This window comes from Anopheles marshallii, chromosome 2 (genome assembly GCF_943734725.1).
Source record: "Anopheles marshallii chromosome 2, idAnoMarsDA_429_01, whole genome shotgun sequence".
In the NCBI taxonomy this organism is placed as follows: Eukaryota; Metazoa; Arthropoda; class Insecta; order Diptera; family Culicidae; genus Anopheles; species Anopheles marshallii.
Window position 1 is genome coordinate 31311728 of NC_071326.1, and position 60730 is coordinate 31372457.

General features: G+C 44.2%; 2 protein-coding genes across 2 annotated transcripts; one reads left to right on the plus strand and one right to left on the minus strand.

The window, feature by feature from the left end:
- The first annotated feature begins 7413 nt into the window (after positions 1-7413).
- On the plus strand, positions 7414-51587 carry LOC128719552 (uncharacterized protein DDB_G0283357). Its single transcript, XM_053813178.1, has 5 exons — positions 7414-7485; positions 10658-11529; positions 48799-50062; positions 50724-51306; positions 51484-51587. Exons 1-5 carry the CDS (start codon positions 7414-7416, stop codon positions 51585-51587), a joined length of 2895 nt encoding a protein of 964 aa, XP_053669153.1.
- A 5699-nt stretch (positions 51588-57286) lies between these two features.
- Positions 57287-58002, minus strand: LOC128717852 (D-aminoacyl-tRNA deacylase). The gene is made up of 3 exons (XM_053811525.1): positions 57960-58002; positions 57810-57900; positions 57287-57731 (listed from the first exon to the last, which is right to left on the minus strand). Exons 1-3 carry the CDS (start codon positions 58000-58002, stop codon positions 57287-57289), a joined length of 579 nt encoding a protein of 192 aa, XP_053667500.1.
- Between the last annotated feature and the right edge of the window lie 2728 nt (positions 58003-60730).

Sequence of the window (60730 nt, forward strand, 5' to 3'; positions counted from 1 at the left end):
CGAGGGTATCGGCGATGGAAGGCTTGGACAGTGGGATTCCCCATTTCAGGGCCAGTTTTTGGTAGCGAACGAGTACGAAAATCCACCGTGAGGCGAGTAGACAGGCACGGTTTGTGTGGATATTCCGGGCATTGTGGTATTGTCGGGCTTTCGAAGAATGTGTGTAATGCCTGTGGACGGGCGAATAGTGCGACACTATCTCGGTGGATGCTGTAAAGCGTAGTGTGCCGATGGGTGGCATCATCTGCAGCCGCCGTGTGCTTCCGTTGGGTGAGTCTTATGCTCGTGGTGCTACCCTTAAACTGGCGACTATCCGTTTTTGGAGGGTATGTCACCCAATGTCATATGTTGCGAAGGGATCGGACGGTGGCACGGGTCCTACGAGCGGAGCGTTCTACAACCGAAAGGATCACAGTCGCAGTTTTGCTCCATTTCGAATCCAAAATGACAAGCTTTTCAGCAATTTCGTGAGGATATTATGTTCCATGCGCAAACGGTCGGAAGCAAAATTTTGCCGGATATCATCGCACAATGATGGTATGGCGGAATGGTGTACTCTTTGTTCCCCTTTATCATAATGGCACATTAGAAAATGAACATATTCCGAGTTCCATATTGGCTCTCGGGGGTTTTCCTAGTTAATGACAGTATATTAGAATCGGGCCCGGAATAATGAAGACTCACATGATGAAGAAAATGTTACTTTTTTATTTCCGAGAATGGCCCTTTTTCGATATCTTCGTTTGGCAGCCACGAGTTGAAATGGCTTACAGGGTAGCATTGAAGCATCGTAATGTTCGCTTCTAGGAAACATTCATTAGATTCATATTGACAGTGGCAGTTAAAAGAGAGAACCCTTGGAGCAATAACATACATCGATATGTTTGTTACGTATCTGCCTAATGTCTTCCGCCGCATGCGATGATTTCTTTCATATGAGCTGGAGTCAATTTTGTGGAAAAGAACATCGGATCCCAAGTGCGTGTAACCGCAAATTCATTTTCTGCTTACGAATAATCGATACAAGCTCAGCTACACACCGATCCTTCCCCTTGCCATTTACAATCGCAACCTCAGAAGAACACCATGTGTTGTGTTGTGCTCAATCACATAAATTAATCATGCACATGTTTTACCTTCCCACAACGGCTGCCGACGACACAGCCCACGTGTTTGCTTCTGTTTCAACATCGAACCAAAGCTCCCTTTATCTTAAGCATCTTATCATCCTACGGGGCGGTATGCGGTGGGCCTTCGGTGCCCAAGTTTCACGCAAATTTTAGGTTCCGTAGATTCGAGATTTGATAGCTTCAAGCCAGAGTACGTATGCTTTGGTTTCTTAAAAGCTTCCCTCTGGATGGAAACGCACGCACGTTTCACTGTGCCGTTGGCGAGCGGAGGAGTATGATACTAATGCCAAGGCAAATAGGAGGCGATATTTCATCGTACCTCGGCCCCGGTAGACGGTAAACATCGGCAGACATTGATCCATTTGTTTTTGGCTGCTCGATCGATTGATCGATTGATTCGTTCGCTTGCCGTCCGTCTTCCGAGCGTGTTGGTTTTGAAATATTTCCGCTGTTTCATAACTGCAGGGAATCGAACGAAATCAATCAAGTTCTTCGTATCTTCATGTCCGACCGTACGTATGGGTACGATTTTCAAGCCGTAAGGTTGCGAAAGGAATCTTCACCACAATCGTTTTTTGTCATCGATATCAGTTTGGTGTATATTTTTGTGTTGCTGCAGGTTCTCATTACTCATTGTACGCATTGGTGGTTCGGGTCGGATTTTCCTTCTCGTCGAGATGTCGATATACGCCATCGGCAGAACTTCGTCCGGTCCTAGTAGCAGAATCATGTTTCGATCGAGTGAGATGAATCACTTGCGATTGCAACGTGCGAAAAGGTTTGTCAATCACTCGGCTTCGCATGTCATTGGCAAATTTATGCTCCCCATTCGCCTGGGAAAATGAGGAATATGCTTCACGGGCGCTAACGCCGGTTTGCGTTACACCGGCGTACAGACGCATGTAATGATGTGTGTTAATAAATGTCAACATGCTTCTCGGCGGTGTTGTATCAATTATGAACCGCATCCTGAAGCAGTCTTGCTGCGGTGGCACTGTTCGATTTGTAGCACAAATCTGTTGCAAACAAAGGCAATTTATGGATATATTCCATTCCCAAGAAATATGGTTGGAAAGTTTTAGCAGGCGTTACGTGAGTAGATGGGGGAGTTCCATTGTGTCGAGTACGTTTACTCATCGATGGTTCTCGTATGTCTGCATAATAAATCACGTGTATGTTGGTGTAAACACCGAACCATTTAGAATCCCTCGAGATTAACGTTTGCGTGTCCTTGTACAAACTTTTCTCTAACCTTGTTCAATCGGATAGTGGGGTACGAATGGACCTCTTCTGCAAAGCATGCTGCAAAGATGTGAAACCTTTTTTTTTTTGTTTTGTAGCCAAAATGTCTCATGCTCATGCTAGCACACATTCTATTACGCACGATCAATCTTGAAGTATTCACACTGTACCTAGCTTATCACACACACATACACATTATAATTTACCTCGCCGAGTGCAAGATTTTTGTGTGCTGCCATTCTTTCACGATAAATAATGTGCTTCCTTTGCGGAATCCACGCAAAAGAAAGCTTAAAGCACGTACGTGTTAGCTTTCGGTTGAAACAAAATTAATTGCCGGCAAAATTAATTTCATCACTTATACCGGCTTCCCATTTGTCACATCTGCCAATGCTAATGTCCCCTGCAAGCGAACTTCACTTCAGCGTCACGAGCCAGACTGAGTGTGAACTCGGTTACGATAAGAAATTAGTCTCTCACATTGCGCTCGTCGGCGTTTGTGTGACGGGACCGCGCGGGTTATGGGAAGTAACGAACATAAGAAAATGAGGTTAGAAAGTTAATGAGGTTAGTAACGCACGCCACTTATAAGGCTATTTGATTCCGCATGTACGGATTACAGTGGGAAAAAGGTTGTTTGCCTCAATAAACTTCGGTTGCGATGGTAAAAGAAATGTAATAACACGCGATTTTTTTTGAGCAATGATTACTTTTATGTCTAGAGTGTCATATGTGAAAAAACAGAAATTTCTTAGCGTAATAATACATCACGAAATTCCTCTAAGCGATATCGATGTTTTTAAGGGGATTATGTTCAGTGTGCACTGCAGTGGACATGAAAAATAATAAATTGTTAGATTTGCTTCAAAGATAATTATACATGTTACTATGATAACTAAATGTATGACAAAAATGAAACACGTGTTTATTCGACCTTTTCCGGCTACAAATATTCGACCGCTACTCTAGGTGCGTCGTGGTACCTCTGACGATAACCCGATGATTGGCGGACATCTTAAAGGACACGTCACCGAAAAACAGGTTCAATAATTTTCCCTTAATTTCGGACCAATTTTATTTATTTATTTATTTATTTCTTCCATGATGACGGCGTTTGCCGTATTTACAAGGCATTTCCTCCTTGCGAATTGCCTTATCCCGGGCATTCTCGGTTAGGACCAATTTTATGATGTCGGAAAAAACGTTGTCGGAAAATTGATACATCTTTTTCTCCGCTAAACTCAAAACTGTCGTCATAAAACGCAATACCAATTTCAATGTGAAAATGTTAATGTAGCAACTGTATACTAATATGTTAATATTGCAAGCAACAGTGTCGAAATTTATGACAACAGTTTTTAATTGCGTTGAGAAACACTGTGATGTTTGAAAAATACAGGTTTGAAGATAAACGCTGAATAACCTTTTTATGGAAACAAGAAAAATTTTGAACTGCTCAAAACCTAACAGCGTTTTAATTTTACGTTTCGTATTTTGAGCTCCTTCCATCAACTTCATAAACATGGTTGTGAGATAATCGCGTTTGAAGTTATGAGCAATCGCTTTTCTGCCTTTGACTTTGGAACGGAGTGGCTCATAAACTTGAAGTAAAATTTGTTTTTGTTTTTTACATCTTGGAGTGTGTACTATCACCAGACCATCGGTAATTTTAATTGAATCCTGCGTACTTGCGAGCTCTTTACAAAAAACCAGTAAAGTTTGTAACAGCTGTGCTTAACTGTTATTACACTACATCCATCTAACTTTCTCCATTATGCAAACCGCAACACATACTACACACGGGAATGTCCTTTTTCCATTGTCTGCACCGCACAGTGTGGTATCCTTTCCGTTGCACATCAGGCACATAGTGCAAACGAGTTCTAATCTTGCATGCGCCTGTGCCTAAGGGCTGTGCTAGAGAACACAACAGCATGCACGCCAGTGTGTTGGGGCAAAATAATCATCTACCACGACTACGGCCGCTATTGCTAAAGCCGCTATCACGGCGGTACGCTTTCCGAAATGGTTACGAATGTAACTGACGGTACGCGAGGGATGCGTTATAGGCTATTCCGACTATTTCCCTATCCGTTTTCCCCTTCTCCTCGTGTTCGCTCTATCTACTGCCACCCGCCCCAAACATTGTCCGCATCTCCGGTTGCAAACCGAAAGAACTGTTTTTCCGAGGCATTCCCGCTACAAGGGGCCCGCTACGTTCGTTGTATGTAATTATCGCAAATAAAGCTCTCTCGCATGAAATGTTTCGAGCGCTCTCGCGCCCTTCCCAGACAAGTTGGTGTGTCGTATTCAACTTCATTTCAAACCTGATGACTCCCGGTACCCTGCGCTTTTTTCTTGTTCTCATGTGACCGTGTGTGACAGTACGAACACCGGTGGAACGGTTTTTCATTCCACGGTCGTTTCCTCTGCGTTGCTCTCCCCTCGAGGCTCAAGCAATAGACCGTACCTGTTCGGTTTTCTTGAAGACTTCTTTAACGTGGAGCAGCGAGAAGAAAATGTAACCAGAACCAACCTTCTTCCGTTAGGGCGCGTTCTGTGTGCGGGTGGTGAACGCACGTGCACACGTTGCCTTCCTGGCGTTGCATTATGCAGCCGTGCCGCAGCAAAACCACACATACCGCTCGCGCAAAACTCGTTCGCATTTGAAACGCATTGTGTACGGTAGAATGCAGCGCAATGCGATGCATTCGGGCCACGGAAAGGGCCGCTCTCGTTCGGACGCAGTGGTCCCATTTCTCAGGTTCGCCTTCTGCGCCTTTCTGATGCATTTTAAATGCACCGCGACCAGTACGCGGCTTACGGTGCAGAAGGATGTACGCTGGATGGAAACGATGATTATGCAAAACCACACCCCCTCAGCCCGTGTAGAAGCTTCTTGGAAAGCGCAGGGTGATGCTTAAATGCAAACGGAATGCAACGGAATAAATATCACCACAAAGGTTTGCTGCTTCTTCGAGCGCTTCGAAAACTCCCGCCTCTTCAGCCGGCGATCTTGGTTTTCTGGTGCAAGCGGTCAGCAGGAGAGAAGGCGGCAAAAAGACATGCCGAAAAAGATGAATTTTTCAATACCCTTCCTCAGGGGCAGGCAAACCGTTCCAACGCAAGAAGAAAAGGAAGGTTTAAACCGAGGGAAAATATTCTCCTTCACTGTGTATGCGCTGCAATGCGTCACCTAGCGAGCGCGCCTTACGTTTTGGGCGCGAACGGCTAAATGGTGCAATTTTGTGAAGGTGTCCATTTCACCGTCGTGCCTTAATCACTTAAGGTTAGCTTTTTTTTTTTTTTGCTGCTTCGTATAACATTCATTGAACGATAAACCGAGAACGAAAGATCTCATCAACCGACGGTGTACGAAGCGGATATATAACAACAACCAGCATCGCCTCATATCGTTGGTGAAAATGGGAATAATAAACACGAAAATGAAAACGCAGGCACATAGATAATCCCTCGGAGGATCACGATTTTCCTGGTGGATCGGGTGGCTTGCGCCTTTTTTTTTTTGGGGGGGGCTCTTGTTTTCGATTCGATTATTTTCTGATTACGGGGTGGCGATGTTGCCGCCTCATCGTCGTCCCAACACGGTTAGAAGACGCAAAATATTAGGTGATCCATAAAGTAGCTCCGTATTTTTTTAACAATATAATATTTTGTTCATTCCTATGTATGGTTAGCAATGACCTTTGCTAGTGATAACGAAGATAGGAACACTTGATAAGTGCAAGTTCCAGGCTCTAAGGCGGATGCATTAGAACCTCGCCACTTTGCACAGACAATTTGCTAAAAGTCATGAGGGTTTCATTGGAAACCCGAACTAATGGTTTGGCCAAATTTAAGAGACTTATAATATATTCAAACTGAAGGTTAATTCAGTTTACTACGAAGCCAGCAACGATTTTCTGGTCTTAAATCGTTACAGTTTTCGTGACTTCTAGATATTCAAATTTTAGCCTGAACTGCTGTGGGGAGATTTCGCGTGGAAGCTGTCATGACAGCTGTCAAAATCGGTTTAAAAGAGTGTGAAATGTGGACATTAAAACTAGACATTCTGGAAAACTACAAAAGCACTTTCTTGATGACCTAATATTAATCCGACGAAGAAAAATCCCATCTTCCTTTCACGCGAAACCACCCCACAGCAGTCTCACCTCAAAAATGTGCGGCGTAACGAAATTGATTACCACTTTGCTGCCCGGCTCTTTCCGTGTTCCGTTCCGCCGTCTTGGGACGTGGTTCTTCTTTACCGAATCCTTGATTTGGTTCCGCCTGTACCGTGCGCCATTGGTCCGTGTACTTAGCAAGCGCAGGAAGGAAAATGCGGCAAAAGATTATAATTTTTGTATGCATCTCACATCTCATCAATGTCGTATTTTTTTTTTCTCTCTTTCTCCGTCCCTTTACAGAGTGCCATTCCGGTAGATCATATAGCTTGATGTTGATCCAGGAGGTCGTCAGCGCGAACGCCACCCGGCCGCACCACACGAACGATCCATGATCCACGCCTGTCCTGACATGAGCACCCTCGCTGGCATAACGTAGTGTGTTTGTGTTTCAGGGTGACGGTGGGGTTTCGAGTGTGAGTGCAAGCGGTGCAAGAGTTCCGGCACCCGGAAGCAAACGCAAACGAGACGGACGACGTGACGATTCCGTGCCGTTCCTCATGACGACCGCTCCAAGCACGGCGCGACGATCCGACATTTTACTGTGTGAGACTATCACCGGGCAGGTGCATTGCGGTGGGCACGGTACACCGGTGGACGTGTAAAACACCAACAGCGCGAAGAAGAGCGGAACGCAAAACAACTTGCCGCTGCTTGGTAGCGTCCTTTCGCGCTCATCGAACCGATATCGGGAACGGAAGTCCGGGTCTGACGTTCCCGGCAAAACGTCAAAACCATCATCGTTAACATCGTTCGGCGGTACGCTGCGGGAGCGATCGGTGACACGACGTCTTCCCATACCGGAAGGCAGCAACAGTGGAGGTGCCCCCGATACCACCGGGCACCGGTTCGGTGCGATGGAGCTGAAGGTATGGGTCGAAGGAATACAACGAATCGTGTGCGGAGTCACGGAAGTCACCACGTGTCAGGTAAGTGTCGGGGCAGCCGATGGGAGGGGGATTCCACAGGCCAGGTCCTATGACACCCAGGGAAGTTCCGGCAGCATTCGGCACACTGTGGCAAACCGAGTCACGAATGCTTTCCTAGTGGAAACTTTCACATCACATCATGAAAGATACATCAAGGGCGTACATCCTCATGTTAAACTGATGGGTTTACATCTTGCTGTCAGAAACATTAGCAGCAAATTGACTGCAATGCCTTGGAATTGAATTTATTCGCCAAGATAGCTGTATTTGGGTTGTGGAGTTCGGTTTTGCATAAATTATGCTGCTTGATAGCGTTGCAAGTACTTGCCTTTGCCCTGTATGCAAAAGTTTGAATATATCCTCTGTTACATCCTTCTCTTTCGTATATTTGAAAATACAGTTTCGCGATTAATGCGCGCCAAAGAAATTCACGTTAGTTGAATTCCCTTTATAAAATCGTATAACCATGCTTCTACATTCTACGATTGTTTCGACAATTACAGTAAAATTTTCCCAAAAGTAAGTGTTTTTTTGCAAAAAAAAAACTGAAATTTGGCAAATAAAAGTTGAGCTTCACGAGCAAAATTACACGAACTGTCAAAATTAAAAGATTCGCTTATCACGAATTTGCATTGCTCGGGAATTGACTGTACAATGATTCTGTCAGTTCTTGTTGGAAACTGCAAAGCTACTTTAACCGCTGATTAGATACATTGCTTAACCAATAAAACACTCATTTGGAGTGCAAGTTTGGATCGAAGTTGAATTGAACTCAGTATTGCAGTATTGGTGTGACTTGAACAGAAAAACCTGTTGCTGATAGTGGCTGAACTATTCAAAAACCAATCCCGCTATACACTTCCTACCAGCGCGAAAAAATAGTTTAATTGAACCTTCGATGTAATGGAATTCAATTCCTGGATTCAATTCCCATCGGCTTCCCGTGTCCTTCCGGGAAAATGTAGGAAAACACATAAAAATTTCACATCACGTGTAACGAATTGTATCGATTTGATTCGTACGAAAAAGATTTTAGATGCTCGTTACGGTTGTTTGTTTCATAAATAAACAAGATTAACTAGATTTGAATACCAACCAGATGTGAAATGGAGAAGCCTTACATTGTGCCACTACTCTTTACAGGAGGCAATTTTTGCATCCATCGCATGAAATGAATGTCGGAAAATTTAGGAACTAATTTAATCGAACTTTTTGAACGAAAATTCAAACAAGTTTTAAAAACAAACATTACCAACTTTTACGTGACTTCCAGTTGAATCAATTTTGAAAACGCGACTCCATACGGCACGAAATGATACAATTCCCTTTCCGCCCTTTTGCCCGTCGGTGCAGTAAATGTTTATCCGTGATTTGTTTTTTCCTCGGGAATTAAAAAGAAATCCAAGCGACATAATCCCTACCCAGCGGGGGTTTCTGCAAGGGCAAACGTGTGCTGTTCTCAAGACGCGAATGGCAAGTGAAGCGGTCGGGCAACAGTGCTGCACCGTTTGCTGGCCGGATTGTGTGTACTGCAGGGCCGGGGCTCTGGTGAGTTTCCAATCGCAGCTGCAAGCATCAGTAAAACCCGGCGTGTGAGGCGAAGCATATGAAACGTTTCCATTTTTGTTTTCGTTTTCTTCAGCAATTTTTTCACCACCTTCCCACGCCCATAATGTGCCTGCAGCTTCATGAGCTTTAGCTTTGTAAATGATGCGTCCCGGAGTGGAGCAACAAACCACAAGCAGCGAGAGAAAGACGAGAGAAAAACGTAATAATAATCGTGATCCCACACACAACGTCGTTCTGGTTTGCCGTGGTGCCGTAGGAAATGAAAATGGGTTGCGCATGATAACGTGTTCTGTGCCCGCTCCCCATCCCTTGCCTCCCTTTTCCACCACCTTAATGCTATCCTTAGCCGCACGCCGGGCTATCCTGGATCCTGCTTGCACTGGATGCTGACGGTACAGCATACGGCTGCGTTTCGTTTCGTGGCTTGGGGAAAAATCGCTTCACGACAATCGTCTGGCAAGTGTGAACGCTGAAGGATGTGATGGGTGCGGTTGGTTCGTAGCCTGGAGAAAAATGTCATAATGGAACGAATCACGTGTCACACATCACGAGTCATAATTTCAGTTCGTACCATCATTTAGCATTCGGACGAAATGGAGCTCCTTTTGTTTTGTTTTTTTTTTGCTTCACTTTTTATGCGTAAGCAAAAGATTTCGAGAAGGTTATACAGATTTTGTTTTATTTATTCTCAACGATGGTCGGAATTCCTTATCATTGCTTGCAAATGATGAATAAAACATTATATAAAATGACAGCAGAAACAGTACTGAACGTACTGAAATTTTCCTAACTCTTGTGATACAAAATTGGGAAAAGATAAAAAAAAAATCGATACTACAAATTTTAAACTTGTATTTTTTTGTAAGGAACATTTCTACCTAACAAAAATCATAATTATGTAAATAAAACCAAAAACAGTATTCAGTTAGCATCATGGTTATGTAAAGAGTTTGCTTCCTAGAGGGTTTTCGAGTTCCATTGACAAAGTTGACCATTTCTCAGTTTTGTTCAAGTTGAACACTTTTTTTAATCTATTGCATTTGAAATCCATTTTTGCTCTTAAGAAAAAAAAAATTGTTTTGCTCAAAGCAACTCACGCACTGAAAGCTTTGCAAGTGTTCGTATTGAAGAAGTATTGAAAATAATTGATACAGCTTGCAAAAGCTCCTGAAAGTGGGAAAGATTCCAAACCTACCTCGACACATGTTGGTTTAACCTAAACATAGAGCGAATGTATCAACTAATATACGTATGCTGCAGCTTCAGAATATTCCACCTGCGAGCATAATTTGGCCAACTACAATACATTTTAAGATATTATTTAAATAACTAACGACTATTCTCAACTATCGAACTAATTGTACGTGATATTAACGTTTATTACCGCAGTAGTTCTCTTAAAGATCCTCAAAAATAGAATCCTTAAATAGATTCTACCTTACCTCTTGAACTGAAAACCCCTGCATTGGCATAAGGATCACTCAGCAAAAGAAGATACAACTTTTACTACGGCATAGAAATGTTTCGGATTTTTTAAACGGGATTAGAACATGTCATAAACATACGATTAAAACTGATAAGTGTTTGTATATATTTTTCCCAGGATGTCGTGTTTGCATTGGCACACGCCACCGGCAAAACGGGTCGCTTTACGCTTATCGAACGGTGGCGCAATAACGAGCGTCTGCTGGCGCCGCATGAGAACCCGCTCAAGATCCTTATGAAATGGGGCGAATATTCGAGTGACGTACAGTTCATCCTGCAGCGGTCCGATCAGCAGCAACAGCAGAAGAAAGATGCACATCAGCAGCAGCAGCAGCAGCAACATCAAACGTCACCACCATCAACGCAGGCCCAACAACAGTCCCAACAGCAGCTACTTCGCCAGCAGCAGAAGCTAAATCAACTCAACAACAATCATATCGGTGCGAATGGGGGTGTAACGAATGGCAAGCATAGCGGCCCGACGTCACCCACAAGCCCCAACACCAATACCAGTCCCATCATCCCAAACGGTGTGCTTAGCACGCATAACCATATCAACAACAATAGCAACATTAGCAGCCCCCCACACTATGCACACCACCCGAGCAATGGGGACGAGCAGCAGCACCAGCATCATACACAGCAACATGCGCATGCAAAGAGCAAACTTCATCAAAACAATCTCAAAAACAGCGCCAACAACCAACTTCATCAGCACGCGCACCACCAACAGCAGCATCACCATCAGCACCAGCTCTCCTCATCATCCACCTCGTCCGACCATCAGCACCGGTCGCATCAACATCAGCAGTCGAACGGCGTCGGTGCGTTAATTCGAACCGGAAATGATCCTTCAAATGGGTCGTCGGGAGCCGGACCGGGTGTGGCAACGGCGGCGATGGTAAAGCAATCGGAATTGAACATCTCAAGCAGCGCGGGCGGTGCCCTGGAGCGTGGCAAGGAAACGAGGAAAAGTCTCAATTCGTCCGGGTGAGTACATTCGTTCAATATATGTTCACGTGGTTGTTGGGATTTCGTTTCTGTTGTGGTTGTATTCCATCGTCTCGAAGCTTCTCCTTGATTTTTATGCTTTTATGGACTGGTTTGCTGCTTGTCCGTGGCAGCATAGGTTGGGACCACCTTCGACTATTAATTTTCCCTTTCGGCCATTCGGACCATTCGGTTCGCTCGATTTTTTATCTATTTTATGTTACTTTATGTATGTGTGCTAGGTTCGGTAGGTACGCTATTCGGATTTTCTCAGTGCTTTTTCTTCGCGTTGGCGAAGGAACGTTCGGAAATGATGCAAGACATATAGGGCGAAGAGACCCGTACAGTTTCTGCTTTTTTTGTGATCTTTCGCTCCTGCACAATAACTTTTCTTGACCGAAAGGGACGGTGGGTCAAAATGTTACGTGGCGTCGGTGGCTGGGAACGAAGAAATTCCAATTTTTTCATTCAATTAGTTCGATACGGGCTGGTTGTTTGATCCGGCTCGTGGTAGTGCTTTTATTTTTTTTAAAGAGATGTTTAACCGGCTAGCAGGATGTGAGAGACTTTGAGAGATGATGATAGGATGATAAAACTATTTTCAATTAAGTTGTGATATAAGTTTGATTAATAGCCATCCAGCAGCTATGGTCAGTGTTCGTTTTTAATGAAAGTAGAACAAAACTGGATTCTGTACTGTGCTATTTAAAAAAAAATATATTTTAGAATAAAATTGAAGATAATTCTGAAATTTTTCACAATCCAGATAGTCTGTACATTTAAACTCTTTAGCTATTTAACTTTGACTATATCTGTTTGCTTGTATTTCTCTTTATAAACAACCCAAAATGGTTTTTCCTTCAATCCAATGCGTACGTTTTTTGGACAGCTTAATGCTACAACAAAACAACACCTTCTTCCACTAGAAAACATAAATATCTGTGATTTGTTCTGGACCTGCCTGCGCATCTGCTATACTGTGCGTGTGCTCGGCTCACACAAAAACCACACCCTGCAGCAGACGTATGGTGAAGGAAATCGAACTTTGGCCGAAAATTACCCATGAATCAAAAATGGAGGAAAAAATTGCACCTTATCCCGGAAGCGCGAGCTCGGGCAGCACGAAGTGTGGCAGTAAGAGGGAACCGTTTCCATCGTAATTTATATTCATTTAAAAGCTTTCGATAGCTAATAGTGGTGCAAGAGGACGGGTAAGGGACAAACTGTTGTATGGTGGCAATAGAGGGCGTGTGAAGAGGATGGGGAGATGCCCCTTTTTCAGTGTTCCGTTTGGTGAAACAAATTGCGAACAGTTTGTGGTTTTACATAACAGCATTGATGTGCATTGGGTGATTTAATAACAATTTTAAATATGTTGTTTCCTTGGTTTTACAATATATAATCTGCTACTTCAGATAATTTTGTTGGGTTTTTTTCTTGCTTTTCATTCTATTTTTTTTTTTGTTAAATAATTGAAAAAATATGCTCAAAAAGGGTCATGTAAGTTGCGACAAAATGCAAGACTTCTTTGGGATTTTCTTTTGCGAACCTCAATCGCTGGGAAACACACCATCCAATGTATCGTGCGATAAAATCTTTCGCCTAAAACGCTGTCCATCACCCACAATGCGAAACAATCGGTTCTGATCGCTTCGACAGAGTTCAGTTCGCAGGGGGGGGCAAAAGTCATATTACGCGATAAACGAGAAAAGTTTCAAACAGCCCGTTTGAATAGATAAAGATGGCCGTAGGAAAAACCTTCCGATAAAACTCTTCCCGAAGCAACTAAATCATTCACTTGCCACCGATGACCTCTCAGCTCACGGTCCTTATCCCGCCAACTTTCCCCTGGCTCTTTGCTTCGTTGTTTGCTTCGTCCTACGGGTAACTGAAGCGTGAATAAATGGCAATCAATTTTGCTCAAGTTTCGCTTGAGACACTCTGGCCAAGAATATATAATGCTCAACATTCCACGACCGGAAGAAGCGTTGCGGCCGCTTGATATATCAGTAACCGATAATACTGACCCGAGTGAAATAAAACAGGCGTATAAAAGGAAAAGCTGCTTCCCGTTCCGTCACGAGTTCCGTGTTGCAACATTGAGCATCTGTTTTGCTACGTGTGTGTGTGTGTTTTTTTCTACCCTGTTACTTCCCTGTTTTCCTTGGGCTATGGTCAAGTGAAGGAAAACTGACGAACGCCGTTGTGTTTAATCGGGCAAAAGTTTTACTCGAGCGAAACACCATCATCGTTCTCATCAATGGCTTAACCGCTGGCATCATCAATGTTGAGCTGGTTAGAAAACGAAGGCCCAAGTTTTCCATTCCATTGTGTTTCGTTCATCCTTCTACTCCCCCAAAAAAAAAAAAATCCCCGGAGAAATAGAAGCACTCTACCTTCCCGAACTCAACAGCAATTATTATTGAACGTTGTTCCGATCGATTCGGGGTCATGCGCGCGTAGACAATGCGGAAGTCGCATAAACCTCCGTGCGACCCGGAGCTGGGAAATGCCTGTCGTCCTCATTCATAGTTTATCAGTCTCATTAATGCATAAATCTACGATCAGCAGCAATCGTTTTCGGAATCGTTATCTCGTCGAGGTCGAACGCTTCTGCATGGGGGAAGGAATTTCCGTACTTTTTTATGATCATTTTTGTCCTGCCCGCCGGAAGCAATCTGTTGTTTTTTTTCTTGCCCTTGCCATTGCGTGCAACAAGAGCAGATTTCTCTCGAATGCCGAGGCCTTTGCGTCCGGAAGTTGTTATCCATTTTCGTTACCGGGTGTAGGAGTCCTTATATGGTTCCTCCACCCAGCCGGGGTCCGCATCCCGCTTCAATTTAGCGACGCTAGATTTTATCGTCCCGCAAGCATTGCTTTATGACGCTTTCTCTTTTTTCCTAGCCCTTTTGTTCCCGTTAGCACTAGGGCAGTTTTCCCCTCGGTTTTCGCCTCTCTACAACGTTTCCTATTGTTTTGCACCCACACACACACACACACATACCTTTGCCTTTCGAGAATTGGAGCACTCGTTTGATATCCTTTCCCGGTGTCACCACTTTGGTCCGGGCATTTCACTCGACCGGTGGGCGATTAAATATTCAAACTGGTATTTTCACGATAAAAGCTGTTGCAGGATGTTTCGCATCCTTCCGGTTTCGAGGTTGTTCATTTAGTTTACTTTTCTCTACTTTTTTTTTGCCTTCGGACCCGATTGTAGTCGAAGGTGTAAATTCTTCATCAACAAGCTTGTATGCTTTGCTTTGTGTTTTGAACTTTCTCGCACAAAGAGTTGTACGTTTTCGTTGCTCTACAACATTTTCCTTCGGTTGCCGGATTCAGGAAGTCCCAAGTTGGTTGACACAAAAAAACTGCTTCAGTTTCTCACGCCTGTAAGGGGTTTCTGAAAAACCCTTTATCGCTCACCGCTGTACGCGAAGGAAAGTGAAATCCACGAAAACGGATCGACAAATCGTAAAATGCTGTAAGGCAAATAAATAATTGTAGCAATCATGAAAGTACCGGTCGCTCCGCTTTTAGCACCACTCGGCATTTAATGTGTTATGCACTTGATTCGCTCGCGCGAGATGTCTACAAAGTTTTCCAAGATGGGCGCAACGGCGGCAAGTGATAATGTACCCAATCAATGCCCCGACCGTCGACAGACGCACATTGATTGACCGACTGACACGACGGTGCCTGGCGGTGGTAATGCACTGTTTCGTCACCCGTACGCGTTCAAATGCGTTCTTCACAGCCATTGCCCGGCGGCAGGCCTTTCGTAAATGGTTCCATAAAGTTTTCCCCCCGTGGCATGCCCCGCTAGCCACTGCCTGATCACAAATGGTCGCGGTTGCCGTTGCTTTGATGGGCTCTAGATTTTGTTCATTTCCTTTTTCATTCATCTTGCACTGATCAGGCTGATGTTCGATTACTTCAGCGGGAGTCTTCGGCTGTCTCAACGCTGGTGCGATTCGCTTTGATTACATCTCAAGATTTATCGATTACGGTTAAAAGCATTCACCTGCAGCAGCGAATTCCTCGCCAATGTGGGTTGTGAAGAGACGTGTGGCGAACGGAGCACTGTTGCATTTTAATAATGATTTATTATCTTCGCTCGCTGGGGTGTCGATAATAGGAAGATTGTAATCGGTGTACCATTGCTACTGGATTGGGTTGGGATGCGTTTCCTTTTGGGTTCATATCAAGACCTTAATTTTTAAAATTTCCTTTTTTATAATTTTAAAAATTTAAAATTTTTAAAAGTCGCCTTCAAAGTTAGAAAACTTACGGCAAGGTCCCGTGAGTTCATTCACTCGCACAGCTCTGATATTATGCTCTGCATATGGTGTCATATGATGTCATATATTACGTACGACCGCTGAGTGATCCAATCATCAGTTGGATATCTAACACAACTTATTGGTTTGATGATTAAAGAGAAAAATACCAGAATAAGCTAATAGACGAGAGTCAGTAATTTTCCATCACGACAACGTACGATCAGATATAGCGGTCAAATATTATTTAGAAAATTCAAACTCCCCCACCTTAAAGCACAAAATTGGCACAACGATTTGACTAATCACTTGTTTCGATGGATGCAGTAAACTTGTACAGCGTTAATGGCAGTCGAGGGATTTACTATTTTGGTACGGCTCGTTCTTGGGCTCAAAAGACGGAAAATTGCTTTGCTATGCGAATTAATAATTCAACAATAAGTACTCAATAAGTCCTTAAATTTTCAAGACAAATCGGTTGGATAATGACTTGTACCCTCAATACTATTCAAAAACTCTTCTTGTAACACACAAAATTACTGTCTTAATTTATTCATTATGCATTCATCACTCGCAGATTGCAGAATCAAACTCCGAACTCAAAGCTTCTATTGCATAATCGTCTCTGAACGATGAAATCGGTCAGAATAAACCACCAGTACGATCTGCTTCCTCTGTATGGAAGTGTGTGTGTTTTTTTTATATCGCTGTGAAAATTATCCGCAAAGTTTTAATCGAATCAAGCAGATTAATGTGCTTCTCCATGCTTCACGACTCACTGCACGACTGTTACCGTCGATTTCCTCCGTCCCACGTTTCGGTGCGAAGTTCGTGCGAAGTTGTACGCGTTAATTTACCGTTGCAATCAGTGAGAGGACGGTAATGGCATGGGCGAGGATGTTAATAAGTGGTAATAAATAAGGCAAACTTCGATCAAATAGAGCTGTACTGCACGCTATCGGCGATGGGGAAACGTTATTGTGGGACTCTTTTCCGAGGGAGTGAAAAATTGTTTAAGGCGCATATTTAATGAGTTTATGTACTATAACTTTAAGCGGTTAGGTTGAACATCAGCATGGCACAACTTGTTTTGCTTTGGATTATATGTCTCTAAAGTTGCATGAAATGGTTCGTAAACCGTTTCATTTCTTTAACATTTTTTAGTCTGTTAATTTTAACGCCTAGCCTTTTATTTGTTTATGAATTCTATTATAATGGCTCTTCGCTATATTCTCAGTCACTTTTCGTACCTCCAATCCTTTAAATCCTTTAAATAATTCGATCAATTTCATACGGGCATTTACATACATGCATCAAAAGTGTAAACAACTAACGTCAAAGTTTCTATAATCAATTCATTCGTATTAAATATCTCATTATATTGGTAAATCCTCAATCAACAACGTGACATGGGACAAAAGTGACCTACAATTCTGAAATCGTTCCGTGCACAGCCATTCGCGCACACTAACCTGGTGTGATGTGCAATTAAACAAAATGCCGTTTTGATGAGTGATAAAACCCGAAACTATGAGGCATGTTTTTTATGGTTCATTTGCGCACACATACCCCCGCCCAAATTGAAGACCAACCTGCCAGCCTATCGATAATCGTGTTTATTGCCTGGCCCACCGCTGCGCTGGAGGAAAACCAAATTTTGCTGTTTAGTCGTAATTACACTTTAATCAGCCTCAATTTCCCAACCCAAACATCGAACATCGTCGCCTCTAATTATATCACTTCCGCCGGCAGGTTTGTTTTTTTTTTTCAACCAGAGCAAGGGTCTGCTTCACTGCTGGGTGGAAATGGAAGTCGCAGCGATAATAAAAATAACAATAATGCCAAGAATAATCTACCTCTGCTGATAAAAATGATGAAGGTGACAGATGTGTCATGCTGTGACGATGCTCGTCATTGATTTTGAACACTTCCGTTTCGATGGAGGTAAAGCGTTTTTTTTTGTCATCCTCACAACCGCGCAACTTCGTGGCGTGGTCGATGCGGTTCCAAGCGGTTCGCTAAAACATGAACCACTACTTGTCAGCGAGCCGTCAGCGAGTCTGCGCGAAAAAAATAGTAAAAAATCATCAAAAAAGGACTTTTGCTGGGGCGCCTTTCGCTTCGTCCCTTTGGCATCTTTTCATCCCTCATTCAGCACTGAAGGACCCCAATCGATGACTGGTGGCGATCCAGGACGATGATGCTGATGGAGTGGATGTAATTTTGTGGAATGTCACTTTTGTCAGGTAACTGTGTCGGGACGACCCGGTGGTTTACCGGAACAGTTCGCGCCTTGATTGTGCGCGATTTTGGATGGAGCTCGAGGACAGTTCAATACGCGTCCATTCAATGCGCTCGGTTGACCTTAATCGGGACCGGTATAAGTAGCATCGGTGGAATTGAAAGGCACAAACAAGAAATGTTTGTTAATTTTCTAGCACTGCAAATGACAACCCGAAACCGGCCGTTTGCCCGCGAAGAGTTGTGTGAATACAACCGAGTTTGACGAAGGACTGGCTCGCTGACAACCGTTACTTTATGCGGCCCGTAGTTGACATTCGCCATGTTGGTCGGGGAGGCTGTAACCGGACCTTCCGGTGGTTCGGAAAAATCGTTAACGAGCTTTTCCAGCAGGTTGGCGGCAGTTGACAGAATGGTGACAACCCACCATTCGGGCTGCTCGTTATAAATCCCACCATTGCGGGTCCCTGAAAACTCCTGCTGGGTGCCAACCGTACGACACCGGCCATGTTCCATCTCGGCAAATCAATTGGAAAGGTAAACAGCGGCAAGAACTCTAGAACGAAACAGTTGTGTTTAAGTTTTCGTTTAGTTTTCGAATTTCTTGTTTTGTTTTCCGCTCTCGCCTGATTTTCGCGTTCGCCAACCAGCATGACGGTTGACAATCGTCATACCGAAATGCCGGCAAATCAGCCGGAGTGTCGAATGTTTGAACCGGTGCCAGAAACGGATCGATTTTAAATGATTCACAATCGTACACCACCGGTCCAAGTGCGGAGTCGACTCCATCCGGCACCCGGGCTACGGCGAACATTTGATTGTTTTATGTTCGGTGCTTTATGTTTGACTTACTTTTTGCGCAAAGTGGAAGAAAAGTGTGTGCCCTGCGGAGGCAATGCTTTCGCCACACGATTCGCTAAATTAAGTTTGCCTCAAAACTTCGTTTATCCTCTCGAAACGGCTGTACGCTCTATGGCATCCGAGTGGGGTGCGGTCTAATGCCTGGGCAGGTGGCGGGAAGGTAAATAAATCCGAAGCACCACTCGAGCTGCTTTGTTTGGGCTGGTTTGAGGTGGAAAAAGTACACCACGGCTGCGAAACCGATTCGAAATGGAAAATACAAGTTCAGTGTTCGGTTTGGCGAGGGCGAATTCTGAAGGTGAAAGGAAACGATCCGGTTGCCTATGTTGTGCTTTGAATGTTTGGTGTTTAGCTGTAACATAGGTAAAGCAAAACAAAAAAAAAACAAAACAAAAGACAAACCAAACAAAAAAAAAAACGATGTAAGGGCCGGTTTAAAGTAGGAACGAAAAAACACCTCGTTGTGGCAACGATCGGAAAAAAGGTGTTCACCCTTGCGTTGCTTAGATGAGGGTTACTAATTGGGTAAGCGGTTTGTCGATAATTTCGGTTTGTTTGCAATTTTCTTTTGTTCAGCCATTCCCCGACGGTCACAGACGGTTCTTCTGCATGTGTTTACCGGTGTGTTTTTGTACGATTTGTGTATTTTAGTCCCTAAATTTTTTGCAAAAATCATTGTTTTATGTGCAGTCCTATAAAAGCCACACCAGTTACCGCTTTAGCACTAATTGCTGCCATAAAATATGAAAGATCAATTCCGATGTGTTGACATCGTTTTCGAGGAAGAGAAATTAAACCGTCACAAAGCTGTGTTTTTCTTAACACTGCACAGCTAATTTGTATTGCTATATTTACCTAACGGGTCGGCCCAGTGGTGTATTTGTTGCGGCGCCTGTCTTCATACGGCAGAACCGGACCAAAATCACATCTGGACTGATTCTCCGTACGCTGGACTGACTCTCCGGATGAGGCTAAATAAGTCAAAGTAAACCAGACATGGCGGACCTTAATCTCTTGAGGTTGTTTTGACGATGAGCAGTATGAAGATAACTACTAACTAACTAACTCTAGATCGTAATGGATAGTGAGCGCAATCCACTCAATTGCAAGCATCAAATGTTATAAAATTGTAATAATAATTGCAGGCTTTGAGAAATATTATCATTAAAAAAAGTTACTTTTTATATTAAATTCATGATTTAAATTATTTTTTTAACTTTAGTAATTTGTATTTCCAGATTTAAAATTTTTCTTTAACTTTAGTAATGTGTATCTTCGGAATGGAGGCTTCCTTTGTTTACTAATTGTAGTTTCAAGGACATGCTTTAATGCTTTAAATGCTCTTAATTTAAACATGAAGAATAATTGTTATCCAGGTCTTCGTCCACTGTGCAGTGTTGTAAAATATGTTGTGCACACAATCAAGGCGCGAACTGTTCCGGTAAACCACCGGGTCGTCCCGACACAGTTACCTGACAAAAGTGACATTCCACAAAATTACATCCACTCCATCAGCATTCACATAAATTTAAAACAATTTCAATTGTTTGAACATAAAGTTGATTTAAAATTTCCTTCATGGAACCTTTGTTTTAAAATAATATTCGTGAATATCAGAAAAAAAAAGAAACCGTATGGAAATTCAAGTAAAATGTGTGATAATTGGGCAGATCACGCTCCCAATTACAGCATAACACTACCGGTTCATCTGCCTTTTAATTAAAACGTGTTTAAACAGACAATTCCAGTGGTACCAATCTTCGACAGCAAATAATTAAGATCTCGTTTGCCCTCCACCAAATTGTCGGCCATATTTGATGAAGCGCATACCCCTTTGTGATGCAAACATAACAGAGGCACAGAGCGTCCAGTGGGGTTAGGAAGGTACACCCATTTTACAACAACTTCATGTACGCCTTTTTTGTACGACACAAAAAAAACACTAACAAGTGACTGTGGTGCATGGTTGCATTGCATACGCCACGTAACATTATTGGCTGCTGACACAGATAAATGAACCGACCGGTGCCGATGTACCGATTCCACGTTTGACGATGCGCATCACACGTCGGCCGTTCGTTATTACACCTGTGCCTGACCGAGCTTCCACTGCACCGAAACACGAAAGTCAATCGGCCCATCGGCAAATGAAGCGTGGCTGCATTTGGCTGTCAAACGCTCGGAGGTCTGACGCCGTTTGCTTCCGACAGTGCCAAATGCACAGAGTTGAGATGTGATGATGGCGATGATGTGTAGGACTCGCGGAAAGGCGACTGGCATTCACGGTTGAATTGGTTCGCTTTTGTCTTGCGCCGGACCTGGTGCAGCGATTCGGCGGAGCGTAGGCAACGGCACGCCGGTATCTCGTAAAACGCGGCATGCCAATAGTCAATGGGTCGGTGTTTTTGTTGCATCGGTAAAGTCACCCGCGTGAAAGAGGGTTTGTTTTCGATTGGTGCTCTGTCCGGTGTTACGTTCCGTGCCGGTTGTTCCTCTATGATACGCAAGCTAGTGAAAGATAATTGTGCGACACATGTATGCTGCAGGACAGCGGGACATATGCTGTTATTTATAATAGGTACTTTTGTCGTACTACCCTCCATCATATGTGTCACCCGGTTCCGTTTGGGTGGGGACCACCAAACAAAACATCGGCCAGAAGCAGTTTCGTCGAACGGTTCCAACTACATTCGAACAATTAAAACAATTCGTAGTGAAATTAAATTGCCATCGGGGCACTCGTTCGTAAGGGAGGATATCGCGTGACCCGTCCGGCAAACGGTGGCCATGTTAACGGAATTCGTGTTCGAATGTTTGAAAAATCCTTTTTGCAGTGAAAAAATCTTTCTATTGAGCCGTTTGGACACTTCCGGACGAACGTATAACAGTTGGGGGAGTTTACTCCACCATTACACAGTGTCGTTGGCATACTAAAAAAGTACAACCAAAGCTGGAAGGTTTTTCTTCCACCATGCCGCCAGTGGTAATTATGCGCACCAAACGGTCAACCGGATGTTGAATAAAGATCGCACAAAACAGTTGTGCATTATTCGCACGACGGGGGCACCCGGTTTGTGTGTGTGTGTGTGTGTTTGTAGGGAAGTTATGGGGTAGTCAGAATTAATGGTTAGTTCACCATGTGATGGAATTATTTTATGTCTTGCTCGTCGGTAGCGCTGGATGCTGTGGATCTACGCCGCGCCAGAAAGATATTGTTCCCACAGGCCCCGGCGGAAGGCCACCGTGCTACCGGAAGGATAGATTCGCTAACTTTTGCCCACCCATTTACCCGTTTTTTTTTTTTTTTCTTCATCAAAACACTTTTGAACGGCTCATGAGCGTTGTTTTTGAGCGGTTTACAACGATTTGAATGGCTTCGGTGTAAAACGAAAGGAAACCCCATTTACAATGCAAATGGTTAATTTAGTGAAGAGCCATGGCGCACACACGTATACCCATCCTTGCGCCCGTCAGATTGGCCGTCGGTTGAGGGTTGGTGTCCAGCTCGCAGTCTCATCAACACAGAATGGTCGTTTTGTTTTGTGGAAGATAAAATAAAACGCCGCTCAGTTACATCGCACCGCTCAGCGCAAAACTGACAGCAATAAATCGTTCTCCAACCCGTTCCCGTAATGATCTCGACGGAGGGGAGGAAGTTTCGGTTAAAAGAGCGGCCGTTTAAAGCACCGGTACAATGGGACTGCTGGGGATTTAAAACTTTTTTGCACTGGCACGAGACATTTCGCTTTCAGTTCCTACTTAACCGCGTTTGATTTTGCATAATTTACTGTTGTTGCGAAGTATTAGAATGTTCTCATGTGTATCGTTTCTTTTATTTTTGGCTTAATGAGAATTTCATGATACACCATTCGAAGGATCTGCTTTGTGCCGTGTAGTAATGCGGCCCGCTTTTCGTGTCATTCCAGCGCCGGAATTTTGTAGCACGCGTGGATACATTTTTCGCCATCATGTGCACTAAATGTGAGCATTTTCTCCATCATTCCCAAGGCAAGGAATTCTTTTTTTTCCCCCTTGCCAAAATATGCTACCTTCGCGAATATGCTCTGGCAGATATTACATTTTAAGCGGTGGCAATGGCACACAAATGCACAAAGCTTCACATCAAAGCTCACGCTCACACAAAGCGAGACGCAACGAGCGGGGAACAAAAAAAAAACTTTTCAAAGAAAACTTTCAGCAACCATCACCGTACAACGTTAGCATGTGAGGCTGACACTTTTAACCCTGCGAAAGTCTGTGTTGTGTGCGACTGAAAGGAAAACCAGCGGCACCTCCAGGCCAATATACACCGGGGCGAGGTGTGTAGAAAAGGAAAAGCACCAGAAACTGCTGACATCCCGCTAGAGCAGAAGCATTCGTTTACAGAGAGATGGTAATTCTGCCTTGCCTGCCATACTCGCTAATTGTAGAGTAAGAAAGAATTCGGTGAAATATTGTTGCTTCGCTTCGTGCGGCCAACAAAGCACAAGACGGATCGATGTCGGAGAAGATGTCACGGAAGATTTACAACCGTAGAAAATTTACCGACTGCCGGAAAGGTGTTTTCATTCGCTGTCACCCAGCGGACAGCACTTTGGCACCGACTGAAGTAGTAGGTTCGCATGAAATATGTACCTTCCGGAGGGGTTCTTTTTTTGGGTGGATTCATAGCAAAAACTCCAAACCTGGGAAGCAGGACGGTCAGAGAATTAGTCCTTATCATGGCAGAGGTGCGTCCGGTACATCTGCATCTGTTTGATATCCCAATCCTGGCGGTCTTGTTTCTCATTCTTCAATGCCTTTTTTATCCCCCTGATGGATCGTTTCTAAAACATCACAACGGGATCCTTACGCAATTCAAACATTTCGGGGAAAATCATTTGTTTTCACCGCCAGTGGCTTTTTCAGTAATTCACATCATTTCTTGAAATTTTCCCATCCCACTCCTTACAAGTCCCAATTTCTAAGACGTTCCGAACCGATATAACAAAACATAACCTTTAATTGAATCTCTCAATCCGGGAATGATTTTCCCCGCGGTGAAACTGTTGGCTGGGGCGGTTTGCTTCGAACGCAGGAAAAACCTCTCACCGGCGATGACCGATTGTGCCCGTGATAGTTATTTGATTATGCTCTTCCCGATTTCTCGGTAATGCTTTATTAGTGGTTACGACCGGATGAGGGAAGGATCGGCAAGCGGAAGGCACGGACGAAAATCGACAAGCACTGACTCATTAAAAAGCGTTTCAAACTTTTCCCGCTTGTTTCGTCGTTTGCTTGGTGGAGGTTTGTTTCCGAATGTACAAAGGCTTCCCGGTGGGGGCGGCGCGGAGCGGAACCTTCCGGTGGGTCGGAAAAGTTGGAAGAAATTTTCATTATCAGATCCTTTCAAGGTGTTGCGGCTGGAAGCATAAAACGGCCACCCAGAAATTCATCCTCGTAAAGCATCCTCAGGTCGGAAACGTTCGGTACTCATGGTGTGCCGGAAACGTAACAGCTTGGCAGAGATAGATTTTCGTTATCGTAAATCTGCAATCAAATCCCAGACCGGAGAAAATGGTTCCGTTGCGTCCCAAGCAAACCGTTCGGGCCTTAAGCGGAAAACAATTGCCAATCTGCTTCGTCAAGGATTGTCGCCTTGATGTGTCCCTTTTCGGGTGGATTTTGTGGAACGGTCGATATCCTCGTGCAGCGTCTCGTCGTTCCAATCCCCCGGGTTACGTCCACCAATGCCCAACTATGGGCAAAGGACAATTCATCGGCTGATAAGCTTGGCATCGTTCGTCCGATCTCCGGGACGCCCCCGGTCCGATGTGCGTCCGATTGCAAGTTGTAAATAAATGTCACCGGTTGTTTGAAGTTGCTTTATTTCAACATTTATCTTCACGACGCGTAGGCGACGTACGGGCGGAAGTGAAGCGGCATCGGGCGCAGGAGAGCGAAAGCTAATCAACACCCCGAACGTCACAGTAAACGAACCTGCACGAAAATAGAAGAACCATCGACGAAGGATGCCACCAGGACGGTGATGTCCAGACCGACGAGCCGAAGGACCGAACCGTTACCTTCTGTGTCGTTCGTTGTCATCGTTGATGGTTGACAACTCGTCGGCTTGAAAGAAAGGAACAAGTCAAACCCCTTTAACGATACGCTGCGGTTTGAAAGTTTTGTGTTAACGTTGACACCACTCGAAGGAGATGCATGGACAGTCGAAAGCGCGTCACCACGACCGGTCTAAGCCGGCCGCATCGGGGTGATCTTGCTAATGAAATAAAATAACCACAATCCACAACAGCAATGGGCTTGCGGATGGGACCGGACAGGGGGCAAGGTTGACGTGGGAGTTCTTGGAGACACTCGAGGACGACGGCCACCCCTGAACGCACTGGCACACCCAGATGCCCAGAAGAAAGGTTTGAAGTAGGTCTCAAAATTTCAACCACGTTGGTTTGTTCGATGACTTTCAGGTTCTGGTTACCCTTGGGTTTTCTCCGGTTACGACCATCCCTCCGATAGCACGTCCATTCTGGCGAATGTTCTAGCCCGGTTTCCAGACATCATCAATCCACCGTTTCGTCCAACAGGACGATGATCGATTTATCATTGCCCGGAGGAAAAATGCGTATCAAGTCCGCATATGCGACACCGCATTCAACATCAACGGGCCACCAATATGTCCCCGAAAACCTTTCCGGCCAACCGAAACGTCAAAAAGCGAAAGCGTCTCCGCGCCATCGCCGCTTGTGCCACGCACGCTTCCGTCGTAAATCATGCGGAAAGGCAAAAGGTGTCCACTTTGTTGTGAAGTGCGCTTCCACTTTCGATGGGTGTAGGTGGTCGCCGTGATGGAAATGGACAGACATTCACTCACCCCACTTGCCCACACACACACACACACACACTGTGTCGTTGTAGTGCCACGCGGACCTTACTAACCAAATTAGTGTGTCCAAAGGTTGTAACGATGGGAAAATGGGCACCACCGGTATGAAAGCCATACTTCTTAGAACTCGCTTTTACCATCCACGTTGGTGGTTAGTGTGTGTGGTGGTTCGTGTGCGATGTGGTCATGCCATGTCACGATGAACCACTGATTCCTGGTCCTGTTTGACCTCATGTGTCTCTATCTCGTAACCCTTGGCTCGAGAGTGGCTGAATCACATTTACCAAACGTCGGAGGTTTGGTCTTTCCCTGTGTATGTGTGAAGCTTTTTTTTCACATACACGCTACACCAAACAGGAAAATGGACTCATTCTATACGCCCAGCATCGCTCTCTGCCCTTTCACCTGTCGCCTCTCCGGTGGCGATGGTAGAATGGGCAGGCTTACGTCAGGAAAAGCAGGAAAATCCTTTCGGTTTTTGGTGCCGTGCGGCGCCCGGCAAGTTTGCATGACAACGGTGAAGCACTTCCACCATCACGAGCGGATGGAGTTGTTCGGTTTAAGTGCACACATACACACACACAGTGAAACGCACTCACACAGAGGACAAAATCTACGCTACTCACAGGTGGTTGAGGAGCTTTTAGTGTTTCTTCGTTGGTATTTTTGTTTGTAACGAAGTGTTTTTTTTTTTGAGGGGGATTCGGAAAAATTTAATTACTTTTTTATGGCACTAATATTTGATCTAGCATAATTTAATCATTTTTATGCTTTATTACATCATAAAGTGAGTTAGATCTAGTTTTGAAGGGCTCATTCATTCGTTGCATAATGTATGTTTGTTCGTTACGTTTTATAGGTTATTTGTTATGTGTTATTCATGTTGTTGTTAGCTACTTCAATTTAACGACATTTTATTATGTTTGGAGTAACCTTAAATTGGCAATTACCTTAACGGTTTGACAGTTCCTCACGCGTCAAAAAAAGAGATAAAACTAATATTTACGATTAGTTTAGCATAAATCCCTTGGCCAAAGTCCCATATCCCACTCAGCTACTAAGTCATATTTAAAACGCAGAACTTCTGTAGTTTGATAAAAAATTATGTGTTTTTTCCACATGATACAAACATTTTTCCATCATTCCAATGCTGTGCACCATTTCCGTTCGGCTCAAATTTCACAGACGGTTGCCACACCGATGGGTTTTTGGTTTAATGACGTTTTACGCTTTCGGTGCATGTTGCAAATCTCCGTTTTCTCCAGTTTTAACCGTTTGTCACGATTGTTGGCTTACGGTACTCAGCCATAATGAGCAACCGTGCCGTTGCTGTAATGCATGTTAACACGGCTGTGTTATGCTACGAACATACGCGCCAAGGCAGTGGTTTGCGTTGCGTTGGCACAACTGTTTATGGTTCCCCGATCAACCATGCATGGCCGAGGTGAGGTCTTGGCCGCGTGTTTGTGTCGGTGCAGTGTGGAATGTGTCACTGTCGTTTAAAGGCAGCAGGCATCACTGTTCCCCCCTTAACGTGCTCTATCAAGATGAAGGCGTCAAAGTTGTAAAACGTGTCGGTGTCGGGTTTGTTTCTTCTATCGTTTCGACGACGATTATGACAAATGAATGAGCGGTTATGGGCGTCGCTCTGTTGTTTGTGCTCATTTTTCCGCTCTGTTTCTTTGCTTTTCGAACGAATTTATTTGGGTAATGAACCGTGTGTTTGTCATTGAGGTGCTAACGTTTAGGCTGTGCGTCATGCGCTGTTAACAGGGTAATTGTAATCATGTAATTATAAAGCTGTTTCGATTATTGAGGAAAGAACGAAAGAGCTTCTAATTTTCTTTCCATCACTTAGTGGCTTTGATACAGATCCAAAGTTTCCATGTTTCAGGGTTACACTGTACTTCACTGATTTATGCGTTCAAAAGTAATTTGTTCTCTCTATTTAATTTCCAAATTGTAATTTGTTTTCCAAAAATTCAAAACACAATTTAATTTCTTGCATTGCATTCTTGCACAATTTAAAACATATTACTTCTTCCGCTCTTTGCAATGGTAAAGGAGTCATGTTTGCATATCTCCCTTTTTTGTGTGAGCTGCAGGTCCATTTCTGGGAAGATTTTCGTTTTCGCGTGCACTGTAGCACAGCAAGTGCGCGAGACACCCTTCTTCTGCGGTACTGTTACTGTCGACAGGCTCACAAAAAGTGTACCAACAGTGGATCTTTTTTTTTTAATATATTCTATCGTAGTTCTAGTCGAGGCACGTTTCACCCGAACGTTCATGCAGTGAAGCCCCATTAGCTGGGACGGAATAATAGCGAAAGTGTCGAAAAAGTTTAACTTTTGGCCAGTTTTGGCCCGAATCAGCAATGAAGTTCCACCGCCTCGCTTTCCCATCGCACTGTTGTACTGCAATTCAATTTTCAACTCATAAAGATTATTTATTCAATTTGCCCTAGCGGTTTGCTCTTTCACTCGCACTCGAGACCGTGCTGTGAAAGGAACGCGCTTTTCATTCGCCTGCATTTCGAGGGCTTTGATTGGAAGTTTTCCATGATCGTTTTGCGAAAATAGGCACTCCAATCGGGGGTGTGGGCCGGTGCAGGAGAGGGAAAAGTTGTGTTTGCGCATCCGTTGAGTTATCCAAGCGCCAGTTAAAGGCTTGCTTTGTTGTTAACGATATTTTTGACGCCTTTCCCAGGGCGACGATGAGGTAATCTGAATAATTCGATTTCAATTTGAAAGTCCAATTTAAGTTGCTCGTTGAAATAGTAGCCAGCCGTGCTTGTCGCTTTGAAACATTGCTAATAAATTCTTGTCCACCGGCACAAATCATTTGCAAATAATGAACACTTTACGGCCCTGGACGGCAGGTTATATATTTCGTTCTGCGGGGTGCGTTAATGGCGGGCAAAGTATCATAAAACGTGGAACATTTTCCTACAATTAGCACCTCGTGCAGGTAGATGGTACAGTAAGTGGCACAATTTTAAATATTCCCCCCCCCCCCCCCCCCCCCACCATTTTTTTTTTAAGAATTCCAAAACAAACAACATTTCATTCATTTTAGCTCCCAAGCAATGAGGTCCTTCCTTTCTGATTGTTTTCCCCAAAACGACACTGTAAAACAAAATAAGCTCAGGATCTCCATTAGCCAGCACTTTGCCGCAACACACAGGCCAGGTTGTCGGTAATATACTGTCGCCAAAGGAAAGAACAACAGCTTTGGTAGCAAGGTAAAAATACAATATTTGGCAGTTAAATAAACTACCCAGCCATGAATGGTGCCAGTAATATGCTCTGAAGAAAGCAAGGTATGAGGACAATAGAAACTCCTACACATTCGTACGTTTCAGCTAAACAAACCAGCATCGAAACAATAGTAGGTTTGCCAGGGTTTGAATGAAATGGATGGAGTCGTATGCTGGGGCTACTCCCGAAGAACGTCCAGCAAACACCAGAAATCCTTTAGCGCTCAGCACACTTTTACGTCAGCCGTCATATTTTCGCAAACATCGCTATACTTCTTATTACTGCTCCATCGTCTACCGGTAATGTCCTCTAACGACTCGAGTTTGAGTAGTTGTCCGTATCGTGAGCAGAATGGCTTCAATTTGGTTTTGGAATTTTGATTTCAGCTAATTTTCCTTTCAATTTAATATTTCTATATAAGTTAATATAAACTGCTTTCTGTAAGAGTTTGTTTAATCGGAACGAACGCAATATTATCTTACTTTAGACATTTTGACTTTGCATTGCAAAAATGGCCTATGAATCGAAAAGATCGTAAAAAAATGCTAATTCTGGCTCATTTCTCCATATCGAATTTTGAAACACGGCAGTCCGTTTGCAGCTGGCGGAACGGCAAGGTGCGGAATCGAATTGTAAATAAATCCGTACCAAATCCATCCTGTAAATGTAGCCTCGGCTATTCGACTTCAGGAGTGTTTTGGAAAAGTGTTACAAGGATCATGTTACCGTGAGCTACTAAACCCGCCGTGCTGGAAAGGATAAAGGAAAGGAAAAAGCAAAGGCAACCCATAAAACCCCGAACGAAAAGAAATCGAAAACGGACGGTTACCACAAACGACTGCTCAACCGGTGTTGCGCTCGCGTCAGAAGGGTCAATAAAGTCTATTGATTTGTTTTTACGTCTTGCGGGATTCGTATACGCCTCGCCCCACCTGCAAGCAACGGAATGGGAATGCAGACTTCGGGGAGTACCATTATCCTTGCAGGGATACGACCACTAATTAGTTGGGGATTATTCGGAAGTAATGTGCTCCTTCGGCGAAAGTGTGAAGGTGTCTGGGAGGTTTTGTTTTGTTTTGTTTTTTTCTTCGCTGTGTTCGTTCGTTTGTTTTGCTTTCCGCAAGCGAAAGCTCTCTCAGACCGTTTATTAACTAAACAGGCGAACACACGCACCAAGCGGGAGGGAACCATATCATCTCTCGCCCCCGGTCGCAGCAGTGCGCCAAGGGAGGTGAGCAAAGTAAGGCAATGATTAGGCCGACGCTGAAGACCTATCACTTTTCACGCCCACTACCGGTTGGCCTGGGGCAAGGATGTTTTGGCACCGGTCTAATCAACGGTTAGCAATGAACGGAGCAGGCAGAAGAAGATCAACGATGTGGGAATTGGTTGGTACGTTTGGTTAATTGGAACGAATTCAATTCTCGCCTCATTTCCCACGTGACAGGGCCCGCATACTTGCGACCCCCAACTTCTTGCATTCGTTCACTTTCTGTACGCCATTTTCCATCATACCCTTTTTTCTTTGCAGTGTAAGATTGGGAGGAAAAGCCTTTCCCGTTAACTGTGCTACGGTGGGGGAAATAAGATCAACCATCTTTGGAAAATTGATTATGTTTTCAATTGGAAATGGAATAACCCTTGCACTTTTCCCGCACCTTTTGATCCCATTTTGCGTATCTTACAGTAAATGAGCAGGGCATCGTCCTGCGGATCGCACACAACGGTGGCACGGTTGGACGATGGAAAGGAAATTGGAAATTTTAATAATAAATCCAACCGATTCCGATTGCAATTGATTTGCAGCTAATGACAGTGTGCCCCGCTTGATGAATAACTCATTTTCTGGCGTTGTGCATTTTGCGGCTTTGAGTGCAGCACTTGCCGTTTGCCGGAAATCGATAAGGGAACCGATGCGCGGTCGGGTGTATGGGTTGCGCTTTGCATGGGCACTGATGTATGTTGGGCTGTAAATTGAAATGAACCACTCTCCGAAACCTGCCGTTCGTTCTGCTCTTGCACCACAGATTGTACTCATTTTCAGCTCATTGCATTGCGACGGCTTGTGACTCCCAGCGGCAAGTAACCGGGCGGCAAAATATGAACTGACGTTCCGAAACCCCATTTTCCATGGGCCCCTAGTTTTGCCCGGCCATCGGTGCCCGGGAACGAGTTGGGAAATTGTTTGCAAAATACGCGTGCTTTCAAAGTTTCAAATACCGCAAACACCCGTACGGTTATTGCTCGCACTCGGCTATTCGCATTGCAATCGATGCGAATGCCTACCGAATGATTAAATAACTTCCGTTTGCCAACGTCAACCCCGTAATGCTGCAGCTGTTGGGAGAATGGATGTGGACGGGTTGTCCGTCACCTGGAATGGTAGTCCACCCACAGATCATATCAGGATGGTGTGATGGGTTGGATAATTGAGGTAAAGGTGATTGCGTACCGTTTTCACCTTTCCGGAAGCAGAGAAATCAATACACCATCCCACGAACTAGCTCGAACCCGAATGATTAGTGCTGGTGTCTAATAATTAACATTGACCCAAATATTAGCTGTCTTTACAACCACGAGTGGACGATGGTCGCGGGCCGGTATGGTGCCGGTGTGAAGTCGAACGAAATTATTCCGACCGTGCGAACCAATTGCTGTGATCTGTCCGGCACAAGATCGGAAGGTTGTGGCGGACCGTTGCTCATCGCTGTCCGACGTTTTGGAGTTACTTCCGGATGGTTGTTCTTTCGGCAGTAAAAAAAAAACCGACCAGTGATTGAATTAATTTGCGTTAATTAGTGCATTCAATCGGAAGTAAACGCGGAAAGGCCACCTTTCGGTGCCATGCCGTACCGTAATGCTGTACAAGGCCGGAAAAGTTTAATTAAGCATGTCACCTTTTTTTTTAAATGATGGTTTGATTACAGAATTTCCCATTTAGGCTTTGCCTCGTATTGTCTGTGCTGAAATCTGTTTTGCAAAGTGTGGCAAAATAAAAGCGTATTGTGATGGTTTAGCAGTGCTGGTTGTTGAAGCACAATTTCGCCATTTTAGCTCGATTGTAAGTTAAATGGTTAGAAGAAGTGAAAACCAATGGCAAACCATCGAAATCCTCTCGAGAAAGCTGATAAAAAGCAGAGAATATCGTGCAAATTTTACGCTGATTACTTTGCAATTTTATGTTTATCGTCCGACTTTTTTTTCTCACTACACTTGGCGAACTGTTTTCGAGACCGATTGAAAAGCACGAGTAAGTGTTTGGCTCTCCGCCTCTTAATTTCAGCGATTATGACCATCATGTCCACCCGGGGTACGAATATTTCCGAAGAAAAACTCCGTAATGATCATGGCTCATTACGCCGAGCAAATGGATCAAATAAATAATGGAAATGAGGCGAAGGGAATGTTAGAGGAAATGGGTGCCTTTTGGGTGTGGAAGCCGCAACTCAGCAGCGGCCCTTAAAACGGGAGGGGTAAACCCACCCCGAGACGTCCTGGGAAGATTGCCACGCCAGTCCAGGGGGAGTCGAAAAACCAATATTCAATAATTTTATTACACCCCAATCGCGTTTGTAAAGCCTCTGTTAAATCATCAATCATCGGTAAACCGATCAGTGTATTCGGAAGCGGTGCGCAGAAAGCTCTCTCCTGTCAACTGAAGAAGAAACGCTTTCTCTGTTTAACTTCGTTTAAAAAGGAGCCACACTTTCTACCAGCACCAGGGCAAGAATGGGTGGAGCTGGAACCGTAGCGTGCTGAATGGTTTCACCGTTTTTTTTTTGCTCCTCCATCGCACTACGTTATTGTTGTTGTTTTGACTTGCCGTTCTGGTGCTGGCATAACGCCGGCGGGCAACAAGAAAACTCAATCCAATGAGCTTCCCGCGGCCGCGGTCGGGGGAAACGGGGTACAGGGAAAACAGACGATCCAACAGACTCTGGCGAATGAAATATCGTCGATCCTAATTTGATTTTCGTTGCCTCATCCTTGCCGGTGGCAGGGTGGGCAACCAATACGAGAGAAGACCTCAAGCTGAAAAAGCTGGCAAATGAGAAATGGCGATCAAAGTGGTACGACGAAAACCGGCACGCAGGCCAAACGAAATGGTAATGGTGACTCGGTACCTGCCTCGGCCTCTGAGGCGCCACATCGTTCTTGTTGGACTCTGTTCAAACATCGGTCACCAAGTGCGTACGTCAGAAGATGACGAAGAACGACCGCCTAATGTCATCGGTGGTGTATAATCTGCTTCGCGTAGCAAAGCCACCAAACTTTCCCAGAATGGAAAACGGAAATGCATCATAAAAAGTAATGTCCCAACACAGCCAGCACGCGGTTGCTGTTGCTTCCAGTTAACGCAAAGTGCGACCTGTTTTGGCCGGGATCCACGGAAAGGTATACGGGGGAAAAGTTTAAATTAGAATCCAATCAAACCACCTTTCGTTCGGGGCCAGGTTCGGGCGGGGTGGGTTTTGGAACCGTTTTTCCGCTCCAGTCCCGAGGAGATTAGATGAAACTTTTTCACCCCGGTGCGGCAACCGCAACAGCCGCTGTAATGTACTGTTTTATGTACGTGTGTGTGTGTGTGTGTGTGCTTGCTATGGGGTTTTGTGATGAAATGACCAGGAACTCAATCTAAAAACCCCTAGACAACCAAGAAAAAGGTGCGGTTTTGGGTTTGTGTCGTTCTTTGTGATACGTTTTTTTTTCAAGCATCGCTTCATAATGCAAACCGCAAGGCTGTGGAGGATCTGTTTGAAGGTCACATTTTTTGGAACTTTCATAGGTTAAAATGCTTAATAATGCGACAAACTTTGTTTTAAGTTATGTGTCGCTCCATCGTGCTTACAACTTAAGGGCAGATCAACGTAAATATTAAACATGATTTTTTTTTCTGCCTTCATGAAAACACTTGTCTCAATTATTACATTAGTGACATTTCTTGACGAACGATGCATATTCAAAAATATGCTATAAAAATTAATCATAATTGTTTATGATTTTTTTTTTTATGACAAGTTTATACGGTTCTTTTTTCCGGAGCGCTTTACAAAAGTCACGCTGTTCGAAGCTGGGACTATGTCGAACTCATATAGCTCAGGTACTCAGATATGCCTCTGAGACGAGGACACTATGCAATCCAGAATAATTAACTCGTTTTGAAGGAAATTGGATGAAAGCTGCTACAGTCACGATACCTTACAGTAAAACTTTCTGGGTTCTGATCAGCTGGTCATGCCATTAGAATGACACCGGACGACACAGCACGTCGACATGAACAGAGGGGCTGTCAGAGGCCGAAACTAGGATGGAGTTATGGCATTCGCATTAGCAGGAAAATTAGTACTACAGATGTGCAAAACAGCGTGATATTTGTGTAAAATGTCAGTATGTTGTTTATTAAAAATAAAGTTGGGAAACCTTGGACTTTGATAAAAAAAAATTGTCGAGTTATTTGAACATGTTGATGAAACAGTGCTTAAGTCCTGGGTTCTAGTCCAGTTCTGTCCACGCGGTGGAGATTTTATCTCCCACTCAAGATGTTTTGTTCTGCTGTACATTACCGACTGTGTACTACTCGAACACACCTAACTTAGCTATTTATGGTAATCGAAATAAACGGCTTTAGAAGTACGGAAATATCGCCCTCTGGAACGTCCGTATCGATTCGTTCTTCCACATGCCAAAAATAAACAGTTTTCATACACCATTTTGCCCACCGTACCACCAAGGACTTAACGAAAATAGAAAAAAAACAGGACATACACCACCAAACAGTGTACGAGCTGGCACACGGTTCCGGTGCGGTAATGAGAATTATGAGAATGAAATCATTGTTTTTACGAGACACAGGAAAACCTCAACAGACATACACTACCTCCTACACACACGCTAACACACTAATGAAGTTAGTTTAGCTGTTCAATGTCGTGCAAGGTTTGGCCCGGCATCGTGTATTTCCCCCAAAAAACTGGAGCACGAGTTTCTGGACTGAGTGAAAGAACATTGCCGCAATCTGTCCTTCGCCCCCCCCCCCCCCCCCCCCCCCCCCCCCCCAGCAAAGCAAAGCGCAAAATGGTGGCCACCGGGCTACACCGCCAGGTGCCTGTGAGCGTTTATGTTTTATGTTGCTGCGACACCGTAGCGCACAAACTGGCCCCCCGGAAAGTCCAGTTGTTTCCCCGTATCAAATGCGCATACGAAGCTTCCAACCGCAATTTATACTTCGACGTGCACACCGGGAAAAGCCACCGGGTTCGCGTAAGGGCAAAGCACGGGGGGCTGATTGCGCTGCCGGCACTAATACGACCACCGACAAACTACTTGCCTAACGGGGTGAACAGCCGCTGTTCAGGGGAAAAATTATCCCAAAATCCATGAAAATAAAACAACCCAAGAAGCACCCCATAAAGAAATGAACAAACTCATACAAAAATATAAAATTGCTTGCATCGATGGGTCGCCGGAAAAAAAAGCGAGAGATACAGATAGAACAGAGGCCAACATAAAAAAGCATACAAACCCACACACTGTATAAATATTTACATCCCTTGTTCTCGAATCTCTCATTCCCTGCTGTTTTCAAACCCACTTAAGCCAACAACTGCCCTCACAGCCGCCCCCCCACCTCCCTCCCCCGCTCCCTCCATGCCAGGGGGACGATTGGACGGTACACGATTGGAGTAAATGGCACCAGAAGGACCCCGTCGCTTTTATCGCTCCATATCGAGCGATTTTCACCTGTGGGCCAATTTGGTGCTGCTCGAGTGCGACAGTTTATTTTGCGCTTTTGTTGTTGCATTCCGCCGTGGTGTGCCAATGCCGTGGACGCGGTTGTCCACTTTGCGATTCGTTGGACACGGCACAGCATACCTGTTTTCCCGTCCCGGATATTCATTAAAATGCGGAACGGAATGAATGCGACCATGAACCGCGTAGGTGGTGCATAATTTAATTGATGTAATTTTAATCAAATCTTCCAGCCACACGGAATGGCCACAGTATGCGATTGTTTCGAACATCTCCATTGCAAGGGTAACTCAGTTTAATTAACTGCGCTAGGTAAATGCTGTTTTCCGAGTGCAATTTTTATTCATCATTTGAGTTATTTTTGTAAAATTTATGCCAAAACTTCCAATATTATGCCTCTCACTGTAACGCGCTTGGAACATATCAAGTGTGGCACCCAATTTTGTGGTCCCCCATTGTACCTATGCGACCGTGCAATTGTCCACGACGACGACGAGAGAAACGTACCGCAAGGGACTAAACAACTAAAAAGTGGTCCCGTTTGCTCATGTCCCCTTTTTTTTTTTGCTATTTTCATCGTCCATTTGTTCGCTCTGTCATCACCCGATTGATGATTTTATGCTTCTTGTGCTTGTGTGTGTGTGTGTGTGTGGGTGCGAGAGAGACAATTTTCCTTCCCCGCTAGGCAAGCGTGTGCCGGAGTGTGAATTTTGATGTAGCGAAACACAGAACCGAAGGACCACGGGACTATTGGCGAGGTGATGGAGACGGGCGATAAAGAACAACAGAGACATTTAGGTGCGCGCCCGCACGATAAGAGTGTTGCCATAAATGCAAACGTACAGTTTCCCGTGGGGGGGGGGGGCACCCTTATAGAAACGCAGATGTATGTTTGTGTGTGTGAGTGAGTGTTTTTTTGTTGTTGCTTTGTTTGTTATTTGCATGTTAGTCATACACAAAGAAAACTTTCTGCAGCATATGGGCGATTTGAGAAAAAATAACATACGACAAAATAACTTTCCCAGCTCCGCGGTAAACCCAGAATTGGTCTTTAAACAAGTTTAATTTGTTTATACTTTATTATGGCACTGACTGCTCTACGACCGTTAGTCGTCCTGATAAATTAAGCTATTTGTTTAATATACTGATTTTTAGAAGCAGTTTCTAGACAAGAGATCCTGAGGTCAAGGTCCTGAGTCAATGTCCTTAAGCCATTTTATCCCATAGCGAAACAAACATTGCAACATCCAATTTATGTAGAGTGAAACTTTACAAAACAAATAATTCCACATTTTTCTAACATATCTGAAGTACCTCAAATATTTTTTTTCCATAATTTCCACATCTAATTCAATCACTTTATAACATTCTATACTCACACACACAACGCACTGCCGTTCATGGTTTGTTCTAAAAAAGCACGTAACCATCACACGCCAGTAAGCCATATCTGTATCGATTACGGACAAAGAAACACCGCCACCAAGTACGCCCACCTATTTAGTCTTCCCCAAACAAACACTGACAGTAAGTCGCACGCAGACTACCGAAAAAAAAAAACGCTCACAAACTGTGCAGGGATGGAAAAGGCAGAAGGAAAAATCCAAGGAAAAACTAGACACACAACGAAGATAAATGATGATCAAATATAATTTGACACCGGTGTAATCTGTTGTGACGAAAGTATTGCTCCCCGTCGTCTATCCTTGTCCTTCCCTTTGCTGTGTTCCTTAAATTTTGGATCAAAAAAAAGGTAGGGCGACCAGTTAAAAAAAAGACATTAGAAACTAGCGAACAGAATGAATAGAACCAAAAACAAAACCAAAAAAAAGGATACCCCGATAGCGAAAACAGAAAGCTCATCAACTGGGAAAGTTTATCTGGGACGCGCACGTTTCAGTTACTTTTCAATAGCCTCCTGTGCATAATCAAAACTTTGACGGAAGCATCTAATCGAGTCCTTTTTTCAACCGGAGAGTCCTAGTGTGTTCGGGTAGTGCTGTCCCCTTGGCTTGTTTTTTTTTTACGTTCATTTCTCCGACGCACAAACTTTCAGCGTTCCACTTTGGAATGTTGCAACTTTATGATTATTAACGAGAGCGAAACCAGCGGTGCGGAACAGCGCTTTAATGGCCGCCCTAACTCCCCCGTGGGAAACGGAAAGTGTTAGTGTCGGTTGCAAAGCACATTAAGCGAACGGATTATGTTTCGATAATACTTCACGCCGAAAAGCCCATAATCTGTGGCTTTGGTTTTAGTCAAACATTAAGCTACAACCGGTGGGGTTGCAGCTGTACCGATGGCTTAAAGTGCGTGGCTTAAATCCTTCGCAACAACAAATGCCGGGCACAATTATTGCAACGTTCAGTAAAGCTTCCCTTTTTTCTGCCGGTTTGGCGTAAGGACAAGTGTTTTAAACAAATTGCTGGATTATGGTGTTAATACGTGACAATTTGCTCCACACTATTTCGCCGTGTTCGACCTGCAGTTCGCTCTATTAATAATTCCCCGTGTCGTTCGTGTCGTGTGGCTCGTTTGTCACCTTGCGGTTTCGGTACGGCTTGCCATCGTTTCACGGTACGGTGCTCAATGTTTAATCAAAGTTGTAGATGAACGTTTTTCTTTCCCACTCGTTCGAAGCATTTCCTTCGGTGGACTTCATCCTTCATGATCCTAAAACCCAAAATCAAAGCACCACCGCACAAAAGCATCTGCTAGTGTACTTCGTTTTTTCAGGTGTGTCACCTTGTCGTGTAGCTGCAGTTGCTTCAGTAAAAGAGTAAAAAAAAAAACACACACACACACACATACAAAAAAGGGGTTAGAAAGCTAACCACCGGACCACTCCTGCCACCTACCACAAGTGGGTAAAGGTTCGCATCCGGAACCGCTTGCGTCCTGTCACCGGAAGCGGAAATGAAAGTCAACGGACCGACCGCCCGAAACAACCGAAACAATTACAAGCGCAATAAAAGTTGTATCCTCGGGTGAGCATTCACGGATTGTGATTTCTTTGGCGTCTTTTTTTTTTTGTCCGGCTACAGCCACTATTACTACTAAGCGCGAGCAAAAGAGTTGGTTTGATAAAAGCAAGCACTCCGATCCGTGCCGTATTACGCTTGCCCCTTTTTTCCCTTGCTGCGAGTGAGCTGTGGAAGTGGGAACGCCAAATAAAAAAAAGCGCACCAACGGCTCCACAATTCTACGTCAAAGTTGTTCGCTTTTTATTTTTACACTCCGTGCGCCAGAAGTTGTTGCCTTTAACGTTCACACCGAAGCCCATCGGCAAGCGAACGGATTGTAGCAGCAGCTCAGAATGTGTGTCTCGGTTCGACATTATCACTCGTATCCTTTTGTAAATCCCTTAACAGTGTTCCCTTTTTTTTACTATTTTTACCCTCTCCTTTTTTTTGACCTATCGTTTTCACGGTGAAAATAGCACAATCGGGTTGAATTGGAAAAGGGCAACGGGAAAGAGAGAGAGAGAGAGAGAGAAAAAAAAGGAAGAATTTCTTATCTGTTAGCTATTTTGTCCCGTTCGATGTTTCTTATGTTGGAGAGTTTACAGACTGGGATCCTCTGCTGAAATTACACTTTCGGAAATCGTAAAGTACATAAAACTTTATTTACTGTAAATGAATAAGCTTACTTTTTTAGATTTTTAAACAAATCTAATCTCTAATCTAATCTCTGGAGCATTCGCAGCTTAGATTCTTATTGAAGAGTTTGGATTTGAGTTCCAACTTAAATGCAACAACACTGTGATCGACTTTCTGCATCTTGCAAACCCCTGTGCCTCGGGCATTTATTGCATTCCACTTGCACTGAGCAGACGTTTAGAAAAAGCAAAACATTGGAAATTGCCGGCCAGATAGTCACTATCGATACCATCTGTCTCGTGATAGCACGCGGGACTATTCAGTGTTTGCATTCCGACAACTGTATGTGGTGGGTTACAAGTCATCACATACAAGTCATTATCACACGTACACGGTACTATTCTGGGGCGCAAGAAAAATTCAATTTTTTTTAATATATAGGAATTTGCCATATCGGACCGTGTGCTTCATTTGAAATGATGTTCTACCGAGTAAAGCATGTGAGGTAAATACAAATATCCAAAGGAAAAGGGTCGCGTTCTGGAGATGAGATTTAATTTCTACACATCGGCCACCATCAACATATTAGATTGCTTCGTACAAAAACAATGCCTTGTGGAATTTGGACAGAAATTGAACAAATGGCAACAAATTTCGCTAGCATTCGAAATCAGAACACACCCAAAATGTCCTTTTTGGCTTGGAAATTGTTGAAAATATGACGACTTTCCGACCGGTTGGTTCCTTGTTCCACCGGTTTCTGCTTTTTTTTTTGTTTGTTTAACAACATTAGATGGTCCCAACGTTCGCGGCCGAACGAAGGATACGCATCAACATCCATAAATTGAATGCATGACAACGGCAAAGGTCGTACGGGACTTTTCCGTTGGACAAATTTTGTTTGATTTGAAAAATGATCCCGCCGCACCGGGTCGCTAGCTAGGTTTAGGGATGTCTCGTGTTTGCCATCGTGCAGCTCTGGAACGAACCACTGGAAAGGGATTGGTTGTTGTTTTGTGGTACCATTTGGTATGGCGAATGTTCATACCCTATTCAGACCTTTTGATTAAATCCACAAATTGTGTAACGGATAATCCAATGATTGAACCATATTTTCTTTACGTCCTTGGTGTATTAAGTGGAGATATACGCTAAGAAACTCAGTGAAAAGGCCAATTTTGGAGGGTTTTTTCCAAGAAAAATGTCCTTATACATTGGAAAGCATTCACATTAAAATGTAAAAAGACTTTGAGTGAAACGGTTCAGTGGTACTCTCTCTCTTGTGCTTCGTCAAAAACCACTAATTGTGTGAAATGATTTCAAGACAATTTGATTCCGTTCATTTCTGGGTATTGGCAGGCCAAAAGTTCTTTTGGGGAAAACGCATTACAACATTCATCATAAGCATTTTCGCATGGCAAAGCAGTAAATCCTTGGGTTGTGGTTGTCCTGAAAACCCACAGCTTCAAGAAAATGTAATATTATGTTTTACAATTTATTGGAACATGCTGACTGCATGTCTCACTTTCAGTGGAAAAATTCTGACGTACACTTACAGCAAGGAGCACCTTTTCAGCTGGCGATACGTTGCTTCGGAACTAATCACACGATGCACCCAAGAAACATGTTCTGATCTGGATATATTGTTTCTCACATGCTCATTCCCAATTTCCAACGTCTTCTCAAACGACACCAAAATGCCACTTTGGTATTACGACTTTCCGTTTGACGTTCCGTTTGGCTGTTTCAGACATTTAAAAATCAATGACAGAAGTTTGTCAAACGGAAAGTTAAAAATTTGCACTACTATTGCCGGAACGGAGGAGCCGTTTGAGAAAAAATATTTCCGCCGGTCGAGAGCTACGGAAAGTACAATTTGCCGTGAAGGGGTATAAAAAAAAAGTAGTTTTCGAAACAAAACCAAAGCAAAAATGTATGTTTATAAGAAATCAGTCGTTCAGATAGCCAAAAAAAAACAATTTTTAATTACTTTTTAAATGATTTGTTGTCTGACGACATTCACCACGCATCCACGCATCGCACACCTAGCAGTCATCCCAGGTACGTTAGCTAGGAAAACTTGTATTTTGGTCTCCCACCATTCATGGGACACTGTCAACGTTCTTGATAGTGTTCCTAGTCCCGTGGTAAATGAAAGATACGTTGGTAATCGTACCTGGGATGACCGCTAGGTGTAGAGGCACGGCCAGAGACGTGATGGATACATTAACAATTCGGCGCAGGATATGTATCAATACGACAAAATGGTTAATATTTCGAATCTACGCCTGAAATAACTGAAGTCTTATTTAAAAACGATCGATCTCCATGTTGGACAAAGCTTGTAATACCCTTAACGCTCGTCCGTATGCCCTTTTTTTCAATTTGTGTACAGTTTTGCTATTTGACAGCATGAACGATCAAAGCAACCAATCATCGAAACTATCATCGTCTCTAACGGGTGACTAGAATGCAAATTTGCTTTCCGTTTGGATAGAGTCTTTGCGTTGGGCTGTTTTCCGTTTGATATTGGGAATGAGCATGTTAATCTTTTATGCCACTTTCGGGGGTTATTTTTGTCACCACATTTCTGCAAGTTTATTAAGCATTTAGTAAGCATTTCACACATAACCGAGCTTTCTAAATGTGATTTGGTACTTATCGCATTGTGAAATTCGCGCATCGACCATTAAACCACCAGACTGTACCAATTTTAAAATTAAAACTTAACCGCCCCCCAAAACCAAAGATAATTGAAACACCGCGGCGATGCCTGGCAGCATTAGCCGTCAGCAAATCAAGAACGCTAAAGCAATGTAATATCGGTTAAAATTTCATAACTTTGCAATAAACTGTTCCGCCAGCGGCAAACTTAAGCTGCAATGTAATTATTACAATTTTCTTTTGGTGTTTGGCCGGAGAAAACATACCTCGGGTTTGAAAAACTTTCCCTTTTTCGCAAATGTTAACCACGCTCTTTGAAGTTGGGCCCAGCTCGCGGATCGGGGTTGGCAGAGTGGCCAAGAATAATTCACGGTCCATTATCACCTCTCGTAAAAACACGGAACTGGTCTTCCGGTTGTTCTCGTCTCGTACCATCGTCGCACACCTTCCGGCTTCGGGGTGCAGAATTTACGACACATAATTCGTTACAGTGTGCTTTTGTAATCCGTCATTCGGTGCCCAACATACGGTGGTCGGATTTCTTGTTTGTTTATTCAGTACCACAACCTTCCCCCCACCCCGGCATGAAGCATGATTTGGCCCTTCGCACTGATTTGCATTGGAAAGTGTGATTGCTGCAATAAAGCGGACAGGCGAGTCAGCAGCACTTTGGCAGTGCAGTTCATTACACTAATGTGATGTTTTGCTTCGCTTTCGTGTTAAAATGACTGCGATTTCTTATCGTTGTGATAAATCCACTAATATAATGATGGTTTTAGAGCGTTACTTAGCATTATTTGGTCGTTTTCTTTGATCGCCCACCACGGATCGTCTCCCAGCTGCAGCACAATCGTTACGAACACTGCTACCATTACCGTTTCCATCAACTTTATGCATTAAATCGTGTTAAGGTCAACCCCCATGGTGCGGTGCGCTTAACATGGCGAACATGGCATCATACGGAGCAACTAAGAGGAAAATCTCTTTATTTGCATCCGTCAGTAAAAAGGCTCGTCTTGGGGTTGAGGATTGATGCCGTTGAATTGTCGCTCTCGCTTAATGCCCAATTTTCTCTTCCCGTGCTCGAAATGCTTACACACACACACACACGCACGCGCGCTATTTCCGCTACCGAAACTATAATGCGCTGAGTGTTGATTTATGATAAAAGCGTAGCGTGGTCATGGATGATCTTTTACCCGACAGTCGCCAGGGAGTGGAACCACTTCATCATTACACCATTTGGTCGGATTTGCTCCTCTTTGCTTTTTTTTTTGCACGCCCATTCATCGTCGCTGACTTATTGCGGGTCCATCCGCTTCCGTTTGGTCGTTTTGTTTGTCTGCTCATTCACACGAATTTGGCAATTTTTTGTCTCTTTCCCACTAGCTGGTATCATCAACAACCGGCTTTAATGATGCAATTTTCCTCCATTATTCGTTGCTGTTACTAGTGATATTTGTGGCTGTATTTTTTTTCGTCCATAAAGCTAGTTAGCAAAAGGTCACGGCTCTAGGTTACAAGCTGTAATGGTTTTTTTTTTCGTGTGAAAGTTATTTTCTTCGTAGGTCTTTCTTTTGAATTAATCTTTTCAAAAGCCTTTAGTAATGATAAACTCAGGCAGCATTTAACGCATGCATTCTCAAGAGGACTGAATGGAAAAAAATAGTTATTTCTTATAATTAAGTGGAAGTTTGATTGAATCCTTTATTTAAAAATACTTCTAATACAATGCATTAACGTGACTGCTGGCATTAATGAGCAAAAAATTAAGGTTTATCGTGACCTTGGCGATCAACTGATCCTCCGTGTTGGTCCCAACATTACTGGAGTAGGTACTTTAATTTTTGGTCAGGAAAGTTTGAAGTCTTTGCTGAAACGTCGTTAGCTTAAAGGTCCATCATCTCTAGTGACTTAATACATGTTCTCTAATGATTTTAAAGGCATTCCTCCAATAAATCTTTCGCGTAATACTTACTACTAGACGTAACAACTTCGGAAAGACACTTTGTTACCGAGTCCCGAATCACGGCAAGTTCTAAAGCATTTTGTAAAGCATCCTCAGGAATATGATGTGGAAGTCATCAATGCTTATCTTCTTGGTGAGTTTATTCAGGTTCTAGATGGTCTCGTCATCCATCAAGATCTTGGCGGTTGGAAAAATTTGCTTTATCAGAACTTGCAACTGCTTTTTAGACTGATTGTCTACTGCTCAGATGCAGATAACTTCAACTAACAACTTCACTTTGTACATTCCAATGCTCCAATCTTGCTCAAGTAATCCTTTACCGTTTGACCGGTTGTTTCTTTCGGACCTCCCGACGGGGTATGTTAAAATCACTTGCTTTAAATCGTCATCTTTATTCTCTGTCGCTATATTAGCCTGGTCTAGAGCGACTCGCTAGTGTATTGGTAGCGGCGCTGGTCTTCACACGACAGGACCGGACCAAATCTCCGTACGCAGAACTAACTATCCCGCTACGGGTAAATAATGTCAAAGAAAGCCAATATGACAAGACCTCTTGAGTTTGTTGTGCCAATAAATAAGAAGATATTAGCCTGGCAACATCATGATGGCAAGCCTCTTCGCTCTGGCAGTCGAACAAATCTTCGAAAGCAGTTATCTAACTGTTTTCTTTGCAAATTAAACGATATCGTTATGAAATGTTGACTGTACACACTAACAAAGGTAGAAAAGAAGAAAAATAATCAGTACCAAAATTGATACTAACCTCCAATTAGTTTTTATAGTTGAGTTTAGCTATTGGATAGCATTCAAATCAAATAACATTATTTTATATTTTACAAATTTGTTATAATACTTTTCCATGGTTTTATGATTAAACTCTCACACTTGATCTTTAACTTTATGACCGTCATATTAAACACCAAAATTAAGTCATGTAACTTTCACCACTTGCCGCCTTCCCACTCAAAAGCCCATGATACGCGAAGTACAACAAGTCGCACGGTGCACTGCTCCCCGGAATCCGGTGGGAAGTTATGGATGAACCATCCACTGACTAATCCAACTAAACTACCAAGAACCCTTGACAGTATGGAGTTCTTTCGCTTCACCCATACACACACACCCCGACATCACGCTCGGTTTCCATTTTGCCGATCGCGGGTTTTCGGTTGCACACTGGCAAGCACACGGGCATCGCCAGGAAAATGGCAATCAGGCACCACCTTCACAGTCGTCAATTCCGCTGATTATATTGTCTGGTGGGTAGGAATTGGGAGGATTAGGCTAGAGATTAGCACCCACTCGGAACGGGCTTAGGCTAGATCGAGTTCCACCACGTGGAATCACTGTTCCACCACGTTAACGCGTGTGTGTGTTCCGTTGATGTCGTTTGCACACTCACCACCCTCTACACGCACTGAATGGCAGACAGGTACACGGTACCCGAACGGAACACAATCAGGCACATAAAAGCATCCAAAAGCGCGCTCGCACCCGCCGGAAAAGAGCAACCAAAGCAATCGAACGGAATGTTCCGGGTCTCCCGTACGTTCTTCTGCCCCACCGGAGCGCACGGCCACACACCATCCGACGCGTGTGTGGTACCGTCGAGTACACCAACCTGGGTGTTGTGCACACCATCGTCTGGGTGGTCGTAATTCGATTAAAGTGTTAATTGAATCTGTGGCGAGCCAATGTTTTTAATCGCATTAAACACGTTGTCACCGAACGCGGTTTCGAGCGTGTTTTACGCGCTCCTTTACACGTTCGTTCCGGCGGCGGGGGAGGGGGGGCAGAGAGGGGGGGGAGGCGTGCCCGGTGCAGTGCGGGAAACATTCAATTTTGTGCGACATGCGGAATCGGGGCACGCCCGGCTACCCTAATGAGTTCTCCGCGTACATTGGCATTCGATTCGAAGCATTGGCCGGCCAAGCTTTTCGGCAGCTTCGGCTCAGCGTGGGTGAGTGTAAGAACAATGCCAACATTTTCCCTTTCCCCCCGGGCACGATGAACCGGAAATTATGCGCCATTTTACACCAATTTTGTTCGTTTCATTCACCTTCTCTGTGTGCCATAAAGATGACACAAATTATTTTTCGCCAAGTTCACACCTTGAGCGGATCCTCTCGGGGGAGGGGGGGGGGGGAAATCTGCCGTTGGCGGCTTGCCACCCTGCAGCGCAATGTCGCATTAATCAATTGCAAAGCGGAGAGTAAAATATGGTAAACGTATACGACAGTACGAGCGCTCGGTTGTGTAGAAGAATGCGGAAACCCTGTAGGAGGCAACATTTAAACAGCACATTTAGAAAAAAAATCGCAAATTAAGCAGACATTCTGTTTGGGGGGGAGGTAGGCAGGGGGAGGGGGGTGGAATTAAATTTCTTCAAATGCTTTCCTGTTCCTGTCTTCGGTCACGGGCGCTCGTCGTAGCAAACGCAGTCTCACCAGGATCACACACTATGGGGTGTTGAAACGTCCAGGGGTTTCGTGGAAAACCCACCTTGCGACAGATTCGCAGATTTTTGTTTTCTTTCTGCTTCCACGGAAAAGAAAGCGCAGAAAAAAGAAAAGATACACAAGGAGGGTTTGGTTGCGATTTTTTTTTATTTAGCTTAAAACATTCAGTTAGATGGAATTTATGCATTTTAACGACACCCTTAAATGGGTGCCTGCTGACAGATAGCGTGCGGGACCGGAAGAAGCTCTCAACCCCACCGGTCCCCGTTACTTCCGGCAAATAGCTACCAACACAACCACAAAGCAATCGTCTTCCGTTTATGTCTATCCGTCCCCTTTGTCCGCCTGTGCATGTTGTGTGTTGTGAAAATGTGGCCTTCAACACATGGCATTGGCCCCTGCCTGGTGTCAACATTATCGTTTTACGATGAATTTTACACCGCGCACCACGTGTGGGTGTGTGTGTGGGTGATGAAGCACCGTCGCCGGCTAAAACTCGATTCGAATTTAATGCAGCGCCACTAGGAAAGTGACATTATTGTCACATTTCATGGTGACAGCATAAATGGTAGGAAAATTGATAAATCGTGTTCGCTCGAGCTGACGGTGGCCATCATCGCGAAAACACGAGCATAAACCCTGCACCACGTTGCGAGGTTCGATGATAAACCGAAACGACAACAAAAAAAAAAGGCGGAATCTTCAGCAAACGGTGGTGTATCGAACACTTTGGGGGGCGTTGTAATGTTGTCATTCGAGCCACTGCAACGGTCTGTGAGTGATGGCCGACGTTATTTATGATGCATTTTAAAGAAACCCATTCTGCCCCCTTCGCTGTGGCAACACGCGTCCCAGAGGAATGTAGGGGAAAAAGTTACAAACAAATTAAAGGAAGGAACGCTCACCGCTCTCTAAGCAAGGTCTTCGTTTGTATTGTGACCACTGTCGGGATTAGTTGTGCCGCCTGTAGAAAGTTGCAGAGCCAAAGCTTCCCAACTTCGGAGTGGAGCTTGAAAGATTTAATACACTTTGGTGCGTGGAAAAATGTTTCCGGCCCGCTCGCCGCCACCTTACGGCTCGGGTGTTTTGCGTTTGTTTTGTTGTTATTAATTTGTTGTTACACGATGGAAAACATGTTTCTCGTGCTGGATGTTGGGGAAAATAGCACCAGGTACAGATGGTTTACACTGCAGGACAAATGCGAATCGTGACGTTCAGCGTCATCCTACTTTAATGTACTCTAAGATAAGACTAAGATTTTAATGTATATAAGGTACTTTTTGTGTTAAAAAAATATTTTAAACTACGTCTTTGAAAACTCTTGTTGATGCTTTGTCTGTTATAAAGTACAAGGTCTAATCTATTCCTTCGAACAGTCGATCACAACCGTTGTTAGCTTGTTACGTTCCGGACAGTCTTGGTTGTAAACTATCAGAAGTTTAAATAAACAAAATTTTGTTGTTGTTAGGAGCGGCCCGGTGGCATGATGGTAGCGGTGCCGGTCTTCACACGAACGGACCGGACCAAAATCCCATCAGGCCAATCCCCCGTAGCAAGGATTGACTATCCGGCTACGTGGTAAAATAAGTCGATACGGCCATGCCGTTTTAACGAAAAAAAATAAATAAATAAATAAATTTTGTTTTTAGGTATTTTCTACATTAAACTAAAATATATCAATGTTTAACAAACCCTAAAAATATTCTTACTCATCGGTAGTAAAATGTGTTGGAAAGGCGTGACAAAAAATCAAGCCAATCTATAGACTTTTGGAAGCCGTCTGGGGTGTTTGGTGATGTTATCCTGTGAAACTTTAACCCAATACAGCTAAAACCTTAACCCTAAAGATGGTTTTTTGCCTAACATGTGCATCGTTTAGAAAACTCGCTTACAATATTTCCATCTCCCGGCTGCATTTTATGGCAATTGTTCATAAATCTTGGCGTATCGCTTAAAAACGTTCCGGCATTCGCATTCGGCTGTCTTATGCACATGGGTCGATGGATTGCAATCGCTTCTTAGGTTCGCATCCGGCGTACCACGTAGTGTGTGACGATGCAACGACGCCGTTCGGTAGCATGTGGCGTTTAACGCTCGCACTATCCGATTCGTAATTGCTTTTGCAACACACTGTACGATACTGCGTTCCGGCGTTTGTATGCTTCTTTGCGGAAAGGAGCCACCATCGTGTCGTGCCAACGGGACGCGGGACGTTTTTCGCCCCGCACTTGCCCACAAAACCAATCGCAAACAATTAATTACTGTACGCTAACCGTGCTTGTCTTCATTTTCGTGCACACTTGCAGATCAAGCGGAAAGACGGAACAGCACCATCATCATCCGCAGCAGCTGCACCATCAGCAATCTCAGAAGCATCAAGCGCAGACGAACCAGCAGAACCAAAACGTGGGCATCGTTCGGGGCATGGTCCAGCACCAGCAAAAGTTTACCCACGTGCAGCGCCATTCGCCCAGCTCGACAACGGTCGCGCTAGCGAAGGGGGGTGGCGTCACCACGACGGCGGTGTCCAGCGACCACAGCAGCAGCAGCAACAGCAGCACCAGCAGCAGCGTGAGCAGCACCGCCAGCTCGAGCTCGCACGCGTCCTCAAACAACACCAGCACGAGCAGTGGCATCGGCGGTAGCGGGGGTAGCGGTGCCTCCGGAACCAGCGGTGGCCATCATCCAAGCCATCCCGCGCCGCAGCCACCGCCGGTCGAGGCAACGTATGCCAGCGTGATCAAGAAGCCCAAAGCACACGCCGCCGCACCGAGCGTCAGCAATGGGAACGCGCCCCCCGGTGGCAACAATGTGGTCGGGGAGTTTAATGCAGCCGATTTGCGCAGCTCGCTGGACCGCAAGGTGAACGGGCTGGTGTTTAGCAACGGGTTGAACGAGCGCGTAACGCAACCACCGTCGACGTCTCCTGCGGGTGGCGGGGCCGGCCCGCAGCAGTCGCCCGCCGCGACCAGTAGCGTTATCGTCGGGGCGACACTGAAGCCCGACCATCAGCTGCTGCACCACCATCAGCACGGCACGATGGGACGCCACTACCACCAGGCGCAGCTGCCGAATCTGCTCGGCGCGGACAATCAGCAGCATCTGGACACGAGCAGCGTCAGCAGCATCAGCAGCTCGAGCGTCGGAGGAGGCAACAGCTCCGGCACCCATCCGTCACTGCTGAACGGTGGCAGCTCCACGACCAACTCCCCCATCACGGGCATCTCCTCGAACGGGGCGCTGGTGCCACCGCCGTACCGGGACCCACCGCCACCCCGGAACAGTCCGCTCTCGCATACGCTGACCAGCCTCAGCAGTACCGGCAGCGGCACGGGCAGCAGCTCGCAGGGAAGGCGGCAGGAGAAGGAAGGTACTCTCACCAGCACCGGTGGCTCATCGTCGGCGTCTTCGACCGTCTCGTCGCTGGTCGTGGTGGGACCGGGCGGACCGGAAGAAATGCTGGTAGGCGGTAGCGACAGCCTACCGCACGTGACGGGCTACCGGGAGCTGATGCAGCTGATCAAGTTACAGCGCGAGAAAATCAATACCCAGCAGGCGGACCTGTCCAAGGTAAGCTTCGATTTGCGGGCGGTTATTAGTGTCGCTTCAGAGGTTCACCGCGTTCGGCGTTGCGTGCGTAAGACGCAGATGAAACATTGTGGATGGATTTCACGGACGTTCCGGTAACTTGAACGGCCGCCCATTTTGTGGCCCGGTTTCCCCTGGTGCGAACAGAGTTCTGGTGGAAATCTTGGAACGGAAATCGATCGAAAACAAGGCGAGAACAAGGCGAAAGTGCTATTGTGTTGTGTTGTGAGAACCACTCAGCGCCACTCCACGGCGGAGGTACGATAATGATGCGAACAGGAACAGGCAGACAATGACACTTCGAGTGTACACTCCAGGAACGGCACTCCGCCGTCAAGTGGCTTTTGGCTTTCGATCCGTTCCTTTCTTCCAAGCTCGTACGCCGGCCGGGAAGGCTGCGCTGAGTGTTGTAAATGATTGTCGTAATAGCGCTGAGTGGGTCCTTCAGCCGTATCCTTATCCGGCGCACCCGAACTCCCCCCCCCCCCGCTCGTGGCCAATAATGTAATAACAGTTATGCTTATTTCCCCCCCCCGCAGCAGTCAGACGATTCGATGGCCGGTATCACATCGCAGCGCGGTGCCACCAAACCGTCACATTTGCTAATGAGTTTGCTCTTGGTCGCCCTTTTTTTCGTTTGCAGTACGATACGGAGATTGTGTATCTGGAGAACCGCAGCCGGGAGCAGACCGATCAGCTCGAGGCGATCGCGCAGGAGCTCAGCAAGACGGAGCAGCAGTACCGGCAGACCGGCGACCAGCTGCAGGCGTACCAGTACGTCGAGGAGGAGAGCGAGCTGGTGCGGCAGCAGGAGAAGACGCTCAAGTCGGAGCTAACGCTGCTGCGGTCCAAGCTGGCCAACTGCGAGACGGAGCTGCTGCAGTGCAAGAACAAGATCCGGCTGCTGATGGACGAGATACTGGTGGAGCAGCGCAAGTATAGCCGACAGTACGATCCGAACCGACAGCAGCTGTTGGAGCGGGCACTAATGTGTGAAGTTGACAGGCTGCAGGTGGAGATCGACCTCGCGGTCCAGAGCGCGGACCAGGCGAACAAGGCGCACGACAAGCTGAAGGGCGAGGTGACGCTGCTCGAGGGTGCGATCGCGGACAAGAAGAAGCAGGTCGAGAAGCTGGTGCACGAGATGAAGGAGGTGAATCTGCAGAGTTTGGCGGTGGTACCGCCCGCGGACGAGGTGCGCCACCTACTGGAAGGTGAGTCCGACTGTAAGAATCATCGTTTTTTTTTTTTCGTTTCCAACCAAATGGATCGTTTGTGCAAAAAAACCTTTCGCATCCGAGCGGACTCTCAACCTCAAGAGGGGTCCAGGCCTGACATTTTGAGCATTTTTTTTTTTACTTAATTTACCCGATTTTACTAACACATTTTTCCATCATTTTCAGTTGGCTCGGTCAAACCTGGCAGTACTCGGCGCATGATTGGATCCCCCCGGCAGCTGGAAAATGCGGTCCCGACGAGTAAAAATCCGCACGGTGTATGGGTTTAGGAAGGTACCACCCACAAAACCACCGGTTGCAGTCCGTCCAGCGGACGGCACACCCAGGGGAAGGGTCGCGGATATTATTCTTGTAATCAAAATGATGGTAACCATTCTCAAATGTGATAATCGTTGGTAAGAGCCGAAAGCAAAAAAAAAACAAATGGCGAAGCGTTAGATTGCGATAAACAAAACACGAAAGACATAGTGTGGACGAAAGCAGATGCTGAATTGAAGCAACAAACGGAAAACAAAAACACGGGAAAATATTTCAAAATATACATGCACACACACACACACGCACACAAACTCACTCACGCTAGGACACGTATGCGAGGAAATAGCCTGCTCTTTTTTTTCACTTATCCACTTCCTTTCTATCTCCCGAGCGTGGAACTTCCTGCGTGCCAACGTTTCAAAAATATGTCGATAAAGCGAACCATCCCAGAAGCACAGGCAGGGGATGATCAAAGCAGGGGGTGCAGGGAGGAAATAGAAATTTGGAGGGTCCAAACAATGTCCACGCAAATGTGGCGCATACCGCAGGAGGATGTTCCGTACACCATCAGGATCAGACTGGCTCAGTTGAAGGTAGTTCCAAACCGTTCCATGTTGCGGTAGGAGATTGTTCGAAAGGGAGTGATGATGGTTAAGAAAATTGCGACTAGGTTTTAGATTGTTTTTAAAGGCTAGTTTGTCGGAAAAGTTAATTAATTATCGAGAAAATCCTCCCAGCAGCACAGAAATGCAAAAAAAAAACAGCCTTTTTTTGCGGATGAATGCCATTTTACTTTTACTCTACTGGGCGTGTATCGTTAACTAAAACAAAAAAATGCTTTAAAACCCCAACTTCTTGCCCCATTAAAATACGTCCGTATGCGAGCATGTGACTGTGTGTGTGGGCATGCGTCATATAATAGATGTGTATAGTTTGTTTTATATTTATTACAAATGTACCAATAGTTTCAGTTTTAACTCTCTCCATTCGCGCGAACTCTTGCCAGACACTCCATACGGTAATGAAACGAACTAGTGCGCCCGAAACAAACAGTACCGTACCCGGTAGCGTGTGCAGCAACATTCCCATTGTGTTTTATTGCCATCAAGTGTTTCAGCGCACACGTATGCCACACGTGCGGCGCCTGTAGGATTTGCGTAAGATAAAAGAGCTTTTAATGCGCACGGCAAAAGCTGCTGCTCCTGCATACGGGGGGTTTTCCTTCTTTAAATCCCCTCCCACGTGCATACACACACACACACACATACGGCCACACGCGGAATGGGTAGATTCGGTACAAGATGGATTTCAAACCCGGAGCTGCACTTGGTTGCATTAAAATGCAACGCACCCAGCCGAGGTGCCTATGTGGGTTTTAGGCTTCAACAAGGGGGTAAAATGCGGAAAAGCGATTTTTAACACAAAACCTAAAAACGTATTTGTTGCCCGGATTAAGGTTTAAGTAGTAGTTTACAAGCAAAACAAACCGACGCAATATAAGAGATAACTGTAGATTTCATATTACTTCTTAAGTAGAAATATCTTTAAGTTTAGCCAGTGCTTGAAAAGGAATTCACGCGTGTTTGTGTGTGTGTGTGTGTGTGTGTGTGTGTTTATTTTTCGTTTGCTTTTCCTTCCCATTTGTTCGGTAAATCACATCGTACAACTGGAACGGAACGGAGGCACATTTAATGGGGTCAACAGAACGAAATACTTAAATCGAACCAATTATTGTGCAAATAAGCAAACTCCTTATTTGTTTAGCTGACGGACAAAACACAAGTGCAAGGCTGGGGGGGGGGGGGGAAGCCACCCCGTTTTTTAGTACGTTAAGCTGTTAATAGTAGTATAAAAATTAGTAAGTGGACCCGTTTGTATTTTGTTTGTTTGGAGCATTAGTTAAGGCAAAGGTTTAGAGAAAGGAAGATTACAAACAAAATTACACCAACATCCAGCGCGTTAGCGCTGGGAACGAAACTTAAACCACCTGTGCGTACCGGAAGGCACGTCCTCGTTCATTTTCAAGTACGCTTCACATCTGTATGTGTGTATGTATGTGTGTGTGTGCGCAGTTGTTTGTTTCTCCTGCTCCCGCTTCAAACAGCGGCTCAACTTAAAGCGCAGTGGAATTGTTTTGTGTTTTTGCACCAATAATTAAATTACTTCCCTGCGAAACGGTTTCAATGTCGAGTTTTTAAATTCAATTTTTTTTCTTTAATTCTTTTCATGAGGCACGATTAAATGCATATCATAAATGTATGTTTAAACGTGTTTTGAAACTAAAAAATCATATTATACAATTTGTTTTCTTAACAAAAAAAAAGGTTATAACCAAAGTGTCGAAATCAGCAAAACAAAAAACAAACAAAAACAAAAGCTATATCATGTAAATGAAACACCAAAACCACGTAAAAAAAAACAAACAAGAAAACTAGCAAGAAAACAAAACTATAATTTTAAAAAGCAAATAGTTGTAAAAAAAGTATATTTTAGATGCGTTGCCCTGTGAATCAGGTGAAAAAATGCACTCCCGACCGGGAACGATTCTGTTTTCCGTTTCCGAAGTATACCGTCATTTGTGGAGCATCGTGGATAAGAATAAGCAAATACTGAAGTAAAATAGGCGTGCAAACAAACAGAACGGCCCAACAAACTGCTAACGAACCCCCCGCGGTTGCCTCCGCAAAGTTATTCGGGTTTCTAAAGGCCCTTGACGGACTAGTGCTGCTGCTCGTGTTGCTGCTGCTTCTCGCAGCACGTGTCCTTAAAGGATGACGGATCTGGCGGGGCAGCGAGCGCATAACGCACCGTAGTTAATCCACATTCAAATACAAAACTGACATTTGCTTTGGAAATGTGTGTGCTCGTGCTTGGAGCGACGTGCCGTGAAACGATGTACCGAATCTGGTACAAAGTAACAACAAAAAACCGCATAATTGTTGAATGTTGAAAGTTTGAGACAATACTTTTACACACAGGAAAAATGTAAAAATACAGTTATATACTCTCCACACTACAAACACGGTAATGCACCGAGCGCGCACTCATCCCTTGGAAGTTTGTTTCATTTTGTTTTCTACTTTTATGCTTCCTCCTGCTCCTGCCAATGTTTTGTTGGTTTGTTCGATGGGGAACAAAAATGTGTGGATTGCTTTGATTAAAGCAGAAACCACACTAAATCAAAAACCAGTTTGTATGAGCATGGTCCAATCTCTCACTCACTCTATCTCTCTCTCTCTCTCCCGGTACCTTAGGCGAGAAGGGAGCGACGTGTTTGCCTCTGTTTTATTTGTGTTTAGTGCAACACCTCATCAAAGATGAATATATTTACGTAACCATATATATATATATATTCATATATCTATATTATATACACAGTAGCAATAATATTCTTGCTATCTTTTTACACTCACACAAACCGACCGCCATACACCTGCACACAAAATACACCTTTTACTTCATCTCTTTACATTTCGCAAATAATACTATAGGAGAACAAAACGAGTTTCAAACTCAACACAACCGAACAGCCGCACCATACAAAACAATTCTAAATGAACAAATTGTTGAAAACGAAAGCAAGAAAACAAAATATAAAATGGTGGATAAATCAAAGTTTTGCAACACAACGCGCGAAATGGAAAAGTGATTAAAGAGAGCAAACAAAAACATATAGAAAAAGGTGAGATAAATTGTACGGAAGATGGTAAAAGGGGAAAAGGAGAAAAAAGAAACGACAACAAACCTTAAAGAGCTTAACATATTGTGAAACAAGAAGAACACAACACACTCGCGCACACGTACAGATATACCAAACGATCGGAATTGGCATTTATGAATGGTTAGAAACCAAAAGACAAGAACAAAACAGAGATGGAACAAGCATATAAAAACATCAACGCATAAAAGTGAAACAAAACAGAAGAATATATAGCTATGGTAAAGAAGGAAGTAAAACAAAAACCGCCCTGGATTAAATCTTGGTTAAAGTAATCTGACTTTAGAGCGGGAAGTGAAGCAGGAGTGAATAGTGTTAGCGAAGGAAATAGAAGGTGCCTGCATGCTTGAATTGAACCCATCAGCATAACGATTCGCCCGGAGTGATTGGTTCGTGCTGCTGTTGCTTTATTGTTTCTTAGCGGCAAGGTTTGATTCGCTGTTGATGTGTGACAAACTATGTTTGGCGAATAATTAAGTTCAGTCTTTTTCTACGTACGCAATCGAGAAGGTAAAGAAAAGACAAAGGGAGAAATAGATGAAATAAGAACACAGAAGAAAGTCAAAGATGTATTGAAATTGATGGAAAAACGATGCAAGAATAGAGTTATGTTACGTAAGCGAAGTACGTTTTGTTTCATTTATGTAAAAGCTAAACAAATAAGTGTAATAAGCGCTAAAAATGCAAACTGAAGTGAAAGTGTAAAAACATATGTAAAAAAAACAGGAAAACAAACAAAACAGCAACACTAGCAGAAAGAATGTTTAAAAACAAAACAGTACACTACCGCTGTAGAAGGATGGTTTTAGTATAATTATTTGCAAAACAAACAAACAAAACCAGTAGAATCCACTCTCGTTGCCTTCTCCTTCCTAGATTGCAGTGAAGTTGTACGTTCGTAATGTGTTTTATGCCACATCGTATAGCATTCCCCCTTTTAAATCCACTTACCTTAGGTTTAGTTTAAGTAGATGAATTTTGTCTTAGCTAACCGAGCATGGGGTCATGGCTACTAAGAAGGAAAAATGCCGCACACGTGCTTGTGTATGTTACTTTTGTAAAATTTTCTATTAATGTCGTTCGACTATCACTTGGTTTTTGTTGTGTTTTTTTTCCACAGTAAAACCACAAACCATCTGAATGAGCGAACGATGTAGGTACTAAAAACAAGTTTGTCTGTTTTGGAGACTGGCGAAACCCCAGTGGAGACATAGAGCGGCAGGAAGGAAAATAAATGAAAAATATGAACTGTTGAACGAATTGGTTATTATTCTATTATTTGCGTTCTTGATGACTCGTTAACTTTGTTCTTTGTTTTGAAATGTGAAACATTATACGACGTGAGTTATGTGTTATTAAACACATTTTAATAAATTTCACCTTTTCACATTTTCACCCATGCAAAAAAGTGTAGTTTTGTATTATACGAACAAAACTACCCTTTTTTTGCTTAGGTGAAATTGTATTTTTTTTGTATAAGTCTGTTTTGGTATTTGGTAAAAGTCTTTTCGGCCGCATCACACAATAGTGTTTCAAGAAAGAAATAATAAGATGAAACCACCGGATATTCTCGCCCGCTTGATATCCATTAATGCACTAATGCTAATGATAAACGACCGATAACATCTCTTATCGGACTGCCTGAATTGTGTTTTTGTTGGCTACAATTTTGTTATGTTATGTTATGTTCATGTATACACTGCATTGTGGCAGTACATGATTTTTTTTATATTAATCAATAAAATTTAACAAGGAGTAATAACTAATTACTAATATTTTGTTGTGACACGTATGACCACTCAACAGGAATTGTAGGGGAACATGGGACAAGTGTGCCATAGGGGCAGGAAAGCCACATAAAGTAAGGCACCTAAAACCCTTCAAGAAAATGTAATTTTGCATTTATTTCTTATGAAACTCGTTAAGAAATGAAAAAAGTTAGTGTAAGACAGAAAATTAAAGCTTATATGGTTCTTCGAAGCCATTTTGCTTTTATTCTGCTTTGGTAGGTTTGTTCTCTGTCGCTTCAGCGCTTTCCGTTACTTTGTTGGCGTTTTTTCCAGCCGATCTCGCTTTATGCTCCATCGATCGTTGCAGCTTTTGGCGCTCTTGCTCGCATTGTTCGGGTGATTCGATTTCCAGCGTAACTGGTCCGTCGTTTTGGATGTGGACCTGCATCATCGCCCCAAACCGACCATCCCGGATTCGCTCCGCAGAGTACTGATCGCGCAGCTGCTTTAACAACGATCCGTACAGCTGCTGGGCTTCCGGTCCCTGCATGGCACGGCTGAAATCCGGTCGGTTTCCCTTCAACCGATGGTACAGTGTGAACTGACTGACGCACAGTATTTCCAACTGTTGATCTACGACCGATTCTGTCCATCTTTTCCCACTGGTTGGCTCATCGAACAGCCGAAGATTAAGTAATTTCCGCGCGCTACGAGTAAAATGAACATTTGTGAGACATTACTCCAAAATGAGCGGGAAAAGGACCGAATTTGTATAGCATACCCACATCCACTCCACATCATTTGCATTATCTTCGGAGGAAATGCCTACCAGCACGCAAAGTCCACGGCCGATAGAGCTTACCACTTCGTCCCCAACTGCAAAGAATCGTGTATTTTTACCAGAAAAAGAGGGAAAGCGTGAAACAAGTACTTACCCATCACTTTCGCTAAGGTGACACGTTGTATTACAGCTTTCATTGCTAATTGTTTGAGAAAATAGCACAAAACGAATGCAAAACCGCAAGCTGCACAATGCCGGTTTTATTCACAACAAAACAACAAAGCAATCTGTCAAACTGACACCGTTGCTAGTTGTCATTCAACTGTCATATCGCAACCCGGTGGAAAAACTATACCTAGTGAAAGTACCGAATTACAGGTATCGCTCGAAAAATGTCGCTTTGAATATTTTGCTAAGGAATCAGTCCTTATAAACATAGGAATATAAAACCCTACCACCAAAGAAAAAGAAAAAGAATATTTTGCATACCAATCAAGGAGATGGATCAGAATTTGCTCTTGTTTCAATTGATAATGCTCGCATTTTTATACAATTGGTTTGTTATAATATGTCCTCAACCAATACGGTTCACAGCATGTACGGCTTCCATGGTACGCCAAGTGTAGAAAAGCAGTGCCTCTTGAGTGACAAATTCGATTTCATTGTTTGTAAACAAATTTATTTTCCTTTGCATTGCGAACGGTTTTTACATCGCACCGAAAGTATGAGTGAAATTAGCGACGAGATACGGTACGTTATGCTGTTCCACTTCCGAAAAGGGATAAGCGCTGTGAGATCATGCCATAAAATTTGTGCGGTGTACGGTGCGGACGCTGTCAGCGTACGGCGAACCCAGGAATGGTTTGCACGGTTTCGGGCTGGAAATTACGACGTGAAGGATGCACCCCGATCTGGGCGGCCAGCCACCGAGCAGGGTGATAGCATTGTCCAGCTGGTCGAACGGACTCCACACGTTAGCTGCCAAACGATCGCGAAGAGTCTGAACATCTCGCACACCACCGTGTGGAATCACCTGAAACAGGTCGGCTTCGCAAAAAGGAATGGCCTTTGGTGTCAACAGCAATCGTCAACATTAAGAAAAAAAAGCTCAAGCAAAGAAGGGTCAAGAAAAGAGACAAAAAAACGAAAAATACACAAAAAACAGATTACAAATTGAAAGGAAAATGATGAATTTAAATGCGGCGGTCGACATGACCGATTCACGAAATACCCCTGCGCCCTGGTGGCAAAACTTCTCAAGTTGGCGTATTATAAGGATCTGGGAACGGGAAGAATTACCGGAGCAATGGAAGCTGAGTGTCATACACCAAGTCTACATCAACAGGGCAACAGACTGGGCCGTGCCAATTTGTGTGTTTTCACAGTCCTAAATGCCACCTACAAGAACCCGTGTTTAAATCTCGGTTGCCATCAAGGGCTGAGCCAGAGGGACGGACTCTCCTGTTTACTTCTTAACATCGCACACGCACTTTTACATCTGGAAGGTGTCATTATTCTCGTCCATTATCTCCTATTCCTTGGTAGTAGAGAAGGTCTACCACATTTCTACGATCGTAATTTCGGACAACAACTTTAGCAACGAAATCTGAAGATTGTTAAAGGGAATCGTGTTTACTAAGGGTTCCACAAACCCCTACGAATCAAAGAAGGATCCGGTAGTCCTCTATGGCCATGAGTTATGGACGACACGGTTCGGAGGACAACGGACGTGTGAAGAAGGAGGATGAACCACGAGCTAGTTGAGCTATTACACTGAACAGACATCTTGACGATGGCCAAGGCTGGGAGGATAAGATGACTGGGACCCGTGGTGAGTATGCCATCCTCCTGCCCTAACTAGGAAGGTGCTCGTTAGCTGGATCAATGGATTCTAAACCTGTCGCAGATTGGATTCAGTCATTGGTGGAGCAGACTAGCCCTAGACCTGATTTCCTGGAAACGGTTCAGTGACCTGGACCATTTAAACTGCACGTGGACCAAGCAGAAAAACTTAAGCTTTTTTTTTGCAAACGATTATTTAACGAAATCAATAGAGAACCACATTGAAATTCCTTTACTTACGCCCCTAATGTTTCGGACGATCGAGTCAGAAACTGAACCACGCGAAAGTTTTATTAAATTAAAATGTATTATTACAAAAGAGCAAAAAAAAATCATTCCGTTATGTGTGTGTTTTTAGGAGATACATGATGTTCGCTTATATGGTGTGTGTATTCATGCGTTTTTTTTTGTTTGCGTGTACGTGTTTTGGGATTGATTGGTTTAGGCACAAACAAAACTAAATACGATCCGATAGCCGTTCGGCACCGGATGGCTTTCTTCTTCCTATTCAAATGGGAGAACAACACTACCTTTACGCACTGCATAAATGCAATAGAAACGATGGAAGTTAGCAAGCGATGTGTGCATACGTACACAACACCCACTCACACACACACACACACACCCAGGCCAATATAATGAAGAAAGTTAAGTTGTACGTAGACGAAAGATTGGAAAGACACAACAGTTATTACACAAAACAAACGTACAAAAGAACACAAGACTTTGCTCGCTTTCCCTACTCCTGCCACTCATACTAACACACACACACATCGTGCTATTCATCCGTCCGTCGCGTCCCTTAGCTATTCCGTATTCCATTCTGTTTTGCAATAGAGTCTGATAATTTTATAAAAATTATAATTGCAAGCACGGTTTGCAGTTCGAATGAAATGTATCAATCAGCAGCAGTGGATATTCCGAAGAGTGAACCACAACAGGAAGCTCAGTTCTTCATCTCCGGCAGATGTTTTCGCGGAGGTGAGGAGGAGCAATCACATGCAAGGCTTGTGTTACGTCTTTCGATCGTTCTTCCAACACGCGCGCTCGCAACGAATATTGTAAACTAAAAAAAGGGCAATA

Coding starts and splice junctions, on each gene's coding strand:
- LOC128719552 (XM_053813178.1), top strand. CDS start 7,414: ATGGAGCTGAAGGTATGGGTCGAAGGAATACAACGAATCGTGTGCGGA. Junction 7,486..10,657: donor CGGAAGTCACCACGTGTCAG/GTAAGTGTCGGG, acceptor TATTTTTCCCAG/GATGTCGTGTTTGCATTGGC. Junction 50,063..50,723: donor AGCAGGCGGACCTGTCCAAG/GTAAGCTTCGAT, acceptor TTTCGTTTGCAG/TACGATACGGAGATTGTGTA.
- LOC128717852 (XM_053811525.1), bottom strand. CDS start 58,002: ATGAAAGCTGTAATACAACGTGTCACCTTAGCGAAAGTGATGG. Junction 57,901..57,959: donor CACCTTAGCGAAAGTGATGG/GTAAGTACTTGT, acceptor GATTCTTTGCAG/TTGGGGACGAAGTGGTAAGC. Junction 57,732..57,809: donor GCAAATGATGTGGAGTGGAT/GTGGGTATGCTA, acceptor TTTTACTCGTAG/CGCGCGGAAATTACTTAATC.